Here is a 68,249-nt window from a genome sequence, read left to right on the forward strand (position 1 = left end):
TAAAATAGAAAAAAGAAAATTTGTTTACCTCAGACTCAATAGGAGTAACTAGAGCATTTATCTCCCACACCTATGGAAAGAAGGAAAAGAAACTTTCCAGTTACACGCTAACAAAAAATTGTTTTGCCTAACCATAATTTCAAGTGACAGTGTGATCAATTAACTGAAATTATAGTATTATAATTGATACATAGTTATAAAGAAATATTAAAGAGCACATATTTGTCTTGAAAAAAAAATTATATATTTCCTATAAGACAAGGTTGCTCGTGTCTAACATTAAACCCTAAACATCATACGGAGGCTTCAAAACGGTTCATATTAAACCCTAAACCATTACATAAAACTATAAAACCATTTGAACTGTTCATTCTCTCTCTCTGTCTCTGTCTCTCTCTCTGTCTCTGGTCTAAAGATTAAAGTATTGTTGAAGCAGTGCTCTGAAACCTTACTGAGCGTCTTCTAAGAAATAGTAAAAGATTTCATCTTTGGCCATGTGCAGCACAGAGAAAGAGAAGAAGGGGGAAGAGAAAAGCCAACAACAACATGGGCAGCGCAGAAATAAAAAACGCAAAGATATTTGTCCTTACGGCAACTACAGGAACTACTACGGCTATCGTGTAACTAATCCTCTACCCACCGCTTTTGCTTTTACATTTGTTTTTTGAATATTCCTATTGCTCCTCTTGGTTGCCCAGAAAGCTTAGGCAAGTCAGGAAGACTAAAAATTTGATTTTTTTTTAGTTGTTTCAAGTAGATATTGAAGTGGGACTGGTGTTTGATTGAGTTTACCGGTACCCATTTAGGTGTTTTGGTCAATTTTGATTGAAACAAGGGCTAATTCGAAGTTTCTGGGGCACTCGTATTTTGATTTTAAATATGCAAGCTTCTGAATGGCTGGATTGAGTTTATGGTTATTATTTGGAGTTTATTTTCCCGAAAAATAGCCTAAATGACTAAATCTCATCCCTGATTCATGATTACAATACCCAATTTGAAGTATTTGAGCGGATAAACTTAAAAAATAACAGTTCGATGATGAGTTTGGGTATTACTTCAGTTTGTGAATCATCTCAGTACTAATTTTGGGAATTTCTTCGGTTTGTGATTTTGTTATTTATGTAAATCTTGAATAATGTGAAGTCTTATTGCCTATATATGATATTTTAGATTGACCAAGACTTAGAGGAAGATCCTAGATTGAAGGTTTTCAAGAAGGAATGGTTCGAAGGCAAGGATTGTCTTGACATTGGCTGCAATTCTGGGATCATAACTATTCAAATAGGTAGTTATTTCTCATTTAAAATAAGCAATGGAAGTATTAATGCATATATGAGTATAAGTTGATAGTTTGAATCGAAGGAAATGTAGTGGATTTCTTGATTTTATCCAGTTAGGCCTTTTTTAGTTGTGTGGGGATTCACTTTCTTTATGTGTGTGGTTCTAGCATGTGTTTATTCTCACAGTGATATTAACAGTTGTACGTACTTATCTACAGCCAAAAAATTCTTCTGCCAGAGCATTCTTGGAGTTGACATTGATCCCAGTAAGATTCTGATCATGCTCTTAATATCTGTTTGTGAGAGTTCATAGAAGTTAAATGTAGTCAGCATCTTGGGCTAAATGTGTAATATTTTCTAAACTCTTGTTTTGCATGATTTTGGGATATGCACTATTCTGTTACCATCTCTTATGCATACTAATGCACACATGCATGCATGCTACGTGCGCACACAAACACACATGTGCACAAACATCCACACATATTTGCATACTATATGCATGCTATTCATTAGGCATACCTCTGCAAAATCTTCTTTGTTTGCTAGTGCAATATTCTTTAGGTACTAAATTTATGTTGGACTAAGCAGTGTGGCATGTAATGTGGGTGTCTGCAACCTTGAAGGACAGGGTTCAGTTGACATGCATAGATAGTATGTTTTTATATGTGATATCTGGCATAGTTTGACCTTATAAAGATTTGGTTAGACACCTTTTTGAATAGAATAGTGGGTTGGGGGTGTGATCAGACTCAGCTTCAACTCTATTCCTTAACAAATTAGCCCAAATCCTAGTTAATGTTCTTTAATGTCAACCTAATTGGGTTAAAGATCTCATTGTTAGTATTGCTTTTAGTTCTGTAAGCAGCAGACAGGTTGAATGTTGATGTGTTGAAGATTTCATTGTTAAGTTGATGGTTGAAACTGATAAGCTTCGGGGTTTTGGTGTAGTCACTGATGGTGTTATTTTGTTGTCTTGCCAGATCGAATTCAGGATGCATACTGGCACCTCAGAAAAATTTTGAAAATGGAGAAAGCTGGAAAGATGCCTGGAAAGGCTTCCAAATTGGAGATTTCACAGACTACAAATGGTTCAGAGCGCAGTATTGAAGGTTCATCAAATAAAGAAACAAAGGAGATCCCAAGGAATTGTTCTTCTGAGGAGAAAGAGAACGATTTGTTAGACATAGTCTCTTTCCGGAACGAAGATTTTGTTAATAGTCAGGATCCACCAAAGAAGCATTATGATACCATTCTTTGGTAAGCTCCTCCTTTTTTCTAGGTTAATCTAATATAATATGTTTATTTTTCGTTTTATTAAGGAAAAGAAATAGGATGTGGGAACTTCCTGTGATGTGTAGGCATTTGACTTCATATGTAATAAAAAATGGGATGGCTATCTTTCCCCAAATCTTGACTAAAACTACTTACCAGAAATTTTTGACTGGAACTTTCTAGTAACTCAATAGGACTACCAAATAAGAGCATACTTCTGGAACCAGGTTTTTTTATCCATAGACCATCAAAGCGTAGCACTCTAAAAACAGAGAACCTATTTTGAGACCATTGGTGGAATCTACACTGGCTTTACAAATCTTTAAGAAAGCCATTTTCATTACCCTGGGTTTTTTTGTCTTCCTACAATTATTTAACACTAGTGAATGTGACTTTTCCCGGCTCAAAATAGCAATCGTTATCTGTCAATAATATTATGAAAAAAATTGCATCTTGATGCATGCTTTTCATATGCAATTACAAGCTCTCATTTGCTACTTCAATGTTGCTTAGCCATATTGTGTTGCTTGATTGTGAAATTTATTTGTCTCCTGAAATACAGTTTGAGCGTGACAAAATGGATTCATCTGAACTGGGGTGATGATGGGTTACTTACATTGTTTTCAAAGATTTGGAGACTACTTCGTCCGGTGATTGTTATATCTATTTCTCTACCATGCCTTTTCTTTTCGTTCATCTTTTCCCTTCGGCCATCAACTAATGATGGATTTTGTTAAAGACAATTTTGATTTATAGCATTTCCTAGTTAAATGATGGCCTTTGGATAATATATGATGAATTTATCTTCTCATGAGCAGGGTGGCATACTTGTTTTGGAACCTCAACCTTGGAAGTCGTATGAAAAGAATTATAAAGTTTCTGAGGTAATTTCCATTTGTTTTTTTTTGCAGTTCTGAGTTCATACCTATTGGATCATTTCTTAATCAAGTAACAAGTCCGAAAATCATTTCTTTTGGTATATAACAAATATTGCTCTTTCTTTACTGTAATAATCAAAGAGTATAGTTCCCTGGGTCTTTTTTTTTTTTTTTTTTTTGGTGTGGATGGAGATCCCTGGGTCTTTCAAGAAGCTATTTTGTACCAAGCTGTAGTATAGCTCTTATAGAGTGTCAGGTCAGTCTAGATGTTTGTGAGCATTGGAAGCATACTTTGGAAACTTCAACAATGTTTCAGTTTGTTATTTGGGATCTTCTCATGAGTCTTACCCTGGGTCTACATGTAAGTGATATGAATTGCTGGATAGCATAAGAATTGTTTTTTCTGGTAATTACTTTATGACTTGATATTTTATCGCTTGATTGGAAATCATTTTTTTATGGTCCTATTGTGCAGACAACTAAAACCAACTATAGAAATATTATCTTCTATCCAGAATGTTTTCAAGACTTACTTCTGGATAAGGTAAGTTACATTCTTGATGTAGTTCAAATTCAGAATAGAGCAGTAATAATTAGGGCATTATTTTGCTTTAAATATTGGTCAATATCTTGGAATATCTGATATTTAACATAATTACAGATTGGGTTTAGAGAAGTGGAGGACATTACTTCCAGCTTGTCAGGCAGCAAAACTGGATTCAACAGACCAATTTTAGTGTTCCACAAATGACTCACCTAGTAATGCAATTCTTGGAGTAGGGTTGGTTGTTGATCTTAAAAACTGTGGTTAATGTGTTCTCACGAGGCTTAACAGAGACAATGTAGCTCCGGAGGTGTGCTCTTGGTGTATGAACCATGGGATTAGCAACTCCGCTACACTATATATGTACATCTCTTAACATCTGAAAGCATTGACTGGATGGGAACCTTTAGATTATGTCAATGTTATAATATTATTCATGTGTTTTGTGATGCACAATTTTTAGGTTGGGTCGATGTAAAATTTTACAGGCAAAGAGATGGAACATGTCCTGTCTCAATCTTGTATTTGCCCCAAATACTGTATATATAAAATTATAAAGCAATAGCCAAATTTTTGAAGTGTGAGTTATCCCCTGCTACTCTTTACATACAATCTTGCAATGAGTGAGAGGTTTGTGGTCCTCTTCCGACAGATGTGATTAAGTCACTAAACAGAGGAAAACAAGCATGTGATTCAAGTTTGCAGAAAAAACTTGTTCATTTTGTTTGATAAGATGATAATGGTGGGTTTGGTTTTTGTCAAAATGGGATGGGAAGGACCCTGGTACTTGTGTAGTTTAAAATCTTATGTTTACCTTGGACCATAGCAGAAATGCCATCTTGTATGTCATGACCTTGGGCCATTTTGTCTAAACCGATTGATTGACAGAAAATCAAAATTCAATTTATGTCATGCATGAATTATAAAGGAAACGTTAACCCATTTGAAATCAGCGAGCATGGCTCATATTTAATTCCCACTATTATAATTGCTTCCTCTAGCCGTTTCATTTCCACCACCTACTGGCCAAGTTACTATCTTTAACCTCACTGTGTAACGTTCTGAAGCAAAAATTGTGGCTTTATAAAAAAAGGACCAAATGACTTGAGCATTTGTTTTAAAAAACCAATTTCTTCTTTTCTCACACCTAACAAGTAATGGATGCAAGAAACACATTAGAGGAGCCAAAGACCTGGTCTGATGGTAAACAACATTATATTATCTTCAACCATTCTAAACATTCCACAACAGATATCTTCTCAAAAACAGAAACCCTATCTTGCAACTTTGGCCCTGTGAGAACCAACTCTCTTATGAAGTCATTGCGTGGAGACACTGAGGTGATGTCTGATGCTGGATCCTCGTGTTATCAACAAGTGGAAGTTGCTGAAGATGAAGATGATGATGATGATGATGGTGTGCTGGAAGGTGAGCAATGCATTGATGGTTTGTTGTACAATGAAGGGGTGAGAAAGAAGCTTGAGCTATTGGCTAAGTTGGTTGGAGTTGACAATTCAGAACCTGGGGTTGTGTTGGCTGCAGTTGTGAGTGTTCTTAAAGATTTAAAGAGCATTCTCTGCTTGAATGATAAATGATTATGAGCCCATTCCCTCCTCTTCACTCTTCAGTGCAAGTTTTGATGCACTCTACACAAATCCCTTTTTCTTATGAAATTGATAGGTGGGTATGAGATCTCTTATAGATACTATAATTGAATTGCTCCCATGTCGTTTAATCTTTTGGAAATTCCCATCAATTTAATCTTCTATTTTTGAATGGCTGCCTTCATTCAAGTAAAAAAACTTTGTTGATTACTAATGCTTGATCATGCAGAGAACTTGCTAGGTTTTGCTAGTTATGCCCAACCTGGGTTGGTCTCTTTTTTTTTTTTTTTTTTTTTTTTTTTTTATAATTTTTTTTATGGGGTCAGGACCTAGCTTGGTTAAGGGTGATCTTTAAACCCTTTGTCAGAACACAACCACACAACCAGAAAACCCATCACAAATGAGCAAATGGTACACACAACCAACCCATACGCACCAGTCTGACTAAACACCTCCCAACAACATTGCATATGTAATATGTTCCTCCACGTGAATTTGAAAGCTGCACCACCAACATCAGCATATATGCAATCCCTTTTGTCAACGGGCCTGAAATTAACAAACAACAATTAAACGATTACTGTTTTACAAATCCCAGATCTGCTAGATTCTTTCTTTCTTTTATCCTTTATTGAGATGACATTGAAAAATAGGTTGAAAACAACATTACACAGATAAATCTGCCACAACAAGTATCCATCCCACATCCAATTCATTTTCATCAACTCTGGATAAGAAATATGACATAAATGCAGGTTAAAGGGCCTCGGCGCTCAAAGTAAAGAATAAAGCCTCTCTCTCTCAAACTCTATCTCTTCCAATTACTGATAAGTTAGGAATATCCCAGGGCTTCGGCTCCCAGATGGTGACAACCGACAACCATACGTCAAAGTTCAGGGGTTAGATCAATCTGGCAACCAACCTGGAGTCCGTGTTCAGAACACCAGCCTCGAATTTCCCCTTGAGCATGCTCCTGGTAGGAACACGGTAATAGTTAGCATAGCCACTCCTGAGTTATGTTCAAAGGGAACTGGGTACATGAGATGCCATTGGCCCAGAAATAACTAATAATGCATTTCTAATAAATAATGACTTGATTCTCAACTGTTAGATCAAATATGAACGATTAAGATGGCATAATGGGTGAAATGCTTCTCAATGCTCTCATATGGACATTGATAATAAATAATGACTTGATGATCTGGAGGTTGAAACAGAAGTCTTTATCTAAGGACCTTAGTAGAGAATACCTGTGTTTGTGTGTATAACTCAGATAGATTACTTGATTAACTCTGTGTGTGTGTGTGTGTGTGTGTGAGAGAGAGAGAGAGAGAGAGAGAGGGAGAGACAATGAGACAATGAGACAATGAATCAGATGCATACCTGCTGATGGAGATCTAAGAGAGGAATAGGTACTGCAATAATTTGGGAAAGTTGTCTTCATAACAGCCAACAGCCCTTTTTATATCATAAGTGATATAACAACACCTCTTGCTTGTTCTCTGTGTTTTTTCAACTTCTCAGATAAGTTTTTAAAATGTAGCCGAAAACATGTGAAGATGTCAAAAAGAAATTTTCAGTTCCTTTAACTCAGTTTTCAACTTGATAAAAACTAAGGTGGAAAACTTCATCCAAACATGATTTCTCACCACTTGTCCCTTTCTCGGACTTTTAACGCAGAAAACAGTTTTAAAAAAGCCAATCGGGCTATGACACTTCATTCAAAACGTATAGATTTAAGATTACAACAGCAACTTTTAGGAATAAGCCAATAAGGAAACACTGTCAACAACCATTAAATGACATGGAGACAACTTATTATCTAACAACAAGAATGGGGAAAAAATAGCATCACACATCATTCATGCTACAAGAAAAACTTAGATACAGGATTGATTGCTATGTCACTTATGAGATATATGTACAGCACAGAATCCAAGCTTTGGGTATTCTGTATTTTGTAACAACCAACACATTTTTAGTCACCTTAAGGAAAAACAATGCAAGCTTGCACCCACCAAGGAACCAATTCAATGTCTCCAAAGATGCATCACTAAAACCTTCCTGAACAGATACGTTGCAGGTTTGAACCATTAAATCACCACACATCTGCTTCAAAGATGTACTGCTAGAATCTTCTAGAGCAGATCTGTCACTAAAACACAGTACAGAGCACTCAGTCAGCAATAGTGCTAACTGCAACCAAGAAAGCATTCAACCAAATAAATGACACAAGTATGAACCAGATGAATTACCATGTAGATCACTTGGCTGAAGAGATGCGCTGCAGTGATTGAATCCAGCTACTCGATGGACCTACTTTATTTCCATGTCCATGACCAGTGTTTGCAGCTTCAGTGGGCAAAAGTGGTTTAGCGGGATTCCTTCTTGAGGTGCCAGAAAATGAAGTAGACGGCGTGTATGCTTCATTTGCAACCTATAAAACAATGTAGTACAAGAGCAATGACAATTCATAATTACAGTTACACAACAGAGAATTAACTTTTATCTAAGTAATTATCCAAAAGTAATATGACTAACATTCTTTTCAAGAGGATTATCATGATTTAAATTCCTGCCCATTGGTGGTTTAAACTGCATCCGAACACCAGGTCCAGTGGTATTGCTTGATCTAATTCGATTTGTAACCTCAGCTGGATAAGGAGCACTAACACCTCCTGCCACTTAAATAATTAACAAGAAAATGTAATCTCTGTAAAGCAACAAATATTTGTGACAAAAAGAGAATCAGTATCTGCTCTCAAATTATCACTCATCTTATTCACATCTAACCCTCAAAGGCTAATAGCCTCAAACTAGAGAAGTCAGTTACTTGAAGTATGCAAAGTCCATCAGCAAGATCTAACCTTGATGACTATCTACATTCACTGGCATAGCATGGCTGCTGCTTCCTCCGGGAACTGGCTGTAATACATGGATATTAAAATTAGAAGCACGATAGTAACCCAATCTTGAAAGTGTGATGCCAATAAAAGAAAAAAAAAAAAAAAACAGACTAAGCAGCAATGACACTTACGGATAACTGAGACTGAGTTCTATTCTTTTGTGACTGCTGGTACTTGATGATGGTCCAATCAAATATGTAATCAAATTCATATCCTGCCATTTGCCGAAAAACATCCAGAAAATAAAATTAACATCAAAGTATAGGTCTAAATGTTCAGAGAAGCATATGAAATACATACTTTATGTAATATATATACGTTATCATATTGGACTTTCAGTTAAATGGGAGATCAAACATATGCAATCACATTTATTACAAGCCAAGAGAGAGGACCCATGCGATGTGAAGAAATTTCTTTAATATAGGTGAAAAAATAAATGAAAGAGAAATAGTTTGAACACCACTACCTTCACGAAGAAACAAATCACGGAACAGACGTTTCAAGAATCCATAATCAGGCCGCTGATCAAATGTCAGTGAGTGGCAGTAATGGAAATATGATGCAAACTCCACTGGGTGAGATTTGCATAGAACCTTTAGAAAACAGCAGTCAGACCAGTTGACACCTTATAGAACTTTCAAAGTGCACATAAGTGGTTGACACGCACCTCAATAGGGGTTGATAATTTTTTCTCACAAATTTTGTCATATTTTTGCTTTTTTGTGGCAGCTTTCAAACCCTGCCACGGAAGGCTATAAACAGAAAAAATAATCATTAGGGGAAAAGAAGGCAAAACATAAGATGGCATGAATCATGCATTATTAGGTCCTACTGTCCCAATTCCTCAATTCCTTAATATGAATTAGAAGCTATCTGATATTCTGATGTATTGCTTGATGACATATATGTATTTTGAGCATCATGCCACAACTACTACCCCACTAGAGAAAAATGCTGTCCTGAGTAGTTGAGCAAAGATAAAGAGGTGGAGACAAATTACGTACCTTCCTCTAAGAAAATACAGAAGAACATATCCAAGGGACTCCAAATCATCCCTCCGGCTTTGCTCTAAGAAAAAGACACCAATAAGGCGAATGAGTATTTATTTCATCAAATTTATTAGGCTTAACATTATCTAGCTTACCAATTCCAAGATGAGTATTGCAGCTTGCATAACGTGCAGTTCCTGTTAAGTTTTTATTCTCTCTGTAAGGGATGTGCCGATGAGTTGTGGAGTCCCGATATCTTTTTGCAAGTCCAAAATCAATTATGTAAACCTGACAAATCAAATGCAAACAGGAGATTTATGGCAATACAAAACCAAGAAAAAAAAAAGTTGAAAGAACCATTAAGGTACGTATGTTAGAAAAAAAAACAAGCCAGAAGCATCACCTGATTTGCTTTTCGACCTAGACCCATGAGGAAGTTATCAGGTTTTATGTCTCTATGCAGAAAACCTTTCGAGTGCACAAGCTCTATCCTTGCAATCTTGATTTTAAAAAATCAAAAGAAACCACGACATAAAGAAGATAAATTGTAAACATGAAAATCATTATAATTAAGAAAGAAAAAAAGGGTTGTTCAAAAATCTGGTCACAAGAAACCATGGTTACCATTTGATCAGCTAACATTAAGACAGTCTTGAGTGAAAACTTTCTCCCACAATACACAAACAAATCCTCAAGACTTGGTCCCAGCAAATCAAGAACAAGCACATTGTCCTCGCCGTCTATGCCCGACCATTTTGTGGTCGGAATTCCACCTACAAAAGTTACAAATAATTAAATTAATATAACCCAATATTATATACGTAAACATATTCCATATACAAATATATATATATAAGTAGTGCATACTTCCTCCTTGAAGAATATAGTATACTTTGGCCTCATAAAGCAATTGGGGATGCTTCGTTTTACTGTTCTCCTGCACCAACCCAAAATCAAAATCAATGTAATTAGCTAACCAAACTAGTCAATCAACTAAGAACATCATTCTTAGCTAAGTAGGAGTTCACACAGCTTCAATAGCAATGAAACTTCAAATTGCTGATAATTGAACATATACTGAATTACATACACAAATAAAACTGACATTCAAATAAACAACATTAAGATGAGAATTAGCAGCTTACAATCTTAACAGCGACGATCTCGAACGTATCGACGTGAGTAGCTGCAAATGAAATTCAAAAATCACAAAGATCAATCACTGTTTCTATGATCAAGGGCTCCGATTATAACCACAACACTCACCTAGGAAGATTTCACCGAACGATCCGCTGCCGATCTTGCGGCCGAGCTTGTACTTGCCGCCGACGACCCGCTCCATGCCCGAATTCGACGGATCGGGTCTCTCAATTCACATACGGGTATCGGATTTTCGATCCGAGTCGGAAATCCTATAAATTGAGGAAAATTTTAATTTTTTAAATAATTTTTTTTCATTTGTTTGGAGCTGAGAAACTGAAGCCACACACAGGCGAAAAGGCTCGGCAACAAGAGCCAGATAGATAGGTTCACAGTGGATAAAGAGAGAATTAGAGGGGTAGTTTTGGAACTTTAGGGTTGGTGGAGGCCGTTGACTTGTTGACTACTTGGGGATCTGTGTCGTGATGGATAGAGAGAGATGGGGATTGCTTATTTTGTGAAGGATAATATTGACAATTCGCTTTCTTATGGCCAAATGTGTTGGGGTCAATTTGGTAAATAGAACAGTGGGGGCCTGGTGGGGATGTGATTAGCGCGATTTTCTCCCGAGCAGGGTTTGTTCCTCTACAGTCACTGTAGCTTTTAGTTCGAAACATGTTCTTGTCTTGGTTGTACCTTTTAGGTGATTGGAGGCTACATATAAGAATTATTGGGTACGTACAATACCTTAAAGCAAGGGTTTTAGAGAACAGCTAGAAAAAGTGTTTGCAGGTGATCCATCTTTTAGCGCCGTCGCCGTCTTGTTTAGTTCCACCCATATTTGGTCACATCAAAATCGGTGCCCACAACTTGCAATAATAGGTGATTTGCCAATTTGGTTTACAATTCTACCCTCGAGGGATTTGAAATGAAGTGTCTGGATTTGATTGGTTTTGGGTTGGGAATGCTCGAAAGATATCGATTTCTTCAACCATCACGTAAGTGTTTTTTATCTCTCTAAAGCATCACGTAGGGGCTGGGACTGGGAGTTGTTATAATTATCTATATTTATATATATACAAATTCTGTATGGATGACGTTCGTGAGAATTTCAATGACATTTTGTTATTTTTTACAAAGTTCAATATATTAAGGTATATAATTCTATATTTTAGAGTATAGAATTATTATTAGAGATTATATTTTAAGTTTTAATTCTTAAATTTTAGAATATTTGAAAGTTAAAACTTAAATTCTAATCGAAAAAAGAGAATTCAAAATTATGAAAATTAAAATTAAGAAATAGGTTTTAATTGATGATTTATATTCTATATAATTAAATTATGCTAAATTTGAGATTAAATGGTGAAAAAAAAATCATAAAACATATACACCCGTTCTTTAATTAAATAACAGATGTCTTGTGAGAGAATTTCTGTCTATATTTATTGATAGAGGAGTTATTAAAGATAATCTAATATAAAAAGGGTAAAACAGTAAAAGACACATGTGAAAATTAAAAAAAAAATAAGAACTCTTTTTTATCACAACGTTGCACTCTGTCGACAGTTGCTAGCAATTTTCAACTTCCTTTCACAATAGCACTATGACCACTACCCCAACCCGAATACCTCTATTCTCTCAAGTAGAATTTTTAGAAATCCCAAATGTGATGAAGACATGCTAAAGCACACCCAAGAGATTAAAGAAAAAGAAAAAGAAAACCCCAAAAGTATCAATGAATAGAGCGCTATACGATCCCCCAAACTCCCTCTTGTTCGCAAGATTCAAAAGGTGTGCACAACAACTCTACAAGTAACAGTGACATTTTTGGTTTTTTTTTTTTTTTTTTTTTATAATAAAATTATGATTTGAATAACATGGTTGGCAATTGGCTAAAAAACTCATAAGATCAAGAAAGAAGACATTACACGCACGGGATGACAATAAATTTGGTAACTTTGTATACCACCCAATTTAGTAACTCCAAAAATTTAAATTTAAATTTTTGTTTTTTGTTTGTTTTTCCAAAATTGATTTGAGATACTTGGTTTTGTTTATGTTAAATATGATCATCTTTGATGAAATGTCTTTATAAATGAACAAAGGGACAGACGCCGACACCGAGGGTGAAGGTGGCCGATGTTGTAGCTTCCACGGTGAGGATGGGAGGTGGTGGGGCTATTGCTGTGTTGGCTGGGTGGGAGTGGGGTTGCTAGAGTGTTTGGTTATATGTTTAAGAAATAAAAAAAAAAAAAAGCTAATTAATACGCGCATGAGTCTGCATGACTGCATGTCGAGAGACTAAATACACATATAAAAAGTTTATGAGAAATTTTGTTTTGATGACCCCCTTTTTTTTTTTTTATAAAAAAATCAAGTAAGAATATAAAATACTTCAATGATTGAATACCAACACAGACCCGACTTGAACTAGGCAGCAACCCACACCTGTTGCTATTGTTGGCAGGCCTGTTTACCGTTGACTCTTTTTCTCAATTTGGAAAAGGCTCTCCAATGTTAAAATTGAAAGTTTTCTTAATTTTTTTTTCTTTTGGAGTTTGTAGTTTAAAATCTGACTATTGAAGGTTTGAGGAGAATTTGAGGAGTCTCATCTATTTGACTTGATTTGGGGAGATTTTAAAGAATTGTTGTAGCTTTATTTTATTTTAAATTTGGAGAAAAAGTTAAAGAAGGACTAGAGATACTCTTATTATAGCTAAAATGAGGTAAAAGATTTAAAGATTTAAATGATGTTATTATGATTGTTTTACCTCTCTAATATTCTAGTTGATTAAAGCCATCGTTAAAACTGCCACCAATAAGTCAATAACTCTCATTTGCACGTAATAGCAAAAAAATAATTGTCCATAACGCAGTCGTTTCGCTCCGTTTAATTTTACATTATGTTCATCGGCACCATCCAAGTCAAGTCGCAGCACAGAGCAGACGCACAGAGAGAGAGAGGGAGATCAGATCAAGCCCAATGATCGGAGACATTGAGAAGATGATCGCAGTGGGCCTAGTTTGGGGCGCCACCAACGCCCTAATGCGCTGTGGAGCTCTGCTGTGGGACGAAGCCCTAAAATCCTCCTCCTCGGCCCAGGCCCAGGCCAGCCCAACTACTCACCACAAGCTTCTCACTTCCCTCAAGAGCTGGCTCAAGCTCCTCTCAATTTGGCAGTACACCATCCCCTTCTTCGTCAACCTCTCGGCCTCCGCTACTTTCTTCGCCATTCTCAGCCACACCCCAATCTCGCTGGCCGTGCCCGTCACCAATGCGACGACGTTTGCTGCCACTGCCGTGTTTGGCTTGCTCTTGGGGGAGCAGACCCACCTCGGCTTCGCTTTGTTTGGTACGGCTTTGATTGTTTTGGGCATTTGGCTTTGTATCACGTAATTGGGTTTTTAAGGTTTTTTTTTGTTGGGTGGATGTGAATGAATGCATTCTGTTTGTATAAATTTTATGTGCTAGCTTGTTTTGTTTGAGTGTTTGGCTGATGAGAAAAGAAGGGAAAGTCAAGAGGAAAGTCATTTGCTTTATACTTCTTTTTGTCTCTGAAGTTTTAAACAAAATCGAAAAGTTGAAACACAGGAAACCACAAGAAAATTAATTTTTCAGTTGTGAACTGGAAGTAAGAAAACTAATTAAGGCTGCAGAATCATTAATCCTGTGTAAACTCCATTTGGGTCTCTTTCAATAGCTTGATTTATTCTTAGCCCCAAATCCGAATTGCGGTTTGAAACATTCAGGAGCTATCTGTCCATTGAATCGTGTAGCTAGTATCGTTGCAGTAGTCATAGATCATGAAGTTATCTCTGACCCAATTCATCTGGCCCAACTGAGCATTGCTCAACTGGCTGTATATAGGGAAGGTCCACCAGTTTTCCGGGGAAGTGGCGGCGCATTGACCAATGCTTATCTCTCCATTCCACTTGCAGGCCCTTTCCCTGAAGTGCTGGAATCTAGCTATGGAGGGTGCACTGTTCCAATCTATCTTGACTAGCCCACCTCTAGTTGCCCCGTTATCAGCATTCCATAGGGTGGAGTAAACCCTCATCCCTTGATTGTTAGGGTAAGCGATTCCCTCGTTCTCATAGTTTCTGAAAACCACCTAAATCCATAGAAGTGAAAGTTTAGGAATTGTTTGGTTCCATGACTTATGGCACTAGTAGAATATATACTGTGACATGAGATAGAATTGTTGTGGTAGTGAGTCTATCACTCTTAAAATTGGATTTCTGGGATGATTGAAAAAGAATGAACCTCCATTAGGGAAAAGATTTTCAGTTTAGAAAGAGCAGTATGTATCCGTGTGTCCATGTGTGTGAATTTGTGTATGTGCCGCTTAAGTTAACTTACACAATTGCATTGGGTTTCCAATGCATGGCGTAGCTGTGAAAATCAGCGGTTGGGTCAGTCAAACCAAAGGTTAAATTGCTGCTCTTTGTTTCCACTTCCATCTGCGTAGAGGTTTGTTTGGACAAGATAGGGTTGTCCAGAAATGTTCCCTAAGAATTCAAAATCGATCTCATCATGTGTTTTTTCCAGTAGACGATAGCTGCAAAATTTGAGTATATGGACAATTAGCACATGTTATTCTTTAGGTCCTAAGAATTGGGACTTCATTGACTCATAATAATCATCAATGGAAGGAGTGCGAATTTGCAGTCCAGTTAAAAAGTATGTGAAAGTGAGTGTCTTTGCCTTCCCCGGCCTGGAAATAACTTGTTATCCACATTTCTACATTATCACCTTGGGGAAGAGCCTAGCTTAATTGAGAATGATAAATCTGAGACACAAACTTGGTGTTTTATGAATCTTTTTATCTTGCTAAAGTTAGTAACTTACGTAGTAGGCTGTTACTGTCCCTGCAGAATTCCCAGGTACCAACTTAATTAATGAGCTTCTCAATGCTTCCAAATAAGAAAGCTCTCTTTGATTGAACAGCAGATCCTGCAAAGCAAAGGCAGTATTGTAGTCTGGTTAGAGGGAAAAAAAACTGACCTTTTATGCGTTTTACAGACAATTCAACGATGTTTATATTTAAATGTACAGATAAGTTACAAATCTAGTGTGCAGCATAATGAATATTTATTTGACAACTTTTATCCTGCAAAACCTTCATGATGCGGATGATCTCTGTTTTCTAGCTTATTTATTTGCTTTGGTTTGAAAAGTTATGCCTGTATACGCTTGGATCACCATAACAAAAAAGAATAATTAGTAGTTCTAACCTGAAATTTGATCCAGCACGAGTTGAAGATCTTCGCCGTTGCCTTGGATTGCGGCACCAGAGTGTGCATCGATCATTGTGTTTCATCAGAATCTAGTTGATGCAAAATTTCCAAAGAGCACGTATATCACCTGGGGTGCTAAGAGTGAGTACATGCAGAACGAGAGAATAGGGGTATTAAGGCGTAAAATTGTGGCTTAGCTGGGACGTGGTGTGGGTAGGATTAGGAGAAAGTTCTTGGGACTAATGTTGCAATTAAGTTGTCGGGCTGTCCAGCTGTGAATTTATGGCCTGCGATGACTTCTCATTTTGCCAATTCTCAACTGCATAGCGCTCTTCCAAGGGGGTATGTTCATATAGTTCAATAAGCAGGTATTTACTGTTTTACTCTGAATTATCCTTTTCGGTGGAGAAAAAAGAAGAAGTAAAGAACATTAGATCGACTTGATACCAATTACATATGGTACGTATTCAGTATTGTTAACAATCCCATAACGTTGCAAGCAACCCAGATGGTTAAGTGGCTAGCCTACTACTCCTATGTGTCACTATATTTTTTACTTAACAATTATTTATTTTTTCATCATATAGTAAAATTAGTGATATCTAAACGCGATTGAGGATGTTTTTTTGGTTAATATATACTTTGTTTTATTTGGAGCTAGAGATTGGAAATTAAAACTTGTACAACATTATAGGAAAAAATACCATTGAATTAATGGTTTAATAACAATATATGAAAGAATGTTGTACAAAAACTAATGCATGTTTAGATAAAAATGATTTTGGGTCCCGCATATTCCTCTTCATCCTGGGATACGAATCTCCAATGATATATAAATAATGAATGCATCTGGTGGATTGACTGATCGAACGAGCTGCAGCTGGTAGGTCTTATTTACTTAATGTGCACCCACTCTCCCACGCTGGGGACCCCACGGTGAACTACAAAGATGAGGTAGTACCCCACCGGAGCCAGAGCACTCGACGGCGGCGCCAGCACAGTGAGTTTGTAAACGCCGTCGGCAGCTTGTGCCAAGTCAGTCTTCCCCAAGATGAGCAACCTCTGGTTCATGGAGTAGCCGTGGGTGGTGAAAGGCGGGGCGTACATGGTGACCTTGATGTCGGCCATGGTGACTTTGTCGGCCAGCTTGAACTGGACGGCGAAGCGCTTCCCGTACTGCAGTTTGTTGTCGGAGGTTTCGAGCACGATCGCGGGCCTATGGGCCGCCAACTCCGGGTCCAAGTAAGGAGGGGTGAAGTGCTCGACCCGGAGCTCAGTCGGGTACTTCTTGTTGAATTGGTAGCCGGCGTTGGTGTTGCTGCCTGCTACAATAATTTTGCCGTTAGGAAGCACGGCCGAGGTGGAATGGTACATTCTTGCAATGTTGGTCGGGGCAAGATTCTTGAACCGGGCGTTCGGTTTGTTTTGGGGAGTGTAGAGCACTGGAGTGAAATTGGGTTCCTCTGCGAAATCCCAGGCCGAAGTACCTTGTTGGGCACCGTTGATGAGCAAGAGGTCTCCAGTGGGGAGGATCAACATATCCCCCATCACACGCCGTGAGGGCATGTCTTCCGTTATCCACTGCGGTTTCGGATCTGTAATCATAAGCCTGCCGCAGTCTTGCAAGGCCGGCAGGAACTGCTGTTTGGCTGCCAGACCATAAGCCTCGGGCTTGGCGCCACCGCAAACTATGACCTCCGCGGGGATGAGTGCAGGGTTCTTGTCGGCGCTGAGCTCTATTGGGAGCAGCGCCGACATGCCTGATGCCGGGTAGTTTCTGGCACCACCCGGCAACACGGGGTACTCGCGGATGACTTTGTTGGCTTTAGGGTCGAGCAGGACGGAGCGGCTGTTGGCCAGGATGAACACGTTCCCGTCGGTGGAGAGGTGGGCAAAAGGGTAGAGGTTGTTTTCGTCCAAGTCGGTGGTTTCGTCCAGGAGTGGGAAGAAGATGGCTTGCTGGTTCACTTGTCCTTCCTGGGGCACGTACTCGTAGCTGTACGACTTTCGACCACCGATCAAAATGAACCTACCGTCGGCTAGGGTTATCTGAGTTGCATACCTATCACGCACAACAAAATTAATTATTAAAACCTTGATTACTGCTTTCGAATTAAGCTATTCGATCATATATAATTTCTCTTTCCTTGGTTCGGAGCTATTCGATCATATATATATCGACCTACGTACGTACGTACCATCTTGGTTCCGCCAATACTTTTGGGACATCCTTAAAGTCACATTTGTCGCATCCATCGAAGTATCGAACACTTCTAGTTCCTTCAATCCAACCACCGGTGCTGATGAACCTACCATCAGCCGTGAGCCCTCCTGATGAGCACCATCCGTCTGTAACAATCTGTGATCACCAATCTAGCTAGCTTGTCAGATCGATCGAGCTTTGCCGGCCCATATCATCGAAATAAATAAATCAAATAAATGGATGTATTACCTTGAGTGGCCTGACTGCATTTGTGTTCGCATCATATTCAACTGCATGAGCCCAACAATCCTGTTGCACTTTGCCTTTGTCATCCTTGAAGGGAATGCATTCTCCGGGCAATTTGATATTGGATATGTGGAAAGCCGAGGCATCATACATTATGATCTTGTTGTTGGGGAGCAGATTAATATGCATGCATGACACACCGGCGTCCTTATTCACAACCTCCCACGCGCCGGTGAATTTGGTTGGGAAGTCCGGCGACTGTGCGGCTGCACCACCGTCATTGGCACCCCCGCCGTCAGGTTTCACAGGCTGAGCGATTGTACCCGCAGCCGGCTTAGCATTTGCAGCCGCAGCCGACCGTCCGTAGAGAGTGTCTGCAGTACCCGCAGCCGACTGGCGGTCTCTAGTAGCTTCGAACGTCTGAGCCGCCTGAGCCTGTTCAGGATCTATGGGATGGCGAGCATTTTCGGCTTGGAAGATGGAGTGAGTGTTTTCACTGAAAGGGTTATGGAAGAAAGGGCTGTCGAAGAATGGCAAACGTGGGAATTGTCCAGCTCCGAAGAACTGGCCATTGGTCCCAGAGAGGAAGAGGAGTGGGAGGAGAAGAGCGAGAACCTTTCCTTGCAAAGCAGCCATTGAAGAATGAAGGTTTCTTCAATGGTGCTTAATTGCTCGCTTTATTTTGTATTGCGTCTTCTGCCTCCCTGCTTTTCCTCTCCATCTCTCTTTATAACTCAAACAAACGCCATCAGTCTGTTGGGTCGTTGCAAAATTAGCAATGTGCTTGCTAATCCTGGCTTGCAGGAAACCGCCTAATTCTATATTTTTGGCCACATATTCACAACGAACCCTAATGTACCAATCTAAAAAAAGTACACATACAATTATCACTCTTTTTTCATTTTCTTTTTGTTTTTTTTCCAAAAAAGACAAAAAAGAAGAAATTAAGACAAAATTTTCTCTTTGCATCCAGATCATATTGTACCGGTTATGTGGCTGTGTTGAAGCCATTTCTAGAGATTTGATAGAAGGGAATGAAGTTTGTTATTTTAGCAGTACGCGACGATCTGCATGTTTTTTATTGTAATTACCCTTTTACCCCCATCGTATCTTTTGATGGCAAAAGAACTCTATTACGTATTATGATAACAAGCTTGCATGCTTTGGCTGCATTAATTATACATAGTGCTCCATTTTGTGTGTGGGGGCAATTTTGTAATTCAGTACAAACAGGGCTTGGAGACACAATTAATAATTTATTATTGTTGAAATGGTATTTACCCAGTGAGAGGATTAAGTACTTACTTAATCAATTTGTTTGCAATTAATTAATTACCATATACAGGAGTTTAATTATAAGACAGCTATATCCCAATTGCGCGCCTTATTAAAGTAGCTTGCTTTTGGGACAGCTTAGAATGACGTTTGAACAAAGGCATCTACAATTACACAAGTTGTTTTACTCTTTATCACTTTCTGTTTTTGCTTTCCATGTGAATTTGTTTTTGGCAAAACTAAGGGAGATAGAGATTCATATTCTGGGAGCAATTAACTTCAGGAACCCAAGACTTGTTGAAGCGGGGTTATTAGCTATCGATAGTAATTCAATGTAGGAGGAACACTCTAGAATTAACGGTAATAAGATAATACAAAGTTAACTATATATACAATATATATATATATAGCTATATATATGCACATAAATGTATCAAATGGCTTTCTTACAAGTATGTAATTGGAATTTCTTGGCTCATTTTTAATTAGGCGGCTGGAATGCCGTGGTTAATTAGGCTTTTCCATTATTCACAGTGCGTACTTGTGAGGTCGGACCATTACTGCTAAGCTGCTAGCTTTAAACTGCATACAAAAGTAGACAACATTATCTTATTAAGATTCTAATTTATGGATTAATTGATTAGAGCGCGCTTTTGTAAATTTGTACGAAATGGGGCTAACACGTAAAGTTTAGAATATATATATGACTGGTATAATGGTCTGAAGTTGTTCATAAGAAAACTCTGTAAGACATTGGAATTGAAATTTCATGTTTTTCTTTGTCGGCAACAAATAATATTATCATCATATATATGATTTCCCAATAAACTCTGAGACAATCTTGGCCATCAATACTAATATATGTTGTGACCATCATCATTGATATTAATTAGTGTGCTTAGTTTTGTTAATCATACTACATATACTATTCATCACCAACAAACCTAGCAAGAATCTTGACCTAATTAAGATCATGCAAGATCTTAACCATTAATTAGTACTAGAGCTTGATCTTCCCTGGTCCAATATATATATATGATTGCATGATCGATGTGACCAAATATATCTCTTCAAATGCAATATTGATCACAAAGTTTGAATCTCTTACACTATAATTAAGTAGCTCATGTACTATATGCTCCATGATTAGAAAACAACAAAGAGAGTAACAGTTTTAATTAATTACTAATCGAGGAATAAGGACTATATAATATAATCAATTAATATAGGGTAAAGTAAAAGTTGGATTAGTTCTTCTTGAACAAGCTCGATCATTTTCCTAATGTCAATGGGTAATCATAAGATACGTACCAAATATAAGAATTTCAATTTAATTAACCACATGAATCTGGCCAAAAGAAAAACCAATTTAAACACATTACTTGTTACTGCAACAATATATATAACCTAAAATAATAGTTTGTTCTAGGTCGAGTGTAAAATATGATCCATACTTATATTTTTTGTGTACTATATATTAAGCTTAATTATGACTAATGCGTGTAACATCATTATTTTTTTTTTTTTGTGGAACAAAACATCATTGTTAGGAGAATTTTTTTTTTGTGTAATTGATACACCGCCACGTGGTGTAACCAATCCAACTTATAAGGGTATTGTTGGACGGCATGTTTATCTCTCTTAGAGTATAATATTAATAACATTCACCCATAGTATAGCACATATACTTGTTACACCACGTAATGGTATATCGGTTATATAAAAAAATCTCTCCATTATTAGAAGTTGAGAGATATTTGTAATATTTAGAATATATATTGGAAAACGTACAATTAAATATGGAGCCTAAAACAACCTAATTTTGAGCATTAAACATAATTTTAATTAGGACTACAAGTACGTAGAAGATCCGAACTCGTCAAACATACTATATATTTGTTTTAGATAGAAAATACACATTTATCTTAATTAAGGTTTGAATTCTCTTTAACTAAACGATGAACATGTGTTGATCGATACATAAAAGACATAATCTACATTGGTCGATCACCACGGATGGTCGGACAGACGAATACACCATGAGACATATATAACTGGATATATAAACATATGTATAAGATCGAATTCATATATATATATATATGATCAATACAGACTCCTTCTATTGAGGTATACTTCAACTTATTTATGTTGAGGTATGACCTTGTTGGGGCCCACACGAGTCGTTTTGTGTCGATCCAAACCGTTGGAAAGGATCATCTTCATTGATAGATCCTCCTTGCAAAAAATTAGTCAAATCGGAAAACATTTGCCTATTTAACTTTGATAAAACAAATGGACGGTTTCATCGAAAATATTTGTTTCGTCCATTTATTTGATCAAAGTTAGATAGGCAAATGATTTCCGATTTGGCTAATTTTTTGCAAGGATGACCTATTAAAGGAGATGTAAAAAATGAATGGTTCAGATCGACACAAAACGACTCGTGTAGGCCTTAATAGGTCATACCTCAACATAAATAAGTTAAGATATAACTCAATAGAAGGAGCCTGATATAATATTACTAATATATGAAAATAAATGAGATGTACCTGTAAAAGTTGTCCCTCGCTTTTACCTAACATCTTTACTCTCCACTTAGTTTGCAGTTAATCACTTCCTTAATTATCACTTTTTCTTCTTGATTCCTTTTCTTATCTTCTTTACTAAAGTTTTACTATCGAACAATAGGACTTAATATATGAATAGAAACATTCTCGATCAAACCAATACATGAGGAAAGAATTAGTATGCTGTTCATCAATCATTTCTGCTACCTTCATGAAACTAAGAATTAACCAACTGGTATATATATGATCATGAATTCATGATGGATCAGTTTCTAAATTCTTTGGAAATTAAAGATGATCAAGAGAAGGAAATTTCATCAATATTGTCTTATGCAGAAAAAGTACTCAATCAACCCCCTTGCATTACAATATGAGCTCTTCCACATGAAAATGAAAATGATCAAATTTGTGTTGCATGCATGCACTTGAGTGCAGCAAGAAATGATCGGTAATTTATCAAAGTGAGAGTCTGAGCTCCAAATCTAGATCTTGAGTGTCGCTTGATTCAGAATTCTGACTGCTCGAGCCCATGGAATCACTTCTATGTTTTTTGCTCTTCTTGTGATGAGAGTCCTATTATATACAATAAGATCATGAACCACAAATTGCGGTGAACATAAATAATTATAGCAGTTAGTGTAAAATTAAATACTAAATAAGAGAATATGTCTAATAGATCGATTTGTTTAAATTAAAAGCATATGTATAACAAGTAGTACCTCTAGTAGTGCAGGTGGGTTTAGAAGGTGTCTAGTACTCATGCTTGGTTGCACAAAATGTTGGGTCTCTAAGATGCTATTACTGGGGTCTGTCCATCTGGTTTATAAATAGAAACATATATATTGATCAGGTGTATAGTACAATTAAGGAAAATTAATATACCATACGATATAGTTAATTTTATACGCACCTTGGTGTTGTACTAAGTTGGGAATCGCCATATATGATGTTTGCTCTCTCATATTCACCGAGCCCCATCTGTAAATATATACCAGGAAATGAATTAATTACACAGGGATTTAGAAACTCCTCAAGAATTAGTATTGATCGAGTAAAACTCGATCAGAAAATTTTTTAGAGATAAAGCTGAATCTCCCTCTCTCTCTTGTTCTTTTGTTCTAGAGATATGATGATGATGAGGAATGGGATATAGAAACTTTGGATTTATTGTAAACAAGCATCTAGCTAGGGTTGAGTATAAAAAATTAAGTAACTTCCAAAATATGAAAAAGAAAAAGAAGTAGTACTGCATCTCCAATTAAACGAAAAAGAAAAAGAATACTCCAATTGGGTAAAACTAAAACTATCGATCAATCGGTAGCCATTTGGTTGGTGGTGGTGGTGATGATGATAGATGAAGTTGGACATGACTTCATAAACATATGCACATATACATAAAGGTGTATATATATATATGTGCATGGTGACTCATCAAACAAATTAGAGAAAACCACTACAAGAAAATTGGTACAAGACAATCCTACTAATACCACTTCCACATATGGAAGTAATGAAAATTCTAATTAAGTTCCATATATACATATATATTACATACCATGATGTTGGGATGAAAACCATAAGAGACTGAGGAAGATGAAGAAGTTGATGAAGAAGAGAAAGATGATGATGGTATTGATGAATAAGCTGTTTGCAGTCTTGTCTCCTCCTGCATGATGTATACATAAGAGCAATTAGCCACCAAAACGCATCCACAATAATTCAGAATTAATTATCTACAAAACCCAATAAACTTGAGACAGAGAGACAGAGAGATCAGGGAGTATACGTACGTGATTGAAAGTAGTGGAGTAGGGACTAGTGTGGAGGGAGGGGTGATAATTAGCACAACTCATTTGGCCATGTAATCTGATCTTCTCCAATTGAGCAACTCCAAGCCCTCTCTGTGGTTGCTTGGGCTTCTCTGAATTGCTCTTCTTCCCTTTCCTTGAAGATGAAGAAGAAGAAGACCCAGACCCACCTTCTCTTTGATCATGATTTCCCATGTTTGGCTCCCCAAAATAACTGCTACCCATCTCTTCTTTTTTCCTTGCTCTGATATATGTGAGAGAGAGTAATTGCAAATTACAATTTGCTTTTCTTGCTCAAATCCCAAACTTTGTTTCTCTTAATTTGGTGATGAAAACAATTTCTGAAGAAATCAGAGATCTCTGGAGCCCTTTTTAAGGAGTATGCTACAGCCGAGTCATTATTGCATCGCTGGATCGGATTGTATGTAGATTCTAATGTTTTATATGCTTAGATTTTATGCTCCTTTTCTCCCTCCTCCTCCTCCTCCTTTGCCTTCATTTCTGAACTTCTATAATTGCAATATTATAATCTTCATGATAATTGCTATCTATTTATTTATCATTTTCTTTTATGTTTAGATGTGGACTTTAGAGACTACCACTTGAAAGCGATTGTCTATGATTTTTAAAATTTTAAGTGTTTAAAAAATTGTGTTATATTAACAATATTCAAACAACAACCCGCCCACGCGCTATAGCTAGGGAAGTACTGCAGATGTCACTAATTCATTCATACATAGTCTCTGCAAATTTTATAAACATTTTGCCTCTGTAATATTAGGGTGGAATCGATTCGGTTACTGAACCGAAACCCCATGACCAACTATCGAACCGACATTTGTCGGATGCCACTAAATGCAACCGCTACCGAATCGAAGGATGTCGGTTACTGACATTTCGAGATCGGTCGGCAATATTCGAGGTGTGGTTCGAGATTTTGGTGTTCCGAGTGGGTGGTTTTGCATACCGTTTTCTACCACCGATGGTAGCAGTTCACTTTGTTTCACCAACCGAAACCAAAAAGACACAAACTTAACCAAACGGTTCAGATCGGCTTGGTAGGCGGTTTTTTGGGTAATTCAGTAAAAAATGCCAGCCCTATATAATATTGCTTATGATATGATAATTAAATATGCCTACCAGAGTATATGGGACCATAACAATGTTATACTGTCATATTTTAAATTTAAACAACACATTCAATTAACAGTTAATCAAACCAAGAATTTTATCCAATAACAGTCAACCAAATTAATTATCTAAATTCACATATTGGAGATTTATATATTTTTTTTTAAGAATGTATCCGACATTTATGTTTAAACATTTTCATTGGATATCTGCTATGTTATATTATTAAATTTCCAATCGAAAGTGTATATTCAAATTTAATTCTACCTTATTAATGATTTTGAGAGGAAATATTCTTATACATATATATATACCACATTTTGATCAAATAACTTTATGAGGGTACGTATTTTTCTTTAATTCAAGGGAATCCATACAGAAGGGGGAGGGGGTCGGTGGCATTTATTACAGAATTTTTTACAGTATATATAGATCGATTAGCATCTTAGGATAGAAATCTGGGGTATTAAGCGATAGAAAACCATATATATTCTAATTAGTGAGCATATAAATAGATTAATTGCTATATGCAGGTTTTAATTAGGCTAAGGTGGGTTCCACATTGCATGTGGTTTCCAGTTCCATGATCAAATTGTCTCTTACAGTGCCCTAAAAGCCCCAGCTGTAAACATTCTTTAAGCAACTTATTAATTAAGAAAGGAAAATCAAAATTATAAAAATATATTATTATTATATGACATTATGAAAGTTAGATCAAATCACATTTGAATTATAGATTCTAGAAATCTTTTTGCAGCTTCATAGGGATTGTCTACTGTGGATTCAAATAATAAAAATTATATATATATATATAGGCCTTAATCAAGCAGCTTATTGCTAGCTGTGGATCCATATCTTAATTAAATTAAACTCATTTAATTTCATCTTAATCTTTTCCATACGTAAAAGGGATTAATTAAAATATATATGCTGCTCAAATTAAGTGTTAAATTCTCAAATTTAAGTAGTTTCTTGCAGAAATATTGGTAAAATTAATTAAGTTAAATTTGGAGAATTTGACCAAATTAATTATTTAAAGATCGTGATAAAAAATTCAATTGGAAATGTTGTTGTGAATGGCCAAGGACCAAATCTAATTGAGCTGTTCCACGCATGATCTGTGGGTCATATTTTATGGCCGGGTAGGTTGTTGTGGTGGAAAGTGAGAATGCTCCATTTTCTTAAACAGACATGTGAACCCTTGCAATTACCAAAAAAACCTCCCAAACCATGTCATTAATCATTTGTTGAGTAATAAGAAGCAAGTGATTATAAAATACAAATTAGAGTAGTACGAGTTTAACTCGTTCCAGACTCAGTACGTACGAGTTCACAAACTAGTCTTACCCTAATTAAGCTTGTCTTGAAAATTTTTTATGGAAACAAAAAATACATATAAATTTCATTTTAAATATTAGAATTTCATATATCTATATTAGTGTTTAGAGTTTAAAAGGATAATTAATCAAGAAAGTTGTTTGATTTTGTAACCAAAGCGAGATTTTTAGCTTTACCTTTAGTACTTAATTAGAAGCCCTCACAATACAATATGTTTAAAATTAAGTTTATTGATTTTAATTACTAAATTTCAATAATTTTTTAGTTTAAGTATCAAAATTAAATAGCATTTTAAATTAGGTACTAGTTGAAAAGTCAAACAAAATAATAAAATAAAAGGTATTAAAATTTACAAATATTACATCACATGCCACTACAATAAAAAAATAAAAATAATATTACATCACAAATATTACATTAATTTATACTATATTGTATTAAAAAAAAAATCAATCTAGTCACAACTTAACTGTGACTGTCTTGGTAAATTGAAAGAGACAACTCACACCACTATACTATGTATTATTTTGAGTAAAAGTATTGTTTTGACCTCTATTTATACTATATTATAGTATAATTTCTCTAAAAATAATTCAATTAAGTCACAACTTAACTGTGACTGTCGTTTAGTCACAACTAAATTTGAAGTTGTGAGTGTCGTACAGTCACAACTAAATGTAAAGTTGAGACTACATTAGCAAATTTTCAAGATAATATAAAAGTCTTAAAGACAATTTTGTCAAAACCTTATAAATTTTAACTAACACCCATCATATGTGGGCTAAAGAACAAAAATATCAAATGGAAAAGGCTCAAATCAAAGGGGCCAACATATTTGTAACCTAATCTAAAAAACTACATTTAAATTTAGTAGTTCAATTGAAATATTATATGGTCTTCATGCTATACCAAAAAATTATTAAAATTTGGTATTTAATCCTAATTTTCTATATGTTTAAATAGTCAGTTTAATTTCCGCCGGTCAAATTATGGAACCCAAATCATATAATGTGATGGAAGAAGCACATAATTAAAATTAAAAAATATTGACAAATTAAAGAGTACACGTTGTCTTGTTCAAATCCAACACTCCATTGCTGATCATTCATTTCGTATATTCTTGTGATATAGATGCAACGATTGCAACCTGCAGATCCATATATATATATAATACAATAATTATATATATTCAATAGCCGATGCTTGAAGCTACCTGTGAAAAATGCATTACTTAGTAATGTTAAATAATTATGTTATTATATAATTATATATAATAGCATTACCAAGTAGACTACATTTAATTTAGATTAATATATAATTCAACTGCATGAGTAAATAATAAAATCCATGTCGTGGATCATATGATTTTAAACAATAATATATGCATTGCCACATAATTAAATTTTGTTGGTATTCCCATATTAATGTGAAAAAATATGGTGTGATTTCCGGGGTGGTCTATTAATACGATGCCATGTGTATCGTAGTCATCAGGCACTGACGTACCAAAATTCTTACCACTTCATGATAATGTTAACATCAATTAATTAATTATAAACACATGTATATAATAGTCAGACAGGCTTCCCATTGACAATGACATGAAATTATATAGTTTTATTCATGAAAAAAAAAACCAAGAATTAGATAGTTTACAAATTTCAACTTTTCTAGAGACTATACCATGCCAGGTCATAAATATGAATTTTCCCATCTTTATCTTGCATAAAGACTAATTAAACTCCTGTCTGGAAATGCTTATGTATGACGGGCCTTTTACCACGACTTAATTGTTGTATCATTTAAATTATCTAATTTAACAAAATTAAGTAAAGTCTAGTCCAATCTAAATATGGTTTATTTTTGTTTATTTCATTCTCAAGGTTACATGCAAAGAATAAAACATTTTTAGCTATTTGGAAGTGCATGCTTTTAACACAGTGAAACTCTAATGAAGTTGGTTGAAGTTGTAATTAAGCCATCCATCTAGTGCTTTTAACCTAATTAGGATAGGAAACAAAAGAGGCATGCACAAACAACTTTTTGCAAGTTCTAAAACGAATAATCAAAAAGATATCATGAATAGTGATAATATATATATAGTACTATAGTAGTGGAAGCAAACGGGGGATCGGAATATGCTATTTGGGTTTTTATTTGATGAGTGATGGAGTTAGTACGTAGTATATTAGAATAAAATATAAAATGAGAAACAAATTAAAGACAAAGCAAAGTGGAGAGAGATGCAGGGAATATATGATATTATCTACTGTAGATTTGGGGGCACATGCAAACTTACAGAGTGGATTACTTCACACGATTTGCAAAGCAAAAGAAAAAAGAAGATTAAATAATTAATAATATTTAGAGAAAGAAGTTAAGAAACCCTTGGAAAACGCTGCGTTTGTTTGTGTGTGTTTGTGAAAGGCCAAAGGCAAAGGAATTGAATCAATTTGAGAATAAATAAATAAATAAAGCCATAATATCCAGCATATCCACCACTTCCATATCAATCCAAATCAGCCTCAAATCCCATATTATATGAGATTCCCAAAATATTAAATATTCCTATACAGCACACGAGGACTTGCATATGTACGTGTGTAGTGTGGGACTGATCACAAAACTACTCTGTCCCTGCAGAAACTTTTGTTGGAGCTAAAAATAATGAAAAGAATCCTCCAAGATTTCTTGAAAAAAGTTTGATCCCAATATCACACTAGCTTTCTACTATGATTAATCACACAATTCCATAATCTTTATATTTATCCGTTGACCCTAAAAATGAGATTCTCTGCTAATTTTTCTTTTATTATTATACTATATTTTTATTTAAAAATACATTATTATATATTTAAAGACGTGATTTTAGATTAGATATTAAATCATATCTTTAATTCATTATGTAATGCGTTTAATTTGAAAATGAAGCGAAATATATAGGTCACAATATTATTGCATGTATATATGAATCGAAAAAATACTGATATATAGGCCATGGTAACAGCTTGTGCACCTATATATATAATACAGGGTTTAGTTGGTGACCCTATTCGGCTATTCTTAAATTAACATGCATGATTGAGTTTTAAAGAAACCTTGTAGATACTAGATCTCTTATGCTAGCAATGCATGCCAATGCTAAGCTAAAATATATGTATATATATAAATTATATAATAGCCCTGAATCAATTAATGTTAATGCAGGGTGGGAGATTCTCTTATATCTTTTATGCAATACAAAAGTACTGCAAGAAGGGTCTAAAATATTTGTATAGTTAATTAATTTGGGATTTATAAATAAATGTAGACACAACTGGAAATGGGACCTTGGAAACTACAAAGAGATCACCTCCTAGTCCAGACCCACATGTGCAGATGCTACAGAATTCAACACTTGGCTTCTTTTAGTTTTAGTCTTTTAGATATATAAATATTATATGCATGCAATTAGTCTTGTGGGAAATTCTTAAACTTAAGGCCCCACTCATGACTTGGAAATGAAGCACAATATTAATGCATTTGCCCCTCACTGTCTCCCTCCTCGTTTGAAAACACCAATCACAAAACCAACATCCCCAGTGCTCTTATGATCTATCTTGGATATGATCTCTGATATTGTTCATTTAAAATTCCCATTTTGATTACCCTAATCTTCAATTTTAAATTCTAATAATGCACAGCCATATATATGATAATCAGTAGTGCTAGATATACCACATTTTTATACCATAATTTCATACCACCTTATGTGGCAACTTACATGGCATTCATACATTGGATACTAAAAAATAAAAATAAAAACCCAAAAAGAAAAAGAAAAACTATGTCCAATAAAGTAATGACACGTGTGATGGTATAAGAATGTGGTATAAGAAATGTGGTAAGTATAGCATTATTCATATGATAATATATATATGGTGTAGTGCTTCATTGTTAATATATATTTAGAGGGTTTTCTCATTAGCTCGAATTTCTTTTCCTTGATCTTTCAATTCATAATCATGAACATCACCAATAAGATTTGAGGTTTAAATTTGTTCTCGTAACAAATTAAGTATTAATCTTTCATGTATACTCACACTTAATTAATCGGGTTGAGTTGAGTCCTAAAAACAAGGATAGGATATTAAGAAAAGAGAATTCGAACTCAGAACTAAGACTTATCCGACCTAGTTATATATATAACCAATAAGGATTCATTAGACTGCTCGATATATATGTATGTAGCACCACATATTTGTTGCCTTAATTTCCACGTTTAGAAACTCTTAAAAATTGTGGCTAATGACATTGGGAATATCTTGCCTATAAAGTTTATTTGTATAACAAATTCGGAACTACATATGGTGGTGATGTCATGTTGCTGGTGAAAATTATTAATTATAGCTCCACCCATGCTCACATATTTGTTTATTACTCTGGTGTTGATGAATGAATCTATGGAGTTTTGCTTATGCTACCCAACAATTAATGCCTACTTGTTTTTCTAAAGTATAAAACTTTCTGGTTTGCTTTTGCATGCATGCATGTGGCCGGTCTTATTGCAATTTTATATAAGCTATTCGTATTTGTAATGTACTACTCCACATTATAAATATGTTACTAGCTAGCTAATAGCTAGGTCATGATCTAGTTGCTTATCATATTGACATAATATTGAGCTATTCAATTCAACCATTATGAATTCAAATAGTACTCAACAAGTTTTATAGTTATTCCATTTGAAGTTGTGAAATGGGTCAATATATTTGGGTTTGAGGCCTGGCCCAATTAGAATGGTTGGCTAATTTCACGCCACGCGCAACATATGTATATGTGCTTAAAAAACAGCTTAACCATTTTATTGTTAAGTTAAGTTGGTTTAATTTCTCCCTGGCAAAAAAAAAAAGGTAGGTCTAATTTCTATTTAAAATTAGGGGTGTGCTTGTCATTATTAAAACATGTGGAATATGACTGTAATTAAATCAAACCTCAAGGTGTGAACGTGAAATTAACCCTATATATATATATATATATATGAATGACCGCTACTGTATTTGGTGGTAATTAATGTTCTCAAATCCACGATGTGGTTTAGTGAACGGTGATAGATCCCGTTGGAAGTGTGTCGGTGGAATAGGTGGGTATGATTTTGGAAGAGTGATGTTATTTGCACACCTTTTTTAGTCTTTTTGCACACATTTTTTTTACTTTTTCTCACTTCATACCCCCACACTCCTCCTACAATTATATTTTCTCATACACACCTATTCTAATCAAGGAGTAAAATTTCGGTTTCGAGGAAATTTTCGATGGAAATTTTGACGGAAATTTTCGTGGAAATTTCGATTAAAATTTCGATTTCGATAAAATTAGATAAAAACGACGAAAATTGCTATTAAAATACGGAAATTTTGAATGAAACTTGACCATATGCTTATTTAACATATTATCTACTGTATTGATAAAAAACATTGAAAAAATCAAATTATATAGTAGGTTTTATGTAATATAAGATGAATATAATGCGCGCTGGTGATAAATACTATTAAAAAAATGGGTCACTAATTAATAATTATATAAATAACACCTCACATTTGCTCAGTCTGACCTATGTACCCCACTGTAAACTCTATTATTTTATTAATCTTCAGATCCAAAACTAACTTGCTGTGTAGCCTGTGTTATGTCTTTTTTCGTTTTTTTACTAATATACCATATTATGTTTTTTTTAAAATAAATAATAGTAATGGACTAAGTTGACTAACCGACTAAGTACTATTTAGTATTTAGTATTTACTAATCAAAGTTATCAAACTCGGACAAAAAAAAAAAGTACTAATCAATTTATATATATTAATCACTGGGGCTGCTGTATACTAGAGGGATAGGAAAATATCTAAGTTTATTTGGCACGTGTGCACATCTAAGTGGAGTGGCTATGGTCACGTTAGGAGAGAGGAATTCTAAGTAAAATAATTATTTTAATATTTAATGAAATTGGAAGAGGAACAATTTCTAAGAAGTAACACTACAAGAAAAAAGGGTTTGGGAGAGGAACGGAATTCGTCGCCCAAAGTAGAGTTTCGTCGCCCAAACGTTTGGGCGACGAAATTGGTTCGTCGAGCAATTGGACGCCCAAGGTTCGTCGCCCAAGAGTTTGGGCGACGAATCCATAAATTTCGTCGCCCAAAGACACCTAGGGGCGACGAAATTTTTTTGTCTCCCAACACATAAAATTCGTCGCCCAAATAATTTTTAGGCGACGGACAAATTTCGTCGCCCAAAGAGAGTTTGGGCGACGAACACCCTTATTCGTCGCCCAAAGCATGTTTGGGCGACGAAATTATCCGTCGCCTAAACAAGATTTGGGAGAGGAATAACTAATTTCCTCGCTGGAACGTTCTTTGGGCGACGGAATTTTTCGTCGCCCAAAGTGTGTTTGGGCGACGAAAAGGTGTATTCGTCGCCCAAAGCATGTTTAGGCGACGAAAAATTCCGTCGCCCAAACATGCTTTGGGCGAAGAATAGATTTATTCGTCGCCCAAACACCCTTTGGGCGACGAAAAATTTCGTCGCTCAAACATGTTTTTTTTTTAAAAAAATTATTATTTTTATTTAAATTATATATTTAAATTTAATATTTTAAAAAAAAATTCTTTATTCAAAAACTATATAAAACAAAATTCATAAATTTATATATCAAAATATCCATACAAAGTAGTAATTAACCCTAATATATATAGTCAATCTATTCTAAACTAGTAGCATCATCATCATTCATATCTGACGGAGGTTGATGAGAAGATGGTGGCGGAACAAACCCAGGTATCGCCTTGGTCAATGCAGCATACAACGCCTCCTTCTCCGCTCTCTCAGCTCGTAAGTCCTCCTGCAACTTCTTCACTTGAGCGGACAACCCTGCGACGACTGCAGATGGCTGAGACGAAGATGAAGACGAAGACGAGGATCGAACATCACGAATCCGCCCATATCCCATGCCGCGTATTTCCTTACCGGGCCTAACACCCAGTGAGTCTATCATAATACGAAGTCCGACATCGGGATCGGGTACTGGAATCGACTCCAACGGAGTACCCGGAGGGTGCTGCTCGGCCAAGCTCTCCAAATATATTCTCGAGTTGGCCACCATCTCATCCTTCAAAATGTTATATATACAAGTAACCAATTAGAAAAATAAATATAAAAAATTGTGAAAAAAATTAAAATATAAAAAACTAACATGTTTTGCCTTGGCCGCATCACAACCGGGATGAACATAGATATCTCCGAAAGTATCTATCTCCGGAAATTGCGACCCACGCTGAAAAAGAAAATAATTTTGTCAAAGACCCAACCAATATTAAAGAATATATATGTATTAAATTAAATAATGACGTACCCGACGTCGCGACTCCACTCGATATGAGATGGGCGTCGGACCACTATGATGGTTAAACGGCTTCTCTTTCCGGTTTCTGGCGTTGGCGACCGACTTCTTCTGTTAAATATTAAGCAAATTATAAATATGTTAGTGTATGTATACAATAATATAATAACAAAATAATAATCGATTTTTTAAAGTCTTAAGATAATAAAACGTACCAAAAACGACGGACTCATGAAATGATCGCACAAAAAACGCCACTGGTCAGACCGCTCTACCAACTCCATAGGGGGGTTCGCCAATGCCTCAACTGCCGACGAAAATCCCTTGAAATACACGTGTAGTTCGTGCTTCCACTGCCTGTAAGACTTGATGAGTAAATCTGTCATATACGTGACAGTGAGGGGATCATCCATCTGAATGTCAAAGTTAACCTGAAAAAAATATTAGATTGTTATAAATGATCAAATTTATCATTTTGAATTAATTATTGAGCTATATACTCACTGAGATGGAGCGGATCACTTTGTGTTGAATCTCTGCCGGCAATTTTTTCCAAGTGGTTGCAATCATGGCGCACTCGGCACGAATAATAGCCCCCACATCATGCGAGAACAAACTGTCAACGTTAGGATCTAACGGTCGTCGGCCGTTTTGCACACACATGACTGGAATCCGCGCCCCAGTACTGCGCACGATCCGAGAGGACTTCAACCCACTACATGGTCCCCTCGTCGCAGTGGATGACGTGGCAGTAGATGAAGCGGAAGCGGAAGCAGTGACCTGACTAGAGCGGTGAGATCGACGGGCCCTCCGTGGCATAGAGGGGCTCCCAGTACTCGAGGATGGCTGAACTACATCATTGGGAGCTGACTCCATCGCCTTTCACCTTATAACTAAATTATATATATTTCTCAAACTATTAATCTACATTTTGTAATTAAACGAAATTTTATATTTAAAAACTAACAAACTAACTTATAAGAAGCCTGTATATCAGTATATGGAAACTGTAAATCCAAACTTTTTTTTTTTTGGCCACTAGCGTAAATCCAAACTTAAATGAATAAAAAACTATCATAATATTTTTGTTTATTAATCAACAATTGTCTGATTTGTCTCTATGAGATACTGATGTAAATATGTAATCACTAGACCAAATTTGACAAAGACAATTCGGGCCGCTCGAAGATGACGCAATCATCAAGCACAGACTCCTCACCCAAACGACCACCACCAGAGGCGAGCCGCCATTGAAGAAGCTCCAGAAGAAGTTCGCCAAGAACGAGGACAACTACGGCGACTGCGAGAAGCTCGCCAAGGTTTTCCTGCAGGAGCTCAACACGTTCGAGGTCCCCCTCCTCAAGAGCAAAGCCGTGGTGGAGGCGAATGTCAGGGAGAAGCCCAACTTCGACGAGTTGAGGGAGGAGATCAACACGCAGATATTGCAGGCGGAGAAGACAGAGTGAAGAGTGAGTGAGAGTCACGCCGCGCCGGAGAAGGAGGCAACTGGGAGAGAAATCTTGTGCGCAGGGGAGAAGAAGAAATTTCGTCGATATTTCGTCAAATTTCGCTAAAATTTCGACGAAATTTTACAGAAATGCATGTGAGGGGGATCGAAAATTTCGGCTGCCGAAATTTCGCCGAAAAATTACCGAAAATTAAGGGTAATGTAATAAAATTTCGGGATCCCTGAAAAACGAAAATTTCGAAATTTCAATCCTTGATTCTAATTACCATAATATCCATAAACACATCCTCATCAACTCACAAAAAAAAAAAAAAAAAACATACTCAGCCCCAACCCCTCCCTCACCGGACCACCTCCCCCTTTACCCGACCCACCTAGCCCCTCTCTCTCTCTCTCTCTCTCTCTCTCTCTCTCTCTCGTGCCTCTGCCCAGCTCGCGCCCGACCACTCCGTCGTGCCAGCTTCCTCCGCGCCGACAACCAGCTCGCAGCTCACGCCACCTCTGCCCACCACCTCGCACAGGAACCAAGGATGGCGACCCGAGACACCCATTTAGCACTGGTCTCTGCTCGCCGGGAGGAAGGGAGGCTGGGAGCACAAAATTTGAGAGAGAGAGAGAGAGAAGCTTCAAATCCTTCAAAGCCCATGAAACGCAATAGATGCAAGCCCGAGGAAGTCAAGAAGCTTATTACAATGTGTGGGATCGATCGAAGCCCAGGATAATGCAAATCTTTGTGGGCATCTCTGGTTCAGAAATATGAGGTTTGTCTACCTCCACTCTGACCCTGACCTTGACCTGGGCATTGCATAACTTTGTCCCTTTTGTACTTGTTTGTTTTGGTTTACCATTACTCTAATCAAAGAAGTGTTATTTGTGAACAGGAAAGCAAGAGTGGAAAAAGAAGTCGAAAGAGTTGACCATATTTTGAGGAAATGGATGGAGCTTTATCTGATTCTGAGGCAATGGCAACAAAATGACTGGAAATTTGGAAGAGGAGATAAAAGTGCCATGAACTATAGAAAGAGGCCCCAGTAACAATATTTACTATGATTAAGCCATAAAAAAATGCAATATATATTCATTAAATTTGTGTGAGAGAGAGAGAGAGAGGGGGGAGGGGAAGGGAGGTGAGGGGAGGGTGAATGGGGGAAGGGGGGAAGGGAGGGAGACTGGGAGATTCAATGTTGGCCGGGGTGAGAGTTTCTGATCGGGCCAGACAGAGAAAAGGAGAGAGGCGAAAGGGAAAGAGATAGAGGAAAATAGAGAGACGGGTTGCGTGAATTGGTTTTTCATATTGGGGTAATTTTGTAAATTTATTAATTAAAGGATGGAGGTATGCAAAAAGAAAAAAAAGGGTGTGCAAATAGCAATACTCTTTTGAAATTGTGCTAGTTATAGAAAGCAAAATTGATAGATTTGTTAGGTTAAGTTGTAGTGAGTTATTTTGGAATACATGTGGGGGTATAGTGAGTTATTTTCATATTTTTAAATACGAAAATTTGTATATTTATTACTCAGACTATAGGGTGTTGGGGTGTGTATAATTACTACCCAAACAAAAAAAAATTCTTAATTGCCGTCTAGACTTTGCGTCATATAACAATGTGCCACCTCTAGCACATTCCGTCAATTCTTCTGTTAAATTAAAGGGTGTTTTCGTAATATCATATGATTCATATACAAGAATTTTTAAAAAAATATATCATAAAATATTTATTTAAAACTACAAATTTAAAAAATTAAAACCCAACCTTCACCTTCCACACCCAGCCCATCCCCTCTCTCCGACGTCGATGTTCCCTCCCCGACACCGGCAAATCTGCACTATACGCCTCCCCTCTCCACTCCTATCTTCTTTCTTCCTCTCTCCGTTTTTGGTTTGTGGGTTTATGTTTTTGGAGGGGTTTTTGAGGCCGGGTTGTTGAATGTGGTGGTGGGGTGTGAAGAAGCCAGCAAGTGCGTGATCCCACTCGCCGCCTGCATCGCCCCGACATCCCCACACTCCCCTACGCACCTTTCCGCTGCAAGACTTGCTCCACCGTTTTCAATGTGTTGAGGGAAACAACCTTGGTCTTTGTGGGTTACCTTTGAAAAGTTGCAGTGGCAGCTTTGGAGGTGGTTGTGGTGGAGATGGTGAGGGAGAGAGACAGAGGGAAGAAGGAAGGACTGGTGGGTGCTGAGTAAGACAACAGCGGTGACAGAATGGTGAGAGGCTTCGTTTGATGGTGGTGAGGTGCAGTCGGGTCGGGTGGGGGGTTAGGGTACTGGGTTGTTTCTTCATTTTTTATTTTTTATTTGGTTAAGCAATAAAATAATATTTTTATCAAAGAAAAATTAGTGGGGAAAAAATTAAAGGTTTTTAATTCACATAAGAGCAAAATAGGGAGTTTGAAGAAAAAATTGTCTAATTTAACAAAAAATGTGACAGAGGTGACACATTGCGTAGCAATGCAAAGTCTAGATGATAATTAGTAAAAAAAAAATTTGTTTGGGTGGTAATTATACACACCTTCTGTATAGTCTGGGTGTAAATATCTGAATTTCTTTTATTTAAAAAGTTAGGTATAGACAGGGTGTTAAATTTTGAAATTTTCGGTGAAATTTCGCCGAAAATTTCGATTTTTTTGGGTGTCGAAATCGAAATCCATATTTGTTAAATTTTCGACATAATTTCGTTGAAATTATCGAAATTTCGCCGAAATCCTCGAAATTTTGGCAAAATTTTCGGTGGTGAATCTGGTTTTGGGTTTTTGGAGAACAATGGAGCGGTGGCAGGGGGAGATTGAGGGAGAAAGAGGGGGTGGCGGCTAGGCGGTGGCAGGAGGGAGAGAGAGAGGCGACTGTAGGGGGCGATGGCAGGGGGCGACGGCAGGGGGAGGTGAGGGAGAAAGAGAGGAGGGAGAAAGAGGTGAGGGTGAGGCCGTGAGGGTGGGTTGTTGTCTGGTGATGGATTGGAGATGCACAGAGAGAGAGAGAGAGAGAGAGAGAGAGAGAGAGAGGATGAAGAAAGGAAAGGAAGAAAAAACAGTGCAGTGGATGAGTGTTGCACTGGAGCCTCGGGGGAAAAAAAAAGGAAAGGAAAGGAAGGAAAGAAAAAGAAGAAAAAATTAAAAGGTTAAGGGTTGATTGGGGTTTGGGGCTTTTGGGCAATTGTAAAAAAAAAAAATGGTTTGGGGTTTCGTTTGGCCGTTTTGGAGTTTCGTTTAGTTGTTTTTAAACCCTAAACTAGTAAACTCTAATATATTTTTATATAAAAAATAATTTGAAATACCCTAAAGGGCCTAAATCCTAATATCATATACTATATCCTAAACAATATAGAATATAGATTAGAAAATATATAGAGTTTAGTGTACAGATTATAGAGTATAAATAATATACTAATTTCATATATTTATTACACTAATTTTATTTAACAGTATTTGTCTCCAGCGTGCATTATATTCATCTTATATTACATGAAACCTACTATATAATTTGGTTTCTTCAATATTTTTTATCAATTTAGTAGATAATATGTTAAATAAACATATGGTAAAGTTTCATTCAAAATTTTCGTCATTTCCATCTAATTTTTGTCGAAATTTAAAAATCTTCGAAATTTTCGTCGAAATTTCCATCGAAATTTCTTTGAAACCCAAAATTTTATTCCTTGGGTATAGATAGTATGTTTCGGCTAAAGAACAAAAAGTTGGGTCTAAATAGACCCACCCAATTGGAGCCCACTTCTTTTCTACGATGTCAACCCAATGTTAGGGAATCTTGTTGGGCTTACTGCCTCCAAGAAAGCGGGCTTGAGCCCAAATAGGCCCGAAATCAAGGTTTTTGAGAGTCCAGTTTATCTGGCTCGGAGAGCCAAAGAAGCTCATCGTGGATTTGCCTATCTTTGAACAAGCAGACACTGCCACAAAGATAAGGATTTAAAGCCCCGCCTTTCATTTTCCTCTCCTTACCAGTAATGACCATTCAGTAGGCTCAATCATCAGCACAGAATAAGCTTTACAGACTTATAAACTTTTTCGGGTTTACTTTAAAACATGTTCTGAAAGTTATAATTGGCTGAGTTTTGCTTCAAAAGGTACAAATTCAACTGCATGCACTAAATGGGTCTTTGAATTTCTGCTGCTTTGAGTGTTTTGGATAAGTTTGCAATAATGGGTTGTTGGTTTTTGTTGCTTTTTCTATCTCCACCACCAGTTTTCTATGGTTTTCTTGGTTTTGCCTTTGGATATTATAACTGGTTTCTCTGTTTTTCTCTGTGTCTTTCTTTTATTTATTTTTGGTTGGCTATCTTTGTAAGTATTGGATTCTTGTGGTGTTTATTAGTGTTCTGACTTCACTTCACTGTGTCATTGAAATGGAAGAGGAAGGTTGACTATAGTTTTTCAGTGATAGTGTACAGCTATATTTGAATGGACTGTGCAGACAGGATTAAGGATAATTGTTTAGTGTTCAGTTTGAAATTCACTTTGAATGTAGTAATTTTGCTCAATAATGGAAATTTTCCTGTTGCTCTGAATTTGTTCAGGAGTGGAACTTTGTCTTTCTTCTTTTTTCTTTTGGCGGGGGCGAGGGGATTGGGGGCTTCTGTGCTGCATAATTTTGAATCATTCAGAAAATAATTGTGTAAGTCTGGTTAAATGCGGATTGTGGTGTGCGTGTCAAGTTCCATTTTAAGTTGAATTTGGATGGTGGTATCTACATTCTTTTATTGGTGACTAAAAATAATTAGCTAATTCAGGACAGTTATAATTCTGGGAGTTGGCATTCCTATATTTTCAATGAGACTTAATTAACCTGCATAGACTCAGGATTTCAAGTGTGTATGTGTGTCTGCGTTGAAGAGGGATGGGGGGTGGGATTTGAAACTTTTGTGAGCAAGGTAACAAAGGTGAATTACCAAGTAGCATAATTGATTGAATGAACCATGGAGAGGATTTATTCTCATGAATGGTTGATATAGACGATAATTTTGATGGAAAAGTTAAAAAACTTCTTTCATGGTTTGAGCTCTCAGCACTTGTAATGTACTTTTGAACCAACATTTCTCATTACATGGAATTCTATGACTCAGGTGAACCAGGTGCATGTATTTGAATTGAGATGTTACCTATGTCTTCATGCACATAATTACACAATTTTTTATTTCTCCAAATCATATCATTTTCCTTAGACATTATGTATCTCAGTTTACTGTCAAACCACTCCAAGATAACTTTTTCCCTCTTGTATGATTTTCATATGCTGTTCAGGTGAGCAAGGGATGAAGGACTTATGTTAACAGCAGACTTAACTTCTACATTTCAAATCAATATGACGCCTGTAATTCCGTATTCTATAAGCAATGTCTCACTTATTCCTGGAACTGCCTTTACAGTAAGAAAGAACAATTGTTTAACAAAATTCAGTTTTTCAAGGAAATCCACAAGACATACTCTATCCCCACAGAGTTTACTTTTACCTTTTTCAACCTCTATTAAATTGTTTCCATTATACAACAGTAGATGTCCTGTCACTCTTGTACATCATAGATCTAGAATCCGTGTAGTATCTGCCACAGGAACCGATGTTGCATTGGAGGAACCAAATTCTCCAGTTGCAGATGAGGATTCTACTGAAGCCTTGGATAAGTCCTCCGATGCAGCTGAAATAAATGAAAAATCTGCGACTAACTCTGATGCCAGTCCCAGTCCATCTCAATCAAGGCGTTCAAGACCTATTAGGAAAAGTGAGATGCCACCTGTGAAGGATGAGGAGCTGGTCCCTGGTGCAACTTTTACAGGGAAAGTAAGGTCAATCCAGCCATTTGGTGCTTTTATTGATTTTGGAGCTTTTACAGATGGCCTGGTACATGTTTCAAGGTTGAGTGATAGTTACGTTAAGGATGTTGGAAGTGTTGTTTCTGTTGGGCAAGAGGTGAAGGTGACATTAGTTGAAGCCAATACGGAGACTGGGCGGATATCTCTCACTATGCGGAAAGATGTTTCTACCAGTAGTGATAGGGCTGGACCTGGTAGAAGGAGTAGTCCAAAGAAAGGTGACAAGAAAAATGAGGTGAGGAAAATTTCAAAGTTTGCTAAGGGGCAGGACCTAGTGGGCACGGTGAAGAATTTTGTAAGGGCTGGTGCTTTCATATCTCTCCCTGAGGGGGAGGAAGGATTTCTGCCTACTTCGGAGGAAGCTGATGAAGGATTTGCAAATGTTATGGGGGAGACCTCCCTGCAGCTTGGCCAGGAAATTAATGTCCGTGTGTTGCGTATTACAAGAGGACAAGTAACCTTAACAATGAAGAAAGAAGAAGATGTTCAAAAGTCGGACTCACAGGTCAGTCAAGGAGTAGTCCACACTGCGACAAACCCATTTGTTGTGGCTTTTCGCAAAAACAAGGATATTGCTGCATTTTTGGATGAGAGAGAGAAAATAGAGAAAGCAGCTGAAAAAATTGTAACACCAAAGAGTTCAGAAGAATTAAAAGGGGAGGTCAATGAAAGTGAGACTGAGTCCAATATTCGTGAAGTGCTGGATGAACAAGCAAGCAGTGATGAGGGAACTGTTGGCATCCCTTCTGCAGTGGATGAAGCAATTGAAAATAGTGATGCTCCTTTAGAGGAGGCTGATGGGGGAGTCAGTGCATCAGATAGTGCCTCTAGCACTTCTGTGAACAACAAAGAGGACCAGGAAAGCACAGTTTCCAGTTCATTGGAAACACTAGAAACTAGTGGTGGCATAGTCCAAACCATAGAAAAAGAAGAGGTGAGTTCTGAAATCTTGGCTCCTGAAGGGAGTATATCTACCACGGGTTCTATAAGTGAGGAGCCTCCTTCAAAAGATGAAGTGGAAAATGATGCAAATTCAGATTCGTCTAGTGAAATAGCTAATCACATGTTGCCTTCAGAAAGTCCAATAGGAGAAGAGGTTATAGAGCGTCAAGTTGATGACACCATAGCAAAAGATGAACAGGAAATACAACCACCTACTTCAGAGAATGAAATTCCTTCTACTGCAGTAACTGAAGATGAGGAAGTGCGACCAGATCCTGTCACCAGCTCAGGTGTACAACCAGATCTTTCTCCTCAAGAGACAAAAGGTTCATAACTCAGTTTTTTTTATTAAGTGTTCTCTGTATATTTTGTTCAAGGAAATTCCAAAAAAATGCTCCATGTCCAAGATGGTAAGTTGGTAACAAAAAACATAAAACACGTAATTTCTGAAAAACAATATGCAATTTGTGACCAAAGATGTTGTTGAATCATATTACTGTTGGGCTAATAAGGATCAATAAATCCTTAGACACCTATCTTGAATTTGTAATTTGCTCTGTTAAGTGATTGATTGGTCAATTTACATTGCAATAGCAATCTCCTATTAGTAAGTTGTATCTGCCTCTAATTGTATGTGTTTGTATATGGATGACAGCAACTATATCACCAGCTCTTGTAAAGCAGCTGCGTGAAGAAACAGGAGCTGGAATGATGGATTGCAAAAAGGCTTTGTCAGAGTCTGGAGGGGACGTTGTTAAAGCTCAGGAGTTTCTTAGAAAGAAAGGCTTAGCAAGTGCAGAAAAGAAGGCCAGTAGAGCCACTGCTGAAGGAAGAATAGGTTCATACATTCATGATAGCAGGATTGGTATCTTGCTAGAGGTAAACTGTGAGACAGATTTTGTTTCCCGGGGTGAAATTTTCAAGGAGCTGGTTGATGATCTAGCCATGCAAGTGGCTGCATGCCCTCAAGTACAGTACCTTGTTACAGAAGATGTTCCTGAAGAGATTGTGAACAAGGAAAGAGAGATTGAGATGCAGAAGGAAGATCTTTTGTCAAAGCCAGAGCAGATTAGATCAAAGATTGTTGAAGGGAGGATCAGGAAGAGGCTTGAGGAGTTGGCATTGCTTGAGCAACCCTACATTAAGAATGATAAGTTGGTGGTGAAGGATTTGTTGAAGCAAACCATTGCAACCATTGGAGAAAACATAAAAGTGAAGAGGTTTGTGCGCTACAATCTTGGAGAGGGCTTGGAGAAAAAGAGTCAGGACTTTGCTGCTGAAGTGGCTGCCCAAACTTCGGCAAAACCGGTGCCCACCGCAGGAAAAGAGCAGCCTGCTGCAGTGGACGCCAAGGAAGCAGTTCAGAAGTAAGTTGCTTTCCACAAATCCTGTCTTGCTTTTATATCAGTGTGATGTGGTACCAGGTCATGAAGATCAACATAAATATTTTAAAATTTTTGTGATTAAAATTAAAAAATGGCAGTTCAACACTATATCTGATGCCTTATATAAACTTCTTGCCTACTTTAGTTGCTCAACCTTGGGTCTTTGATAAATTTTGGCGTAAAAAATGTCATTGTTATGTGCATGATTATTTTTTACTTTTCCTCCAGACAAGCACAGTTCTATATTAAGTACTGCTAATGGTGAAAACAAGTCATTTTTAATAATCTGTTTTTTGCTGCTGGTTCATTCACAACCTAGTTACGCATTGATTCTTTTTCTAAGTAGAGTGAACCATAATGTTCCTCCTTGGAGACTCCTTTGTCCTTGAACTAGTATGAGTCAGTTAATGCATTAAGAATAATCTGTTTTGACAACTATTACTGTTTTCCCCCAACATTAATGCATGTTCTCCACATTTCCAAAATATCATCTAAAGTATCTGATTTACAATTAAATATACATTGTATCTTAGCTTTAGGGCTTCATTGACTTCATCATGGTTCTCAGATGACTCTGAATTCGACCCTGCTTTTCATGAGTTCAACATGTGTGCATGTTGCTGCCAATTCTTTATGTATATTTTGTGGATGTCACCTATATACAACACCCTATTGCAGGGCACCAACTGTTGCTGTCTCTGCCGCTTTGGTTAAACAACTACGTGAAGAAACTGGAGAGGGGATGATGGACTGCAAGAAAGCTCTCTCTGAAACTGGAGGGGATCTTGAGAAGGCACAAGAGTACCTGAGAAAGAAGGGTCTTTCTTCTGCTGAAAATAAATCCAGTCGGCTTGCTGCTGAAGGCAGGATCGGATCCTACATTCATGACTCCCGCATTGGAGTTCTAATTGAAGTAAACTGCGAGACTGACTTTGTTGGTAGAAGTGAAAAATTCAAGGAGTTGGTTGATGATCTGGCAATGCAAGTTGTGGCCTGCCTGCAGGTACAATTTGTATCCATTGAAGATATTCCAGAGAGCATCGTAAAAAGGGAAAAAGAGCTTGAGATGCAGAGGGAGGACCTTCTGTCAAAACCTGAGAACATTAGGGAGAGAATTGTGGAGGGGAGGATCTCAAAGAGGCTTGGGGAACTTGCTCTTCTAGAGCAGCCTTTTATTAAGGATGATAGTCTTTTGGTGAGGGACCTAGTGAAGCAGACTGTTGCTGCCCTTGGGGAGAACATAAAAGTTCGAAGGTTTGTTCGGTTCACCCTGGGGGAGACAGTTGAGGATGCAAAGTCAGAAGCCAAAGCATGAGACAAAGATAAAACATGAGTTAACATGGAGCAGATCGGGGAGGATGGGTATGTTTATCCATGGTGGGTAACAACTAAAAGGATAGCAAGGGTGGCTGAAATTAATTTTAGGTGGAAGTAATATGATTCTTTTTGTTTTGGTTTTAGCATGTATCTGCAGCTAGGGGATGATCAATGCAGTTATATGGTCAGCAAAGCTACTTTTTTGTCATCTATATTGCGAGAGAGAAGAAGAGAAGCATCTTTGATTTATTCTTTGTTGCACGAACGATGAAATACAATTCTGTTGAGGCATTTTTGAACTAGTATATAATCTTTTTGTGAAAACATGGCTCAATACTGTCAGATTACTTCTTTCATTTTTCTTTTCTTAGGCAAATCCAATGGCATAGCTTGAGCTTGAAACCAAGCTGTGTGCCTTGGGAAAGCAGATGAATGAATGAATTTTATCAGCAAATGGATTACTTGACAGGTAAAAAAATGATAATTTCATTCTCTTAAGTTTTTAAGTGATTTGAGCATAGCTATAAAATTGAAGATGGCGGGCTAATTTTTATAATTCTCAAGGGATTGCATACATTAATATATACACGCAAGGTTGAGATGACTAGATGAGCATAGAAAGGTGGTCGCCTGAAGATTTTTATTCAACTGTTACAAGAGGCCGTCTTCAATAAATCCAACAAAATTAGAAGAAAAAAAAAAATTCCTACAAATTTTACATCTATATTTGTTCACCGATAATACACCATACAAGGTCTTAATGTGGTGCTAGGCATTATACACCACTCCCTGATTACTCTTAGGAACAAATCGCCACAAGTCCACAGCAATATCCACCTCCCTTTTCTTATGAAATTTGTAAAGTTTCGGTACATCGTATCGAAGCTGAAAACAAAGTAGACAATAAGATAACATCAATATCATGTCAACAACTAAAGCATGATCGCCCATCACATAAAAACAGAACAATAACTGGTAAGGACTTGTAGGTACTAAAGGAGTCGTAATGACAATTTGAACAATCCTATCTTTACCCACCTCACATATAACCTCGGCACTGCTAGCATTGAGGTGCTGCAAGGCTGCTCTTTTCACATGCTGCAATGACCAAAAGGGAAGTGATCTCATCATGCACAATAAATAAACCCTCCAAACTGCCCCCAGCACTCTCCACTTTCATCTTCCCTCTCTTCACCAGTCCTTGAACCCACAACTTGAGCCGTGCACCTTACAGGCAAAGCCAATAATTGAAGGTGAGGACGGGTGTTGAGAGGGTAATAACACAGAAGTAAATGATCACTGCATGTCAAAGCAGGACGTGCAAAAGTGCCTTGACCTTCTAAATTGCAAGAATTTTAGCAGCAAATGACTTACATCTCTCGTGGAGGTCTTATGCAAGGAATAAACTGCTTGAGAAGAAATCTGACAAAAGAAACAATATGAGGAACACATTTATATTAGAACAAACAACCTGACCCTCATATGAAAAACAATACGAGGAACACATTCAACTTGGCCAAACCATAATCACTACTAAAAATTGATATCCCAAAGATGCATTACATGACAAGAAAATCAGAGATCAGGCTCTGCACTTACCTTCAAAGCCACAGAGAGGAAATCCATGTCAGCACCCTTTTTCCGAGTTCCAAATGGAGGATTCATTACAACAGTATCAACAACTCCAGCTAAATCAAGGATCGAGACCATTAAATGAAGATTTAATTTGAGAGCACATGCCCAGTGAAACTATGTAACTTTAAGAACTATCATTTTTTCTACTTCAAATACACACATAAATAGGACCTCTGAAGAGAGGGGTTCTGTTACCTCTCCATCCTAAGTTAGTGATGTCGCACTGAATATAATCCATGTCCAACTACAGGATTACCAACAAAGCAATGCATTAGTTAACCACTACCAATACACAAATGATTCAATAGTTGAGCCTGCAACAAAAAAAAAAAAAAACCTCAAGAAAGAGAGGGGGGGGGGGGGAGAGAACGGGAGAGAGAGAGAGAGAGAGTATTTGTTATATAAATACATCTTAGAAGCATAGCAAGCCATAAAGATCAATAAACATTACTACCATAAAAATCAAGAAAGTGATAGTACCTCAAGATCCTCTGCATTTAGTGCTGCTATTTCAAGAGATTGAGAATCAATGTCAATGCCAATAACGTGTCTGTTCAAAACAATAAAATATTAAAGCAACTACTAAAACAATGAAAGCATTCATACAAAATTCATAAACTTTACCTGTAATTTCCTTCAATTTTTTACTTACAAATTCATACTTCTAAACAAAAGAAGGGGAAAGATGTTACTCACTCTGCACCCAATAGTGCAGCTGCAACACCCAATGTACCACAACCACAACCAAAATCAGCCACTACCTTGTCACTCACATCCCCAAAAGAAGTTTCCGCCTAATCAATCAAAAAACACGTTACCCACGAGTCAACCACATGAAACAGTAACATGGAAGCTTCTTAATCATAGTAATGAACACTTTAACAAAGCTTTTTTTTTCTTTCTAAAATCTTTGACTGCACACGATTACTTGCTATGATATTTGATTCTCAGTACTACCCTATTCACATTTTAACATAGCCCATAGGGCATAGGCAAGTATTTTGCAGTAGACAGAGTGGATTAGAGCAAAAGCCAAAGACTTTGAGATGAAACAGCGAGCCAATTATATATTATAATATGAGCTTTTAGAGAAAAAAGGGGCCAAAAGAAAATAGAAAAGGAAAGATGGAGTAGAAAGCAGAGCAATACAGTGTAGAGCATGCGAGAAGCAATGTGGGGTCCAGTTGGGTATTGTTCCAGTTCCAACTGCACAAAAGAATATCCAGGTAAAACCATTAGCTTGTAGCTTGTGTGTGTGACTCAGTGAGTGAGCGAGCGAGCGAGTGAGAGAGAGACCTTTGGGTTAGAGAACTGTTGGAGACCACCAAGGAGGCCTTCCAACTGCTTCAGCTTCATTTTTTTGGCTTTGAGGAATCCTTAGACGAAACACCACCCAGCCGAACCACCAAGATTCAGTGATTCACCTCCCAAAAGTTGTCCACTCTTCTTTTCTTTGTTCCCCTTTCTTTCTCTAAACCCTAAATTTTAAGACTTTCTAAGAGAATTATGACTTCTTTTTTATTTGGGCGTTGCTGTTTGTAAAACATTATTAATCACATAGAGATGAAATTTGTTTATATAATTCATCATCAGGATAGTCAGTAAATATAATCTAAATAATTTAGTAAAAAATTAAATTAGCTACTAAATGAGACATTTTTATATTTAATGCAAATGAACCCATAATTGACCCAACCCTCTGTCCAGTCTAAGCTGGTCTGGAAAAAAAAAAAAGTCAGGGTCAAGCCCAAAGTGTTGTAGCAACTAGCAACACACAATCTGCTAATCCCATAAACAAGGGGCCAGGAATTGTTGACATGCCCATACCCAAGCCATAAGGCCTGGTACAAGTCATGCAGACAAACAGACATGGTGGTGTCGGTGTGTTTTATATGACTCAAACACAAGATGTTTCCAGCTACCTGAAAACCAAGAGTTCAAATCATCACATTAATTACCCATGTGAATGGCATGAAGGTACACATGTGAATATAAATTTATACAAAAGACATGCCATTTTCAGAAGCTATATATAAACCTATAAGTGAGGGTAACAATTGTTTGTCACAAAGCCACAAAGAGAGAGTTGCCAGATCCATGTGAATCCATTATTATACCCTCATACCCACCAATTTGACCTTATTATAAACAATTTGGGTTGCAATTGAATGAAAGTTGGAGAAAATTATAAAGCTTTAGGCTCCACCTGCAAGCTTTGCCCCATAGACTTGCAGACTTGGCTGGCTCCAATATTTGCTATTCATGCTAATTAATCATTAATTGATACCATCATGATTGGTGGGGAAGTACTCCAAGAATATAACATATGAATTGATAGGGCACCTACCAAGTACTAGTTATCATGCATGCATGCATGGTGAGCAGTGAGTTAGCTAAGCTGGACATTAGTATATTTGGAAACCCCTGTGAAGTGTTGGTGTTTCCATTTCAGTTAGTGTAGGCTGAATTGTATTGTATCATTTGTATAATTCTAGTATTTAAAGAGCTTATGCTCGATCCGTAGCAGTGTCTCAGAAAACAACTAGCATCATTAATATTTTTTCTCCAAGGAATTTTATTCATTTTGCTCTGTTTCTTCTTCTTCTTCTTCTAGTCTTCACCTTGTTCTCAGAGTTTTCAAATAGAGAGAGAGAGAGAGAGAGAGAGAGAGAGAGATGAAAATGTCAACTGGGTTCCTCCCCCAGACTCCAGTTGCTGGATCAGTGCAAGTTTAGGAAGATATGCACGGGATGGGGGTTTCCATAGGCACAGGGATAAACCACATCTCTTGTGAGTATATGTATCCAAACAATCCCAACCTCCCATTCTCAGACCTTACAAGTTTCCCCAAAGGAAACAAAAACTGGTACCTTGAATATAACCTAGAGGGGAGGTTGGGATTGTTTGGATACATGTATTCAGAGGAGATTTGTCGTGGTTTCTCCCTGTGTCTATGAAATCTTCATCCGGCCAGTAAGTCATTGAGAATATGAGTGGAGTCATGCGAATTCAGATTTCTCCACTTATCAAGATTAATGGAGATGTTGAGACTTCAATTTCTGCACTTGTTATCTCTCTGCTACTCCCCTCCATCAATGCTCAAAGCCTTCACCAGCCCCTGCCCCTACAAGTACAGATGGTAATCTCTCTCTCTCTCTCTCTCTCTCTCTCTCTCTCTCTCTCTCTCTCTCTCTAGAAATGAAGTTGTATGTTGTCCATTTGAGTTTGCAAAGGGGCCTTAGATTATATGTTTGATTGTGATATTTGTTATGTATGCAGGGGTTACAGTAGATCAAGGAATTGCTCATGTGCTAATGCTACTGGCTCTGGCCCTCTACCTATTTCATGCACTGAAGTGACCCTTTTTGAGGAAGCACGCAGATCTCATGCATTCGCTGTGAAATAAAAATAGCAGCCAGAGCCAAATATAAAACTTATGGCATATAATACATAGGATTAAAGTATGTACATGTACTTTTACTTATTCATGTATTAGAAATACATAACAGAAATAAACAATTTCATGCTTTGATCAGATACTATCTGTTTAGTGTTATACACAAAATTCGAATTGCAATATGTCACGCCAATTGAAGTCAAAGATTTGACATTATACATACATGTAGTAGCCTAGAAGGAGATCAATAGATTTGTCACTCCAATCCCTTACTCTCAGGAGAAAATTGGACCATGATTATTGTGGACTTGTATTAGACCCAAGCCTGGTCCAACCAAAACATAGTTAATGGCATATCCATTATTGGGTATGCATGGTTCCTCTCTTTATCCAATTTTGCATCACTGCTCTCATATTCCAAGCCTCAATACAAGGTGTTGGTTGAGGGTGCTATGGAGTATTGATGCTAATGGCTACTTCAATTTGATTGGTTTTGATCTTCTGGTACCTACTAATTTGTTCTTATTATAATAAATTTGGATTGAAATACTATGCAAGTTTGAGAAAATTGTAAAGTTGTGAGTTAATCAATGCAAATATATATAAGATGACACTCTTCAAAATTTCTCCATCAAGTCCTGAACAAGCTCAAGAATTACTGAACTATGACTCATGTGCTTGACTATTGCCAAGTGTCAACCTTTCTTGTTTTTCCAGGTCTTGTAATAGGATTCAAATTTTCAAATTTTTGCTTTGTTCCACATTTTCAGCAACCTAGCACATAGTTATAGGCAAACCAAACTAGTATTCCAACACAATAGTTCATTTATTTGTAGAGACATGGTTCACATGGAGGTGCTATGGCAAACAAACCATTTTTATACATAAACAGTAGCTTTAAGCAGCCAACTATCAGAATACAATAGAGGGGGAGAGAAGGAACTACTAAAACTAGACCCTTATACAGTACCATCTTTCCTACTAGAATGTCATATTTTGTTACACTAAAATATTCAATATTTAGAAGCATAAGTTGATGAAACAGAGGGCCCAACATTGCCATTCAGGGCTTTCACCTTGCTGATAACAGCTACCTCCAACATTTGCTTAGAGTATTTAATCCATTCATGGTGATGATGGCACTAATTACTATTTTTGCACTTCTGCATTGCCCTTGGGGCTGTAAGAAACAGATAGAAAAACATGAGGGTGCTAGTTGAGGATTTCATTTGGTAAACAAAAGCCTAGAGGAAAATGGATTGCAAAATTTTAAACATAGGAATGTATACCCCTTTTATGGCTAAAACCAAAATCATCAAACCATCATGAAACTTATCAGTGCAACAAATTATTATTATACATGACAGAAGATACCTAGCCCTATAGCCTCTGAACTCTTCATGATCCTCATCCTCTTACATGAGTCGGTGAACATCCTGCAAGAACAAAAAGTCACAAAACTAAGATGCAATGCTCATACTCATCATATTTTGGTTTTGATTTTCGAAAACGGACATTTAGAACTCCAGTATGGATTTTCAGAGAACCTATTGACAATGTGCGTAGGAGTATTGACAATGCAGTACTCCACATTTAGATCATGTCAGTTTATAAATTAATGTGCAACAATAACAATGTGGCACATTCTCTTAGATGGAGAAACCTCCTATGAAAAACTCTGTTTTAGGAGTATGATAATTAGGAATAGTTTTGAGTGCTATTGAGTCTATCCAACCAAATATCTTTCTTGGCATTTGACCAGATAATTTACAAATGTTTTGTGTCAAAAATTCCCACTTACCCCCAGGGAACATCACCAACTAGCATCCAATCACCATCCTTGTCTTCATAGGTAAGGACATATTCAGCACCATGGAGGAGATCCATTAACCGACTCACACTCAATCCATCTTGACTTGAAACTCCATGTGAGCCACATTGACCTGAACATGTTTTTATTAAAAGGGAAAGGAATACTTCTCTTCAAATCAAAAGATGTTACCAGCATTTCAACAAAGCATCCTGATTGCGCAGGAAAGCAAGAGAGAGCAAGCACACGGTCATGTATGTGTTACCTTTGTCATTAATACCCTGAGACTTCAGGTGTGCAAGCATGTAAATGTGTGTGGACATGATTATCAAAGAAGTGACAGAATACTACCAGACGTGCGTGTTATAATGGCAGGGCCAAAACTGATTTCTCACAAAAAATATCTTACAAATTTTCTTTTATGCCATCTGACCCTTTATATTAATTCTCCACAACTAAACCACAACCAATTCAATAACACCATCAGTAAAGTATAACAGAACATTTAAACATTCCATGCAAATCAATTAATTCCACTATGTTTGAAATATAATATGAGATGACCTAATTGAGTTTTTGGTGGCATTGGTTTCTTTGAATTTAAAAGACAACTCCACAAAATGACCAAATTAACTTTGGATTTCTCCTTGTCTCTATGTATTACACTATCAACTAGTTCATTCAAATTCCAAGACATGAATCCTTGATTTACTTATACCAAAAGACATGCAAGCATTCCTTAACTCTTTTCTTTTATTTCCAGTTCCGATATTCAAATTAAAGAAGGTACTAAAGACTTTTTTGTTAAGGTAAATATTTTCGAATCTTTCTTGAACTCTGATCCTAAGCTTCTTTAAAATGATTCCAATCACAAAAAACTATTGCCGAAAGCAGCAAAGGGATAGAGAGATCGGCAAGCATTATGGCAATTGAACAAGAACAGAGGATGAGTTACAAAGAGAAATTACCAATTGTAAAGCAGCTGAACATCTTTTCCAGAGCTAAAGATAGTTCAACATAGCTTCCATAGGTTTTGAGGTCAACTTTCCTCAAGTATGGTGCACCATCCATGCTGACCTTAACATAAAGACACCCTGCTCCCATCTTGCCTTCTGCCTCATCATCACTTTTCGGAGGAATGGGAGCCATTGCATTCTTCCTGAAAGAACGAACTGGCGGCCATCCGACAACCTGTGCCCTGAAACACACGTGACATAAAAAGAATTAGTGTTTACTATGAATATCTTAATTAAGAGCCGTTATAACTTCTTACCTATCCAATCTATGACGGTATACTCTAGAAGCTACAATTTCATTTGGAGAAGTCCGGAAAGTCATAATTTCAAAATATTAAAACCTAGCTAAAGACTTAGCTTGTACACATGGGTCTTACTGTTTTGAGACAAATTTAGAATATGCATGCAAGTGAAATTATTCGCACAAAGTGGACATTTGGAAAGAAATGCATGCAACATGAGAAATGTAACAACAAATCTACAAAAGAAAGAGCATGCAAAGCCATAGAACTGTTTAATTTATCGTAAAGAGAAAGAAAATCCTCACATTTTTCAAATCCAACTAATTAACTCATTGGATTTTAGGCTTATTTAGTAAAACTAAAAGATAATATGAACAAAAATTAAAAACCCAGCAAGAAATCAATGTTATAGACAATCTAGAAGAGAAGTAATACTACAATTCAGCAACCAAAATATTACTCTTTCTGCAAGAAGAAAAGGAAACAGAAAGAAAGCTAATTACTTTGCTGCAGGAGCAGAAATCTGGGGCTTCTTCTCATGCGATGACTTTGGAGACTGTTGTACCCCATCTTTCACAGCTGAGACAGCTAAACCTGTTGGTTGATTGTTACACTCTGACCCAGCAACAGCTTTCCCAGCATTAACACCTCTGGGGGAGAGCAAGTTACCACCTTTACCCAAGTCAAGCTCAGATCCACCACTCCCAGAGAACACCCACTTCCCAGAAGCTCCATCAATGGCGTCAGAGAATCCCCTCTTGGCCCCAGACACCATGCTCTTAAGCACACATACTGAATACCCAGTCTTATCCTCCACCACCCCACCACCACCATCTCTCTTTGGGGATTCAGACCCAGGCAAACCCAGTCTCAGCTCAGTGGCTTTGAGGTTCAAACCACTCCCACTGTCCCTCTCAGCAGACTTGTTAGAGCTTTCCATTGAAGGAACAGACTCTGATAAGCCTATGTAATCATGCTCTAATGACATAGAAATCAAAATAGTTCAACACCCAGAAAGCATTAAACGGGTTTAAAAGAAGAAAAACAAAAAACCAAAGAGCTCTTCCCAAATTATATGGGTATAAACTTTTAAAGGATATGTGGTGTTGGTGATGAAGATGAAAGAGAAGCTTCTTTGGGATTTTGCTACTCTCTTTTGTTTCTATATACACACACACGCCTGTCTCAACAGTCATATACTGTAACGTCTGTAACTGAGAAAATAAGTATAAAAAACTAAAAAAGCAAGAAAATATGGGAATATTAAATTAAATAAGATAGCTTGAAAAATAAAAAGTGGAACTTTGGGTTTGGGTTTGGGTTTTGGCTTTTTCAAAAAAAATATAATAAAAAAAAAATTTCAATGAACCTTTTTGTGGGCAACCACTCCGACAGGTCACAGAAAGTTCCCCGGCAAACTTTCCTATGTTATTGTGATCCCATTTAATAATATTCATTCCAATAATAATTGACCAAAAACAATTAAATTTAAAAAGAAAAAGAAAAATGGTTATTGGTAACGTGAACGTGCGCAGGGGCACGGGGACGCAGAAAGGGATTTAGGGCAAAAATCTTGGTCGGATTTTCAAGGCGGATAGGGGAAATCGTTGGCGGGGATGGGTTTGGCGGATTTGCTGTTTGGATTCTCGGAAAGAAAAGGAAAAGTCGGAGAGAGTGAGAGAATTTGGAGAAAGCTGACATGGAGATGCCCCAAAACGCCAATGAAATCAGAAGAGGAAAAAAGAGAAAACGGCAGTTTGAGAAAACTGAAAAGAGTGTGGCTTGATAGAGAACTGACTCTGTGATCTGCGTTTGTACGAGCCATCTCTGTCGTTTGGATGCTCGGAATTTTTGAATTTTCCCCGGAATTACGATGGGGTTTCCTCTTCTTTTTTTTTTTTTTTCTCGTATTCAGTAAAATTATATTGCTCATTATATTTGACATTTTCCTCTATAAAAGAAAAGTAAAATATTTAGTTAGTTTATTTTCCTTGTCCTACACTCCTACGCGGCTACACATAATTAATTTAAACTAATTAGTTTGAGTTCTTCTAAATCCCAAATTTTTCTTTTTCTGAAAAAACATGCCCTTCGAACTTTTCAATAACACTATCAATCACTAATCCAGAGTCACTTTCAAATTTGGATAATTTTTCTATAATCATTTCAAACAACCTATTCTAAACATTTTCTTGGAATCACTTTATTCAATATTATAATTTCCCCTTCTAACTCTAGTGCTATAGTATTTTGCTTCATATTTATAAGAGTTTTTTTTTTTTATCAATATAAGAGTTTGATTCTTGCATTTCTTTTTTTAAATGAAAAATAATAATAAGATCATATTTTAGAAATAGAAAATGCTATCCTTTTATAAAACGATATTAAAAACAATAAATTTAACTTTTGGACTTGAACTAATCACTAGAGTTACATAATAGAAAATATTATCAAAACGATATTGAGAGAAGAGAGAATCAATATCAAGACTCAGATATAGGGTAAATACTTTCGACCATTAAAAATACTAGTTCCTACAAATATAAAATAGTTATTCTAACTTTGAGTTAATTACACTTACATTTTTTGAAGTTTATCGTCTTTTCACATACACTCTTTGGAGTTTCAATAATTACACACACACCCTCTGAGGTTTTAAAATTGTTACATATAACCCCCTACAAAAGAAAATAAATAAATAAATAAATAAATATTTGTATTTAGGTTGGACCTTACACCTTGAATAATCTTATTAAGCTATTTAATCCCTTAGCATGCTTTTTTGCATAATTTCTCATCATTTTTGTCTCATTATAGGGGGTTATATGTAATAGTTTTAAAACCTCATAAGGTGTATGTGTAATTATTGAAACCCCAGGAGGTGTATGTGAAAAGTCGATAAATCTCAAGGGGTGTAAGTGTAATTAACTCTTCTAACTTTCATAACTTTTTTGTTTCAAGAAGGTCAAAAAAGAACTACAACGAAAAACCTCAACTATAACTCGATCCAAAAGGATCAAAGTTCAAAGCTGAAGTAGCCTTAATAGGAAGGGAGTGGAACCAAATAGTCTCAAAGTCTTTAGAGTGACCTAGATTAGCACAATCATCAGCAACAAAATTTATTTCGCAGGACATTCTACTCAATGTTTTACTATATTGTTATTTTTCTTAAAATACAATAATAGAGTGTGCATGCAATTTCAATATAAATATTTTTAAGAAAAAAAAATAAACAATATATTTTTAAAATTTTCCAATACTATGCATTTCATTCCTGTCAATCAATTTCAAAATGGTGGCAAAATGAAATGAGTGGATGGCACTGCGTTATAAAGCTTACCTGGTTGGAATGAGTTGGGTTGGTGGGGGACAAACGGCGTTACGTTTTGGGTTATGGATGAAGAAATTATTCTGTAAAACTGATGCATTACGTAGTATAATTAATTTATGTGTTAACTTAAAATATGAGTAGATGTTATTAATATTATACCCTACTAATATAAACATGTCATCTAACAATACCATTACACATTGAAAAAATTACATCACATGATAGTGTATCGATTACACCCAATAATTTTTCCAATGAATACCACTACATCAAATTTCACATTCTATTTTGGTTCATCTTCACCGTCCAATGAAGGAAATGTCAATCGATCAAAACTTTTAAAATCACTCAACAACCAAGATCAAGAGAGTATTTTTAATAATGATTCTATAATTTCTATGGTTAATATAATTAATTAATGTCGGGAGCACTCAAACAAAGACCACCATAGAATCCCTTTCCCTCGACACTTCTTTTGATAAATAAAATTTTATGTTGTTATGGGGTCACCAAAAAGAATAATATTAAGAATAATGGAATAGGAATTGCAATTCATTTGATTTGTGTCCCAATCCAAGCTTATCTAAAGGTTCAAGCAGACTTTCTTGAACTTCACCCCAAATGTGGGAATTTGTCAACAATTTCACAAACTTGTTTGTGGGCGTGATAAGGATATGTCATGCTAAATACTTACCAATTAGGTCCATTACCAATCAAAATTGAAGATACAAATCATACAACAAAAGAAAAATGAAAATTGAAGATGATAATGCAAACCCAAATTTCTTTAACTTCTAGTCCATGAGATAAAATCTATCAAAAATATTTGGCTTGACTCCAATCAATTATTTTCTACACTATTATGCCTACCGACATAATAAAATCTATTCCTAGAAATATAGTTAACTTTTCCATAACTTAATTCTTGTAATTTCACATTTCTTGACATTCTTGTTATCAAAATGATGAACATGTTGAAAAGGGAATCTCCAAAGAGGGCCCACTAAACATTATGTGGGCCTCAAGTCCCAAACTTGTTGCCTCTTGTTGGTTGGCCTCCAAAGGCAGTAGAAGAAGCGTGGTGATATGGAGCACTGGAGCAGTGTTTGACTGTTCGGGAAAAGAGTGTGGTGAGGTGGCCAATCAACCAAACGACCCGCATCCAAGCTGTCATGCGGTGCGTTTTAGTGTTTGGCCAAGCTCAACTGCTCAAGCTCAACTATCTCAATCCCACGTTTGGTGGTGGTTGACAGGTTGTGGGTCCTCCAAGCCCTGCACTTTTGTTACAGCGATGCCACGTGGCAAACAATACATATGATAAGATAAGCTAGGCTTTAGTTCTAAGTTTTAATACCCCCACTAATATGAGTGAGGATTCTAATCTTTCTCCTCAATACTCAAACCAGGGCATCTATTTCAGGGTGGTGGACATAACTTCATGTCTTTATCATGGCCATTTTGAATTCCTAGTGCCATGGTCAATCTGCAAATCTTATGCCGGTTTTGTCCCAATGAAAACTAACAATTTATGTTACCAAACATTGTGATCCATTTTTAAACCGTTTAAATTTTTGGGGTTTGATAAAACGTCCGATCTGAAACTTTCAATTTTTCTTCTCACTTGTTTATTAGTTTGCAAGGTATGGAATAAGACTGCATTTATATGTTTTTTTTTTTTTTTTTTCTCCTTGTTTACCTATCCACACAGTATAGAAGGCGCATAGATGTGAGTCGAGGTCGAGTGACGCTTCAGTAGATTAGAACTTTGGTGTCACTCTCGGTGATTATTACTGTCCTGTTCCAACTCCAACTCCAACTCCAACAAGCCAAATGGTTGTCATAATCGGACCAAAGACTTTCTGGTAAGGGTTAGGAGACAGCATGAATCTTCAAAACAGCACCCACCTGACCCCATCCTGGATTTGATTAAACATCAAAAGGAATATTAGTAGCTTTTCCTTTTAGTCCCAAATGGACCATCATAGCTATCTATGAATTTTATCACATCTGCACATCAGACACACTTAGATCAGAGGCCAATGGAGCCCACCACCACATTGAGTTATTAATAGGTTATAATTTTGCTCCTCACAAGATGCTCCTAAGGCATTACTATTGCAAATTCATAACTCCAAAAGCTGTTGTAATCTTGTATTGTTATAGATTTACCACTACAGAAATAACAACAGTTCACCTTGATGTGCCTTCAATTAGGTGGCAATGTGAATTATGATGTTTTTGTCTTTCTTTCAAGTCAATCACAAGTCCTATTCTTAGTTAAGTACTATCACCAATTGCGTATTCAGATTTGTGAAAGGACCCTATATTTTATACAGGTAAGAGTTACAAGTAGAAGACAAGTATTAACTGTCAGAAAATTTACTCCAGAATCTGCTAGCAAGCTGATTGAGCTGAATTCTGAAGCACACTGACATGCCACATGTAGTATGTCATAAAATTTTACTTATTCCCTTGTTATTGTTCATCTGGTGGTACCTAGTAGACCCTAAAAAGCAATTTGGTGAGCAGAACGAGTGGTACTGATAGGAACTTCACATGAATGACACTACCTCCACTAAGTTCTCATCTTACCTGCAAAAATCAACCAAGCCAAAAGGGAAGAAAAGGTAGTACTAGTATGAAGCATTGTTGCAAAAAACAAGATGCATGTGTATGTGTGTGTGTGTGTGTGTTCTGTTAATCTGTTGTAGGAACTCAATAAGCAGCTTAATTGTACTAGAAAATCCCAGGTACAAGAGAATTAGTGACTGAGATATTCTCAAACAGTGAGCTCCAAGTGTCCCATGATCCAAAATTTATAGGCCAACTGTTCAATCCCATGCTCCATTTGTACCTTTTACAGTTTTACTGCAGTAGAGGTCTTGTAAGCTCTATTGAAGACTAGGATTCAAGCTGGGTATTCTAGCAAAGCTAGGTAGTGGCATCTAACAAAACAAAAGGCTTGCAGGTCCTGTTGTACTACTACTACTGCTACTTGCATAGTTGCATCCTTATGAATATGGGTCCCAATACATACATATAATGAATTATTGGGAATCAGGGGGTCTGATTCTCACTTCATCTACCAGAAAAATAATTCATTTATGTTGGTGGTTTGTGTTTGTCAAGGTCAGAATTGCTATCCCACATCAAAATCACTTGGCAACTCAAACTGGGTAAACTGGGAAGTGGGTGAAAATCAACATACAACCTTTCTGTATATGCTTCAAAGCCTTAACTCTTTAGACTGTAAAGAAATTGAGATGGTAACTAGCCGAGAGCCCTCATTAATTCCTCAAGGTCTCAGCCATGCATTCTATGATCATCTTCCAAGACAATCTCTAGGAACACCAATCTATAGCTAGGTGGCACCTCTTCAAGCACAACCATTATAAGAGTTTTTTCATATCAGGGTTATCAATTTTGAATCTGTATGTGAAACTTCTAAATATCATACTAGGATAATGGAGAGCCATTGATCAAGTTTGCAGAAATTTATGAAAATGTTAGGAACCCATATGGTCCAATCCCACCTTACACCAATATTGTCCCGAATGTAACCCCCTTGTAAAGATGGGGAGCAAATTTTATCTCAAAAATCCTCCATGCAACTTAAGAAGATATATCACTCAATATTTTTTAATATTGGATGGCTATTTATTCTAGGATTACATTTGTTATCTACAATTCTTAACAAAGATGTATAATTCGGGGATCCATCAATCACACAAGGACACTGTGACACTCGACAACTATGACCGAGTCGAGTATCATAAACAACTCTAGAATGACTACTACACCAATGTTTGGATTCACGGCTGTCTTGCAAAATAAAATATGAGAGGACATCTATCCAATTACTTTTCCTAAGAATGGAAAGTTGGAAACTACTCTTCCAGCATGCCCAGCTGAATTTGGCAATCTTTTAGTGGCCGCTGTAGTTGGAATTCTCAGCGCAACAAGTGCATATGGATGTGACATAGAGAGCCCTGAGAATACAATTCAATCATCCCTTGCTAGGATCCACAATAAGTGTGTGCATATATAGTTATATACTCTGAGACTTTTGAGCAGCTAGTCACTTGAAGATGGCAGCTTTTAAAAGTGCTTGGCATGGAAAAACATGGCGGGTTTTGACTTTGAGCCTAAATACCCAAAGCAACTGTCAATTATACAGTTATACTCAACAAAAACTACTTGCATCAAAATGCTTAATTTGTAGCAAGTGAAACAAATTCAGAAAGGGTCCAAATTAGGGATCTTATAATTACAATGGAAATAAGACAGTTACAAGTTGGAGCATTCTTTCCAATCAGACCCAAAAGGAAAGAAAGAAAAGTGCATTTGATGGGTATTGCAACATGAAATATATGAAAATGACATTAGCAGATACAATCATACAAGTGAATACTGCATTATATATGACTTGACATCACTATTTTCTACTTTTTCTTTTCCAATCAAATCAAACTTTATTATATTAAGAAGCAAAGGAACCTGATACAAAATTAATATTCTTAACTGCAAACCACAAAATTAGAAGGCAGCAAGCAAGGATATGGAAAAGAAATCAAGAACCAACAAAACTACAAGATAAGATTAGCAAAGGCATGCCTAGACTCCACCAAATTGTTTTTTATTATTATCCCATTATTTCCTCCTCATGCAAGGCCTAACAAGGCAAATCTGCCACAGTGGTAAAACTTAGTGATGAAAACGCATTATTACAAACACCCATTTGCTTTATTGTCCCAGACACTCATCAATGAAAATGCTGCTCCTTCTAAACTGACTTGTGGGTATATCCCAAAAGCCCCAAAACATGAACATTACAATCATCTACTAAGCTTAATAGCTGGAATTCAAAGACCCTCTTTTACATCCAAGCAGTTGTAAAACATTGTTGAAAACCATAGGTTGGGTTTGTATGCTCACCTCTTCTGTCTTTCCTTTTGTTTTAAAGACCAGTGAAGAACTTCAATCTCATGTCCGTCGGTAAAAACATTTACCTTCATGTGCATATATTAACTTCTCCTTTCTACTTTACCTAGATATCCTTCAAACTAACGATTTTCGCCCTTATTTGCATGCTTTGACAAATGAGTTTATGTCATTATAGAGTGTGGATAACTATGTCTGTGGAACTGATCAGACGATGAAGTATTCAGAAATTGAGTCACAAGAAAAATTCATTTCCAGCCCAAGAAAGTTTGATGGCTCAATAAACAGTATAATGTATTTCAACTGAATTGAATAAATGATCTCACTATTCTTTCTTTTCCTTTTACTGTAACTTTATATCTCTGGCACAAAAAAAAAAAATTAAAAATTAAAATAATGTATTCCCTCAGTTGCTGCTTTCAAGAGCTCCTCACACGTGGCTAATTTTTCCCTGGGCTTGTTTCTTAATTCCCCAAGCCTTCTTTCTTCTGAGTCTATATTTTCCCACGCACCAAATGGTATAACTCTGACATTTCGATTGTCCAGTAATTGGAGGAGACCCTCCCTGCCTGAGCTAGATGAGGATGCCAATATTCCTTGCCTAAGGTCTTCAGATATACTTGCAACCTGCCATGTCAATCAGTGAAGTGAGCAAAGTTGGTCATCCCACTAACCAAATTCTATAGTTGCATCATGATTATGATAATTATTGTTTGCAAGATGTTTTGCACATCGCTAATGATGGGCATGGGGAAACCTTATTAACAGATGTACCTTTCCATCTAAGTAATGCCAAAGACCACTTACTGTTTCTTCTGCACAAAAGAGGTTTGTACCAATGATCCCAGTTGGTCCTCTCTTCAACCATCCACATACATACAAACCCTTCTCAAGCAGTGTATGATCTCCAGATGTATCACTTAGAACACGCCCTCTAACATTTGGAACCACACCTGCAAAGAAGACCATCAAACCACAATCATCATACTTGCTTTATTTCATGCATATGGGGTCAGCCACATTTATTCTCACGTGATCAACCGCTTCTGGTAAGAAGCTTATTTAGTAATATCCAAGAAACTGAAAACAGTTTGCCAAAATTCAAAACTTCCAAGGAACAGATGATTGAAGTCCTCTAATTATTCATTAAACTAAAAAACCCAATAAATATGAAGTTTGTACTAGCACATCTGAGTGGAATAATCTTCCTCATATTTTATTATACAATATCATCAATGTTAGTGCTTAAACATGTAGTTTTGAAGGAAACATGAGATCCAGATATAATATGCTTCCCTACATATATGAACATCTACATACCTTTCTGATGATCGAAGGGTAAGCCATCAACTGGTACTGATTTGTAACCAATGCTCTTTAGCACGATCCTAGAGAGAATGGACATAAAAAATTAGTGAAAGTGGTCCTGTCACATTGGGTGAGTTTTCTATACTCTTACAAAGCCAACTTTTTTTTTGTGTTACTCATCCCATTATTATCTATCATTTCTCCACCCTCCCAACTAATTTAGACCTCTCTCGTTCTCTCTCTCCCACCTAACTTTTATTGCATGCAATTGCACACGCGTTGCACGTGTATAGTATGAAATTAGAAAAGCTTGAAATTTAGAAGAAAGTACCCGCATCCAAGATCTTCAAACTGTTCAGTACCCACAGCCCTTTGTTCTCCAGGGTTAACACCTACAAATTGAAGTTGAAGGAAGAAATTTAATTATTGTCACTTGGATGACCAAAAATATAGAATCATTTACTTGTGTTATTGACAGTGTTCATAATTATTTGGAACTTGCCGTTTGACCTCTTCCATTTGACCATGTTTTGTCATTTGATGATGAATCAATGATACAGTGTCTCGGTGCTAGTGTTTATATGTGGTATGTCCCCATTGCATTGCAAAATACATGAAAAATTTTATACCACAAATGTTTATGGAGGGTAAATTACCTATGAGTTTTGTCTTCTCAAGCCTAACACCAGAAACATGGCCACTTCTCTCATCAGACTCTAGAAACTTATCTGGCTTCCGAAAGAAAACAAAGTGGAGTTCACGAGGATCTGAACTGGGGTGTGAAGGTCTAGACGTGGCTGCCTTAGAGAGCAACTCATAAACCCTTTTTCGAATTCGACTATTCTTCATCTCTTCCTTACGGAATGAAACACCAATGGAAGGAAAATTACCAACAATAAAGGGAATTAATATATCATCATGAGTCGCTTATAATACCTCAAAATAGCAATTTTTATATTTAATTATGACAGTAAATTTGAGTGAGAGAGAGAGAGAGAGAGAGAGAGAGAGAGAGAGAGAGATACCTCGTCTGCTGGGGTTTTTAGTAGATCAGTTTCCTTTATGTGGACATGCAGATCTTTGATACCTGAAAAACGAAGCCAACACTTTTTTTACTCTGCGTATAAAAAATCTCTACAAAGAAGATCATCAATAATATTTATAAGTGAACATATGATGATACAATTACACCAATGGTTCATGACAAAATATACAGACAAAACCCAATTGCAGAGAATTAGGAAAAAAAAAAGAACATTCTAGAATGAAAATACAAATCATATGCTTCATTTAGCATTAGAATGGATGAGATGTTAACAATCACCAAGAATTTCACGAAGCTCTTTAGCGGTACAAGCTGCTTGAACTGGTCCTCGCCTTCCAACTAAATACACCTTCCTGACATGACATTAATATCGTTAAACGTAAAACCTAGATTAAGTAGCAATTAAGTGTAACTGGTTATTCTCAAACTATGGGATAGAAAACCTTATAGAACTCTCCTCAAGGGCTGCCAAAGCGTGGCTGGCAATATCAGTTGTGGCCAATTCTGTTGTTGGTCGCAAAAGAATACGTGCAACATCAAGAGCTACATTGCCCTGAAAGCAAGAGGAGCTGTTTGATAGGGATAAAACAGTTATGTAATAAAAGGATATATATTCTGACATGAATGAATTTCACATTTTCTGAATATGACCAACCAACATACACTAGTAAATTCACCAATGATTTATTCTTATTACCCAAACCATACTCAATGCACTTCAACTCACTGCTCACTTAATTCAGTTTTCATTAGAAGGTTGATCATTGTTTACTAACATTTGATAAAGTATGAAGATACCTGGCCAAGAATTACAGCTGTATCAGAGCTCTTCAAGTCAGGATTAAGGTATCGACCATTTGGGTGCCCATTATACCACCAAACAAATTCTCTGGCTGCATATATGCCACTCAAATCCTAATAAACCAATTGTTCAAAACGACGTATATACAACATTAGTTGCAATCTATTTACAAAATCCTCAAATTATCAAAAGTATTTAACATAAAATTCACTCTGCATTTCTACTGTCCTGCATATTGAACAGAGAGCACCATAATATTGAACATACTTCTCCTGGGATACCAAGAACTCTATCACTTTCAGCACCATAGGCAAGCACAACCTGCTCAATTGCACATAATGTTGGTCAAATAACCATACCTGGAACAACATTTCCAGCATTATTAACATGTATTGAGCTAGAACCTCACCACGTCGTACAGCTCGCGGAGCTCAGAGAGAGTAACAGAGGATCCGAGAGTGACATTTCCAAAGAATGAGCAGCGTTCTTGCTGCGCAACCCGTGTAAACTGGTTGACCACAATCTGTTGCAAGTTTTCTGATAAAATAAGCTCAAATAAGAGATAGCTTATTTTGCCACACTGAGTCGTAAATGAATTAAGCTACTAAATTCAAATTATGATCCTTAATTAGACAATGGCATTAAAAGCAGTATGAGCTAATTGGGTTCCTGACAACGTGTGAATTCACAAACTACAAATTTCTCCAAACTTGGAAATTCTTCATTAACAATAAATAAGGTCTACCTTTGTTTCAGGATGATCAGGTGCTACGCCGGAGCGAACTAATCCGAAAGGCGTCGGCAAGCGATCAATGATATCAACCTGTGCTTCCTGATGCGTCTTCAGCATCTATTTCAGTTCAATTCAATTCACAACCAATTGTATCAAACTCGAATCCTTCATTAAGCTTAATAATAATAATATTAAATTATTAATTAAAACTCTCGGTTTCCCTGAGTTTTCTTCGTACGAAGAGTTTACCTTCTCAGCAGTATAGAAGCCAGCAGGTCCACTGCCGACTACACAGACGCGTAGAGAGTGAGAAGCAACAGTTGAGAAAGTTCTAGAGAACCATGTCCTCGCTTGAAAAATCGCCATTTTCGTTGAAAATGAATTTGATCCGACGCAGACTGTGAGTGTGTTTGAGGAAGCTCAATCCTTAAGCTAGCTAGGTTTGTTCAACTTCCAACTTTCCAAGTTCCAATTTGCAGGTGCTTGTGATTTTTCAACCATGTCTTCAATTAAGTGAAGAAAAAGGCCAGACTTGGGCTACCTTTAGCCCAACTCTGATATGTGGGTCGGCCCATTCGATCCATTGACTATTTGGTTGTTTTACGGACACCGGAAACTGGATTTTGATAGTGGCCCATTTTGGTACATCCTATAATTCCTATAGAACAACGCTAGGGCCCTTTCCCTAAAGGAAATAGCTAAAAACGATGTGTAATGACAAGACAAAAAAAATACATATTTTTGTGAAAGGGGAAAGAGGAGGTGCACTTTCAAGAAAATGACCCAAGCATTATTATGTCGTATTATGTCATACTAAACTGGACTTTATCATATACAATTGTATTGGATTGGTCCCAATCCATTAAAAAAATATAGATTAACCGTAAGGTGTTCAAATTAGGTTTAATCTAATATGTTATATTTTTAATGAATTAAACATATTTAGCCCTAAACCTAGTCAAATTTTTTTGTTTCATGTTCATTGGATCTTAGTAACTTATAAAATTGTGACAATTGTAAATAATCTTAAACTTTTTTGCATAATTCCATTTAGTACATACTTTTTTTCTTACTCTTTAATCTTTATGTCACACCAACTTAAATCCTAACCACAAAACTCATGGGTCAACCTCAATTCAATTCTTTAAGATTTGTCAAGAAGAAAATTTGTCTAATAAAAGTTCAAAGTGTGTTGATGTTATTTCTTGAGTATATCTCATTGTGGAGTTGACCTTAATCATTTTATTGAGCAACTCATATAAAAGGTGAGAATCCAGGCAATAAATTCTTGGAATCTTTAAACACTTGCATATGTGTACTTGTATGATGTAATACATTAACTATTATTGAGTATAAGAGATTAAAAGGTAATTTACTTTTAATTTTTGTTACTCACGCAATAGTGGCTTTTTTTATTTTGTGGATAAGAGAGTTAAATTTAAAACTTCTTTCAATATTGAGAAGAGAAGTACCATTCCACCAATAGCTAGTTGGTTGAAATAATGGCTTTATAAATGAGCAAGTACTTAACAATTATGATATTTGTAAATATTAAACTTCTTTTTTTTAGGCAAGTAAATTTAACACTTTTTTTTTATGGCCATGTAAATATAACACTTCAAATACATTAAAATATATATTTTTTATGATTCATAAAATATATTTTCACATACTAGTGCTTTTAGCACTCTTGTACAAGCATTAATGATTATTGCATTTTATACCGTTCAAAAAAATATATGGTAAATTACAATTTAATACCAACCTCGGATTTCAAGTTAGTACCTCAAGTTTAAAAAGTTGCATTTCAGTACCTCAACTTTCATTTTGTTGCAATTACATACCTCTGTTAGCTTTTCCGTCTGTCAGACCGTTAAGTGCTTACGTGGCACAGTGACGTGGCTTTAAAAAATGCCACATAAACAAAAATAATAATAAAAAATAATAAATTTTTTTTAAATAAAATAAATAATTATAAAAAACCCTAATAATTAAATTATAAAAAACCAAAATACATTTATTTTATTTATTTCATTTCTCTCCTCTCTCAGCCGCCCCCCCCCCGGCGATTCTGTCACTCAGCCGCCCCCTGCTTCTGTCACTCTTTCTCCGGCGCCCATCTCCGACGAGATCACCCCCCATCTTCTTCCTCTCTCTTTCTCCGGTGACTTTCTCCTATGACTGGTGGGTCTCGGGTTCCCCTCCTCCGCGATTCTCTTCTCTCTCCTCACTTCTCTCTCTTCCCGATCTCTTTCTCCGGCGCCTATCTCCAGCGAGACCACCCTCATCTTCTTCCTCTCTCTTTCTCCGGTGACTGGTGGGTTTCGGTTGCTCGGGTTTTGGGGTTCCAGGTGGTGGGTGGTGGGTTGATTTGTGTGGCTGGGAGGGAGGGTTGCTTGGGTGGTGGTTCGGCGGCAGGGTGTGTGGCTGGGAAGGAGGAGGGTTGCTCGAGTGGGTCTCGGGTGGTGCGTTGATTTGTGCGGCTGGGAGGGAGGGTTGCTTGGGTGGTGGTTCGGCGGCAGGGTGTGTGGCTGGGAGGGAGGAGGGTTGCTCGAGTGGGTATCGGGTGGTGCCGTTGATTTATGTGGCTGGGAGGGAGGGTTGCTTGGGTGGTGGTTCGGCGGCAGGGTGTGTGGCTGGGAGGGAGGAGGGTTGCTCGAGTGGGTCTCGGGTGGTGCATTGTGGGTCTCTGGTTTTGAGTTGCATAAGCACAATGGAGGGAGGAGGGTTGATTTGTGTGGGTCTCAGGTGGTGGTTTGGCGGCGGGGTGTGTGGCTGGGAGGGAGGAGGGTTGCTTGGGTTTTGGGGAGTGGCTGTTGGTTGGGGCAGGAGAAGGGGTTGCTGGGTTGCTGGGTGGGGAAGAAGGAAGGGTTGTGGGTTTGGGTGTACTGGAAATGGATTTTGGGTTGATTTGTGTTGATTTATTTTGATGATTTTTGTTGATTTTTTTTATGGTTTTGGGTTGATTTGTTGGGGAAGAAGAAGAAGAAGAAGAAGATTGGGGGGGGGGGCGGCGGCGGCGGCTGCTGAGAGAGGAGAGAAATAAATAAATAAAATAAATGTATTTTGGTTTTTTATAATTTAATTATTAGGGTTTTTTATAATTATTTATTTTATTTTTAAAAATTTTATTATTTTTTATTATTTTTTTTTGTCTATGTGGCATTTTTTAAAGCCACGTCACTGTGCCACGTAAGCACTTAACGGTCTGACAGACGGAAAAGCTAACAGAGGTATGTAATTGCAACAAAATGA

The 68,249-nt window shown here is 36.8% G+C and overlaps 10 protein-coding genes across 21 annotated transcripts; 3 read left to right on the forward strand and 7 right to left on the reverse strand.

Moving 5' to 3' along the window:
* Window positions 1-316: 316 nt before the first annotated feature.
* LOC147285415 (S-adenosyl-L-methionine-dependent methyltransferases superfamily protein) lies at window positions 317-4,554 on the forward strand. The gene is made up of 8 exons (XM_086244673.1): window positions 317-620; window positions 1,171-1,285; window positions 1,499-1,546; window positions 2,264-2,540; window positions 3,118-3,205; window positions 3,374-3,439; window positions 3,909-3,977; window positions 4,095-4,554. The coding sequence occupies exons 1-8, from the start codon at window positions 495-497 to the stop codon at window positions 4,182-4,184; spliced, it is 879 nt and encodes a 292-aa protein (XP_086100799.1). The 5' UTR covers window positions 317-494; the 3' UTR covers window positions 4,185-4,554.
* A 621-nt stretch (window positions 4,555-5,175) lies between these two features.
* Window positions 5,176-10,986, reverse strand: LOC147285416 (casein kinase 1-like protein 3). 7 transcript variants are annotated; one of them, XR_015122262.1, is made up of 16 exons: window positions 10,746-10,986; window positions 10,625-10,665; window positions 10,347-10,416; window positions 10,104-10,252; window positions 9,883-9,978; window positions 9,635-9,767; window positions 9,495-9,558; window positions 9,158-9,242; window positions 8,957-9,083; window positions 8,619-8,701; window positions 8,449-8,506; window positions 8,123-8,265; window positions 7,837-8,018; window positions 7,568-7,736; window positions 6,504-6,554; window positions 5,176-6,130 (listed from the first exon to the last, which is right to left on the reverse strand). XR_015122262.1 is itself a non-coding variant. In XM_086242954.1 (14 exons), exons 1-13 carry the CDS (start codon window positions 10,819-10,821, stop codon window positions 7,845-7,847), a joined length of 1,293 nt encoding a protein of 430 aa, XP_086099080.1. In that variant the 5' UTR covers window positions 10,822-10,986; the 3' UTR covers window positions 7,269-7,736; window positions 7,837-7,844. The 7 variants fall into 7 exon arrangements, 2 of the variants coding, with proteins under 2 accessions (XP_086099080.1, XP_086099079.1); XR_015122261.1 differs by lacking the exon at window positions 5,176-6,130 and adding an exon at window positions 6,965-7,083 and having other exon boundaries at window positions 6,263-6,554; XR_015122263.1 differs by lacking the exon at window positions 6,504-6,554.
* Window positions 10,987-13,513: 2,527 nt separating this feature from the next.
* Window positions 13,514-14,159, forward strand: LOC147285417 (uncharacterized). The gene has a single exon (XM_086245471.1). The coding sequence runs from the start codon at window positions 13,606-13,608 to the stop codon at window positions 14,017-14,019; it is 414 nt and encodes a 137-aa protein (XP_086101597.1). The 5' UTR covers window positions 13,514-13,605; the 3' UTR covers window positions 14,020-14,159.
* Window positions 14,160-14,286: 127 nt separating this feature from the next.
* On the reverse strand, window positions 14,287-15,933 carry XTH26 (xyloglucan endotransglucosylase/hydrolase 26). The gene is given in 8 exon segments (XM_086245795.1): window positions 14,287-14,394; window positions 14,396-14,734; window positions 14,985-15,038; window positions 15,040-15,165; window positions 15,167-15,181; window positions 15,472-15,525; window positions 15,527-15,576; window positions 15,858-15,933. Coding segments are annotated over 8 exon segments (792 nt in total). The 3' UTR covers window positions 14,287-14,316.
* An 821-nt stretch (window positions 15,934-16,754) lies between these two features.
* LOC147285419 (glyoxal oxidase-related protein) lies at window positions 16,755-18,561 on the reverse strand. The gene is made up of 3 exons (XM_086245467.1): window positions 18,313-18,561; window positions 18,059-18,219; window positions 16,755-17,922 (listed from the first exon to the last, which is right to left on the reverse strand). The coding sequence occupies exons 1-3, from the start codon at window positions 18,496-18,498 to the stop codon at window positions 16,755-16,757; spliced, it is 1,515 nt and encodes a 504-aa protein (XP_086101593.1). The 5' UTR covers window positions 18,499-18,561.
* A 4,041-nt stretch (window positions 18,562-22,602) lies between these two features.
* On the reverse strand, window positions 22,603-24,661 carry LOC147285420 (protein SPEAR1-like). 3 transcript variants are annotated; one of them, XM_086245468.1, is made up of 6 exons: window positions 24,652-24,661; window positions 23,945-24,192; window positions 23,710-23,820; window positions 23,065-23,132; window positions 22,874-22,970; window positions 22,603-22,727 (listed from the first exon to the last, which is right to left on the reverse strand). In XM_086245468.1, the coding sequence occupies exons 2-6, from the start codon at window positions 24,185-24,187 to the stop codon at window positions 22,611-22,613; spliced, it is 636 nt and encodes a 211-aa protein (XP_086101594.1). In that variant the 5' UTR covers window positions 24,188-24,192; window positions 24,652-24,661; the 3' UTR covers window positions 22,603-22,610. The 3 variants fall into 3 exon arrangements, with proteins under 3 accessions (XP_086101594.1, XP_086101595.1, XP_086101596.1); XM_086245469.1 differs by lacking the exon at window positions 24,652-24,661 and having other exon boundaries at window positions 23,945-24,187; XM_086245470.1 differs by lacking the exons at window positions 23,710-23,820; window positions 24,652-24,661 and having other exon boundaries at window positions 22,611-22,712; window positions 22,886-22,962; window positions 23,093-23,161; window positions 23,992-24,187.
* Window positions 24,662-39,177: 14,516 nt separating this feature from the next.
* On the forward strand, window positions 39,178-45,058 carry EMB2726 (elongation factor Ts family protein). Of its 2 annotated transcripts, XM_086243340.1 has the most exons (5): window positions 39,178-39,349; window positions 39,800-39,897; window positions 40,524-42,358; window positions 42,688-43,399; window positions 44,096-45,058. In XM_086243340.1, exons 3-5 carry the CDS (start codon window positions 40,546-40,548, stop codon window positions 44,730-44,732), a joined length of 3,162 nt encoding a protein of 1,053 aa, XP_086099466.1. In that variant the 5' UTR covers window positions 39,178-39,349; window positions 39,800-39,897; window positions 40,524-40,545; the 3' UTR covers window positions 44,733-45,058. The 2 variants fall into 2 exon arrangements, with proteins under 2 accessions (XP_086099466.1, XP_086099465.1); XM_086243339.1 differs by lacking the exon at window positions 39,800-39,897.
* Window positions 45,059-45,345: 287 nt separating this feature from the next.
* LOC147285422 (S-adenosyl-L-methionine-dependent methyltransferases superfamily protein) lies at window positions 45,346-47,912 on the reverse strand. 2 transcript variants are annotated; one of them, XM_086243341.1, is made up of 9 exons: window positions 47,666-47,910; window positions 47,519-47,575; window positions 47,066-47,163; window positions 46,850-46,919; window positions 46,565-46,613; window positions 46,334-46,422; window positions 46,109-46,156; window positions 45,773-45,832; window positions 45,346-45,619 (listed from the first exon to the last, which is right to left on the reverse strand). In XM_086243341.1, exons 1-9 carry the CDS (start codon window positions 47,723-47,725, stop codon window positions 45,503-45,505), a joined length of 648 nt encoding a protein of 215 aa, XP_086099467.1. In that variant the 5' UTR covers window positions 47,726-47,910; the 3' UTR covers window positions 45,346-45,502. The 2 variants fall into 2 exon arrangements, with proteins under 2 accessions (XP_086099467.1, XP_086099469.1); XM_086243343.1 differs by lacking the exons at window positions 45,346-45,619; window positions 45,773-45,832 and adding an exon at window positions 45,841-45,961 and having other exon boundaries at window positions 47,666-47,912.
* Window positions 47,913-50,629: 2,717 nt separating this feature from the next.
* On the reverse strand, window positions 50,630-54,093 carry LOC147285423 (phytochrome-associated protein 2). Its single transcript, XM_086244940.1, has 5 exons — window positions 53,338-54,093; window positions 52,545-52,774; window positions 51,568-51,709; window positions 51,141-51,202; window positions 50,630-50,946 (listed from the first exon to the last, which is right to left on the reverse strand). The coding sequence occupies exons 1-5, from the start codon at window positions 53,820-53,822 to the stop codon at window positions 50,909-50,911; spliced, it is 957 nt and encodes a 318-aa protein (XP_086101066.1). The 5' UTR covers window positions 53,823-54,093; the 3' UTR covers window positions 50,630-50,908.
* A 7,249-nt stretch (window positions 54,094-61,342) lies between these two features.
* Window positions 61,343-65,452, reverse strand: LOC147285424 (Pyridine nucleotide-disulfide oxidoreductase family protein). Of its 2 annotated transcripts, XM_086244301.1 has the most exons (13): window positions 65,244-65,452; window positions 65,007-65,111; window positions 64,671-64,784; window positions 64,529-64,582; window positions 64,258-64,374; window positions 63,903-64,012; window positions 63,739-63,812; window positions 63,440-63,501; window positions 63,071-63,269; window positions 62,746-62,806; window positions 62,427-62,494; window positions 61,914-62,059; window positions 61,343-61,733 (listed from the first exon to the last, which is right to left on the reverse strand). In XM_086244301.1, exons 1-13 carry the CDS (start codon window positions 65,358-65,360, stop codon window positions 61,488-61,490), a joined length of 1,473 nt encoding a protein of 490 aa, XP_086100427.1. In that variant the 5' UTR covers window positions 65,361-65,452; the 3' UTR covers window positions 61,343-61,487. The 2 variants fall into 2 exon arrangements, with proteins under 2 accessions (XP_086100427.1, XP_086100428.1); XM_086244302.1 differs by lacking the exon at window positions 64,529-64,582.
* Between the last annotated feature and the right edge of the window lie 2,797 nt (window positions 65,453-68,249).

This window comes from Dryas octopetala, chromosome 5, assembly GCF_963921425.1.
Source record: "Dryas octopetala chromosome 5, drDryOcto1.1, whole genome shotgun sequence".
NCBI classification, from domain to species: domain Eukaryota; kingdom Viridiplantae; phylum Streptophyta; class Magnoliopsida; order Rosales; family Rosaceae; genus Dryas; species Dryas octopetala.

Coding starts and splice junctions, on each gene's coding strand:
- LOC147285415 (XM_086244673.1), top strand. CDS start 495: ATGTGCAGCACAGAGAAAGAGAAGAAGGGGGAAGAGAAAAGCCAACAA. Junction 1,547..2,263: donor TGGAGTTGACATTGATCCCA/GTAAGATTCTGA, acceptor TTGTCTTGCCAG/ATCGAATTCAGGATGCATAC. Junction 3,440..3,908: donor AGAATTATAAAGTTTCTGAG/GTAATTTCCATT, acceptor CCTATTGTGCAG/ACAACTAAAACCAACTATAG.
- LOC147285416 (XM_086242953.1), bottom strand. CDS start 10,821: ATGGAGCGGGTCGTCGGCGGCAAGTACAAGCTCGGCCGCAAGATCGGC. Junction 9,979..10,103: donor TAATGTTAGCTGATCAAATG/GTAACCATGGTT, acceptor TTTAAAATCAAG/ATTGCAAGGATAGAGCTTGT. Junction 9,084..9,157: donor AATTATCAACCCCTATTGAG/GTGCGTGTCAAC, acceptor TGTTTTCTAAAG/GTTCTATGCAAATCTCACCC.
- LOC147285417 (XM_086245471.1), top strand. CDS start 13,606: ATGATCGGAGACATTGAGAAGATGATCGCAGTGGGCCTAGTTTGGGGC.
- LOC147285419 (XM_086245467.1), bottom strand. CDS start 18,498: ATGCATATTAATCTGCTCCCCAACAACAAGATCATAATGTATGATGCC. Junction 18,220..18,312: donor ATGCAGTCAGGCCACTCAAG/GTAATACATCCA, acceptor TGGTGATCACAG/ATTGTTACAGACGGATGGTG. Junction 17,923..18,058: donor GTATTGGCGGAACCAAGATG/GTACGTACGTAC, acceptor TGTGCGTGATAG/GTATGCAACTCAGATAACCC.
- LOC147285420 (XM_086245468.1), bottom strand. CDS start 24,187: ATGGGTAGCAGTTATTTTGGGGAGCCAAACATGGGAAATCATGATCAA. Junction 23,821..23,944: donor ACTCCACTACTTTCAATCAC/GTACGTATACTC, acceptor TACATCATGCAG/GAGGAGACAAGACTGCAAAC. Junction 22,728..22,873: donor ACCCACCTGCACTACTAGAG/GTACTACTTGTT, acceptor TGTATATAATAG/GACTCTCATCACAAGAAGAG.
- EMB2726 (XM_086243340.1), top strand. CDS start 40,546: ATGTTAACAGCAGACTTAACTTCTACATTTCAAATCAATATGACGCCT. Junction 42,359..42,687: donor TTCTCCTCAAGAGACAAAAG/GTTCATAACTCA, acceptor TATGGATGACAG/CAACTATATCACCAGCTCTT. Junction 43,400..44,095: donor GCCAAGGAAGCAGTTCAGAA/GTAAGTTGCTTT, acceptor ACCCTATTGCAG/GGCACCAACTGTTGCTGTCT.
- LOC147285422 (XM_086243341.1), bottom strand. CDS start 47,725: ATGAAGCTGAAGCAGTTGGAAGGCCTCCTTGGTGGTCTCCAACAGTTC. Junction 47,164..47,518: donor CTTCTCGCATGCTCTACACT/GTATTGCTCTGC, acceptor TTGATTGATTAG/GCGGAAACTTCTTTTGGGGA. Junction 46,423..46,564: donor CACTAACTTAGGATGGAGAG/GTAACAGAACCC, acceptor TCCTTGATTTAG/CTGGAGTTGTTGATACTGTT.
- LOC147285423 (XM_086244940.1), bottom strand. CDS start 53,822: ATGTCATTAGAGCATGATTACATAGGCTTATCAGAGTCTGTTCCTTCA. Junction 52,775..53,337: donor ATTTCTGCTCCTGCAGCAAA/GTAATTAGCTTT, acceptor CGTGTGTTTCAG/GGCACAGGTTGTCGGATGGC. Junction 51,710..52,544: donor GTTCAGCTGCTTTACAATTG/GTAATTTCTCTT, acceptor AAACATGTTCAG/GTCAATGTGGCTCACATGGA.
- LOC147285424 (XM_086244301.1), bottom strand. CDS start 65,360: ATGGCGATTTTTCAAGCGAGGACATGGTTCTCTAGAACTTTCTCAACT. Junction 64,013..64,257: donor CAGCTGTAATTCTTGGCCAG/GTATCTTCATAC, acceptor TCTTGCTTTCAG/GGCAATGTAGCTCTTGATGT. Junction 62,060..62,426: donor ACCCTTCGATCATCAGAAAG/GTATGTAGATGT, acceptor TCTTCTTTGCAG/GTGTGGTTCCAAATGTTAGA.